The sequence below is a fragment of the Mytilus trossulus genome, chromosome 8 (assembly GCF_036588685.1).
Source record: "Mytilus trossulus isolate FHL-02 chromosome 8, PNRI_Mtr1.1.1.hap1, whole genome shotgun sequence".
Taxonomy (NCBI): Eukaryota; Metazoa; Mollusca; class Bivalvia; order Mytilida; family Mytilidae; genus Mytilus; species Mytilus trossulus.
Genome location: NC_086380.1, coordinates 19,657,931 through 19,729,495, shown reverse-complemented (window position 1 = coordinate 19,729,495; position 71,565 = coordinate 19,657,931). Strand labels below are relative to the sequence as shown.

Genomic DNA, 71,565 nt, shown 5'->3' with positions numbered 1-71,565 from the left:
TTCTTATTGACAACATATTTGTTGAATTTGGAGGTAGACTTTTTCAACAAATTGTCGGCATTCCTATGGGAACGAACTGTGCGCCTCTCCTTGCTGACCTCTTCTTATTTTCATATGAATCGGAGTTCCTTCAGACACTTGTCAAAAACAAGAAGATCAAAGAAGCCAGGTTGTTTAATTTCACTTTCAGATATATTGATGATGTTCTTTCCATTAACAATCCGAACTTTTCTGATTGGATTCCATTAATATACCCACCAGAACTAGAAATTAAAGAGACCACAGACACGGCTTCCTCCGCCTCATTTTTAGACTTATACCTCGAATTTGACATACACAGTCATCTCAGTACCAGAATCTATGACAAACGAGACGATTTTAATTTTGAAATTATCAATTTCCCCCACCTTAGTAGTAATATACCAACTTCACCTGCATATGGAATATACATTTCCCAACTTATTAGGTATTCAAAAGCTTGCAGCTCCTATTCAGACTTTGTAAAACGTCACCAGTGTCTGAGCAGAAAGTTGATGAACCAGGGGTATGTCAAAGAACGTCTCGTCCTTTTTCTAAAAAAGTTCATCGGAAGATACCCAGAACTTGTTGATAAATATTCCGTATCAACTTCACAAATAATACAAGATGGTCTTGAAGGGTAGATTTTGCGTACTGACGTTTGTTATCATCTTAATTACGTATTATAGAATTCTTTTATAAGTCTTTTTTAGATAATCATTTGAAGTGACTCAGTGGTTATGTAAAACCACATACTTTGAACGGCAAAATTATTTCATTGATTGATATTACTTTTACTTAAGGATCTTGAATACTATGAATGACAAAACTATTTTATTCAATAATACTACTTTTTCTGTTTAGTCTGTTTTTCATGATATACATTTGACGTGAAACTGTACTTATGTATCCCGTCATACTTTGAACCACACCATTATTTTATTTATTATTACTACTTTTACTGTTAAGTCTGGTTTTTGGTATATCTACTTTACGTGAGTCTGTATTTATGTATGCCGACATACGACAAAATTATTTTTATGTCTACCTGTGCGAATTTCAAACGCGCTATTTTACACCAGTAATGAAAACCTTCTATCATTTATGGGTAGACTTTACATAGATAAATTCAGCGTATTTGACGTGAAACTGTACTTATGTATCCCGTCATACTTTAAAGCACACCATTATTTTATTTATTATTATTACTTTTACTGTTAAGTCTGTTTTTGTTATATAAACTTTACGTAAGTCTTCATTTATGTATGCCGTCATACGACAAAATTATTTTATGTCTACCTGTGCGAATTTCATACGCGCATTTTTAAACCAGTAATGAAACCTTCTATCATTATGGGTAGACTTTACATAGATAAATTCAGCCGTATAAGAAAAGCAAAATGAGAATGTTAAATTAATGTATGCCTTTTTGTGCTTCTTTGTTACATTTGTTGTTTATGTAGAGATATTAAGATGATAACACAATATTGACTGTTGTACCCCTATTTTTGACATTTTTACTCTTTGAGTATGTTTGTTTTGTTCATGCATCGTTGACAATTTAATGGAATTTGATGCGACTGTCATATAAGTGAGAGGTTTAGCTAGCTATAAAACCAGGTTCAATCCACCATTTTCTACATTAGAAAATGCCTGTACCAAGTCAGGAATATGACAGTTGTTACCCATTCGTTTGATGTGTTTGGACTTTTGATTTTGCCTTTTGATTTTTGATTTTCCTTTTTGAATTTTCCTCGGAGTTCGGTATTTTTGTGTTTTTACTTTTTTTTTACAAATACAGATTCTGCTATTGTACCACTATATTTGAACAGCTAATTAATAAACACTTACAAATACAGATTATGCCATTGTACCACTATACTTGAACAGCTAACTAATAAACACTTACAAGTACTGATTCTGCCATTTTACCACTATACTTGAACAGCTAACTAATAAACCCTTACACATACAGATTCTGCCATTATACCAATAAACTTAAACAGCTAACTAATAAACACTTCTGTCATTGTACCACTATACATGAACAGCTAACTAATAAACACTTTCACATACAGTTTCTGCCATTGTACCACTATACTTGAATAGCTAACTAATAAACACTAACAAATACAGATTCTGCAATTGTACCACTATACTTGAACAGCTAAGTAATAAACACTTACAAATACAGATTCTGCTATTGTACCACTATACTTGAACAGCTAACTAATAAATACTTACAAATACAGATTCTGCTATTATACCACTATATTTAAACAGCTAATTAATAAACACTTACAAATACAGATTATGCCATTGTACCACTATACTTGAACAGCTAACTAATAAACACTTACAAATACAGATTCTGCTATTGTACCACTATATTTAAACAGCTAATTAATAAACACTTACAAATACAGATTATGCCATTGTACCACTATACTTGAACAGCTAACTTATAAACACTTACAAATACAGATTCTGCCATTGTACAACTATACTTGAACAGCTAACTAATAAACACTTACAAATACAGATTCTACCATTGTACCACTATACTTGAACAGCTAACTTATAAACACTTACACATACAGATTCTGCCATTGTACCTCTATACTTGAACAGCTAACTAATAAACACTTACAAGTACTGATTCTGCCATTGTACCACTATACTTGAACAGCTAACTAATAAACACTTACAAGTACTGATTCTGCCATTGTACCACTATACATGAACAGCTAACTTATAAACACTTACACATACACATTATGCCATTGTACCACTATATTTGAACAGCTAACTAATAAACACTAACAAATACAGATTATGCCATTGTACCACTATACTTGAACAGCTAAGTAATAAACACTTACAAGTCCTGATTCTGCCACTGTACCACTATACTTAAACAGCTAACTAATAAACACTTACAAATACAGATTCTGCCATTGTACCACTATACTTGAACAGCTAACAAATAAACACTTGCAAATACAGTTTCTGTCATTGTACTACTTTACTTGAACAGCTAACTAATAAACACTTACAAATACAGATTCTGTCATTGTACCACTATACTTGAACAGCTAACTAATATACACTTACAAATACAGATTTGCTATTGCACAACTATACTTTAACAGCTAACTAATAAACACTTACAAGTACTGATTCTGCCATTGTACCACTATACTTGAACAGATAACGAATAAACACTTACAAGTACAGATTCTGCCATTGTACAACTTTACTTGAACAGCTAACTAATAAGCACTTACGAATACAGATTCTGCCATTGGACCACTTTACTTGAACTGCTAAATGATAAGCACTTACAAATACAGATTCTGCCATTGTACCACTATACTTGAACTGCTAACTGATAAGCACTTACAAATACAGATTCTGCCATTATACCACTTTACTTGAACTGCTAACTAATAAACACTAACAAATACAGATTCTGCCATTGTATCACTATACTTGAACAGCTTACTAATAAACACTTATAAATACAGATTCTGCCATTGTACCACTATACTTGAACAGCTAACTAATAAACACTTACAAATACAGATACTGCCATTGTACCACTATACTCGAACAGCTAACTCACTAACACATACAAATACAGATTCTGCCATTGTACCACTATATTTGAACAGCTAACTTATAAACACTTACAAATACAGATTCTGCCATTGTACCAATATTCTTGAACAGATAACTTATAAACACTTACAAATACAGATTCTGCCATTGTACCACTGTACTCGAACAGCTAACTAATAAACACTTACAAATACAGATTCTGCCATTGTACCACTATACTTGAACAGGTAACTTACTAACACAGACAAATACAGATTCTGCCATTGTACCACTATACTTGAACAGCTAACTTATAAACACTTACAAATACAGATTCTGCCATTGTACCACTATACTAGAACTGTTAACTAATAAAAACTTACAAATACAGATTCTGTCATTGTACAACTATACTTGAACAGCTAACTTATAAACACTTACAAATACAGATTCTGCCATTGTACCACTGTACTTGAACAGCTAACTTATAAACACTTACAAATACAGATTCTGCCATTGTACCACTATACCAGAACCGTTAACTAATAAACACTTACAAATACAGAGTAATTCCTAGTTCCATCAAAAACAGAAAAGGCGTAGCAACAATCGTGCCTCTGCTGGTGGACGTTTCGTCCCCGAGGGTATCACCAGCCCAGTAGTCAGCACTTCGGTATAACATGAACATCAATAATGTCGTCATTTTTATAAATTTCCTGTTTACAAAACTTTGAATTTTTAGAAAAACTAAGGATTTTCTTATCCCAGGCATAGATTACCTTAGCCGTATTTTGCACAACTTTTTGGAAGTTTGGATCCTCAATGCTCTTCAACTTTGTATTTGTTTGGTTTATAACTATTTTGATATGAGCGTCACTGATGAGTCTTATGTAGACGAAACGCGCGTCTGACGTACTAAATAATATTCCTGGTACCTTTGATAGCTAATGACCAATACATACATTTCCTGGTACCATAAAAAGGTATAGCTCCAATGTAAATGTAAACAATGGATATGAAATCTATAAAAACTTACAAAAAATAAAAGCTATCAATTTACGGAACATGTAAACAACAACTGTCAATATTGCATAACTTGCCACAGGCGTTTTCCGTAGAAATTGGGGTTTTAGAGACTTGAGCAGCTTATTAACAAAACTGTTAAATATAGATATTGCGGTGGCATTAAATAACAAGTTTACATCTTAATTAACAGAGAAGTGATACAAGAAACAACAATTTTAACTACGCATCTAATGTTATGAATGATCATGTGATCAAAATAACTGCCTTGGTCTTGTCTGGTGAGTATTAGTATGGAACGCCACAGCTGCCTTATGATAACAATAACCAAATCATTAAGGATAAAGATATATCATGAAGGAAATGTTCTATACTTTAACGGCATTTGACTTTAATACTTAAAGTTTGTCAATTCTCTATATCACTAAGGTCAATTTATATACTATAACGGCATTTGACTATAATACTCTGTCAAATTGCTATATCACTATGGTAAATTTTTATACTATAACCGAATTTGACTATAAAACTCTGCCAATTTGCCAAATCACTATGGTGAATTTATATACTATAACGGCATTTGACTATAATACTCTGTCAATTCGCTATATCACTATGGTCAATTTATATACTATAACGGCATTTGACCATAAAACTCTGTCAATTCGCTATATCACTAAGGTCAATTTATACACTATAACGGCCCTTTGCAATACAACAACGTAGAAGTGAATGAGATGTTTCTATGTTTGTGTGATTTAATTTTTTATATTACAAGTACAACTACTTGTTAAGTCAATGATCGACCGAGACGCTCTTTCTGTCATTAAAACTGATGACTGATTTAAAAACTGTAGTGACATCTGACGTTTTTTTGTAAATCTATGTTTTTGTTTCTTTGTTATAAATTGTTTGACGTCAGAAACCAGATGTGATTAAATCAAATACAGAAAAGACTAAAACAAATTTGGAGAAGATCGCACATACAATGTACCAATATTTCAATGTCAAACATTCAGTACAAGTATTGACTTGTTCATATGAATTGTACTTAATCCAATAACATAAAATTTTAAATAATCACATATTTGTATCTAATGAATTCTATAATAAAAATAGCAGTTATTAACCATCAATGCCTTGTAGCAATTTAAAATAGAAATATAGTTAATAAAAAAGAATTAAAAAAAATACATTTTGCTATTCCCCTTTTACGGCCATCAGTCCTTTGTTTTACTTTAATCATTATGATTACAATTGCCCAATTAATAAACATGATTGATGGCTGTTTTACGCTTTTTCTCTCTTTATATATGCACTTTGACTGTAATCTCTGAATTTTGAGTCATATTAAGGATTCAATAACCCGAAATGAAATAGAAATCAGGCTCTTGTTTTTCTCGTTTGACTTGTTTTACTATTGCCATTTCTAGGCCGTTTGTAGTTTGATATGCTGTTTGCGTTTTGTTCATGGTTGAATGCCTTTTAAAAAGAACATGTGGAGAGTTGTCTCGTTGGAAATCATAATGCATCTTTTTTTATTTCTTATGTTGAAATGTTAAAAGACAATATTTTATTTCAATATATATATTAGCATTTACATTTTAATTTTCAGTTGAAGCTTTATTGTACGTATAAGTATTTAGATTTGCATACAAAATACAAACATCATTTAACTGAAAATCTTCGAACGACATAAAGCACATGAACTAGACTAAGTTCCGACAGCAAAAACCAAGCAACCGATCAGAGTCCTAATCGGGTGATACACAGTGGCGGATCAAACCATTTTAAAAGGGGGGTTCCAAACCCAGGACAAAAGGGGGGTCCAACTATATGTCCCCATTCAAATGCATTGATCGGCCAAAAAAAGGGGGGTCCAACCCCCGGAAAAATGGATCCGCCTATGATACATGTATACAATCAACCTGTTCTACGTTCTAATACTGGTAGCTGTACTCCACAACATCATCGTTATAACCTGTACTAGTACAAAGTACCCTGACCTTTCAGAATATCTAATAAATATTGATTATACCAGTGCATCACGTATAATATAAATACAATATTACTAACGACCGTTAAATCCTTAAGAATTGAATAAAATTACAAAGTTAAAAAATTTAACGAGTTTATAAATCTGTGGTACGATCTTAAATCAATTTAAGGATTACTAGAAAAGAACTGGAGTGGTAATAATGAATATTTACAGATGTGAATACTAAAATATTATAAAACTAGATTGTCTTTTCTGAAGGCGATAATTCTAATACTTTTTGACACATATAATTCTTAAAGTTCGATTCCTGATTTGAATGTTGTTTACAATCAAGGGGAAAATAATAATCCCAAAAGTTGAGTTTCTTTGAAATTATGCTGCACATAAAAAGACATGTGTCGAAACATTTAAATAAATTAAGAATGAAAATAGGAAATATGTCAAACGGACAACAACCCGACCAAAGAGCAGATAACAGTCGAATGGGTCTTCAATGCAGCGAGAAAATACCGCAGCCGGAGGTGAGCATCAGATAGTCCCTTAATATAAATGTGAACTAGGTAAGCGAAAATGGACGTCATACTATAAACTCCAAATTATATAAATTAACTAAAATTAAAAAAATACAACACCAAATAAAGCCGGAGGCTCCTGACTTTGGACAGACTCAAAATTGAGGCGGGATTCAACATTTTTTGTGAGATCTCAACCCACCCCTTGTACTTCTAATGAAAGAACATTTCCTGTATAAAGGTGAAATTGTATAGATACAAGTTTTAGGCAAAGAGGAAGCAGAACATTAGAACTGAAGAAAATATCACAGTATAACATTACTAGATGTATCTTAGTCTCGTACCTCAAGACGTTAATACTTTTTAAAAATTGCTGAAAAATACAAACAAAAGTTAGTTACGAGCAGACGGGCAGAGGGAAACCGCCATTCCCCTTCCATTGGACCTATAGAACGACTGAAGTGAAATAAAGTTGAGTAACCGTCAAGATATGCTTTATATTTCATTACAGAGAGATGAACAAACTTTACGAATTCCTAACAATGCTTAATAATAAACTCGATCGAAAAATCACCAGTCGTGATGAGTTAGTGACTTCTTATTACTAAGTAAGATGTCACAAAGTAGAAGTCATAATCTGTAATGACATGTTGACATGCTGCTGGATGACATACCGGTGGTTTACCCGCGTGCTAAGTTGACGAAATGTATGCCATGTATACTGAACGATAAACAAGTTTGAGCTGGCCTAAGGTCACATTGTACACCGAATCAGTATAGGTATAGTAAGTACTCTAGTAGTAACAGCCGTTTTATGACCTACAACATGTACCTAACATATGTCAGAACAAGCTAATCGTTAATTTTTCTATATAATATTTTCTGGACTTGTATTTTTTACTTATTGTTGACTCTGCCTTTGTCTGTTTTTTCTTGACCAATACGTTTGATGGACTCTTAGTAACCAAGCATTTTTTTTTATAATATAACATATTACTGAATGTCTATGGTATAGCTGTATATACATTGTACATATAAACATGATTTATTCTATGAGAAGATTAAAAATGTTTAAATCTTAATCAATACAATAAAGAGTGTTTATCATATACTTAGACTAAATAACATATGATTTTTACCGTATGATAATAGCATTAAATTAAAGTATTTTCCATATTTTTCGAAATGGTGCTTAGCGGGCTGATATGAAAAGTTTATCACATGCTTCGATTGTTATCACATGCCTTTCCGTAACGTTATCACATGGCATTCCGGTGATACTCGGCAAATTCCGGAAAATACATCTTAATGCTACGTTTTCAGTGAAAAACATTACAAAGTAGTGTACAAAACAATTATTTGAATACTGGAAAGTATATTGTGTAAAATAATTAAATTTAATTAACTAAAAAAAAAAAAAAATTAAATAAATGCATTTTTTAAGTTTTTCTGAAACATCATTTAGAAAGTTACTTTAATAGAGTTGACTTTTCCAAACAATGTTCATTATGTATATTGTAGAATTATTTTTTTGTCGATTCGTCCATAAAAAATCGTTTTATTGTTGTTTTTTTTTGTCTGTTGAGGCATATGTTAGAAAGATTTCATATTGAATGTATCAAATTTGGGGTCCGACGTCCGTGAACTTTTTACTCTTTCAACTTCTTTTCGGGAACCACGTTAAAGGATCGATATATTAATATGTTATTTTTCTCTCTATTGTTGAAGCATATGATAAAAAGATCATAACATGTCATTTTTCATATCGCATGTATTATCAGCACTCGGTCAATATCAGCCCTCGAGCCATGACCTCTTGGGCTGATATTGAACCTAGGGCTGATAATACATGCGATATGAAAAATGACATGTAATAATCTGATATTATTGAACAACATTTAGCTTATATTATACAATTATAGCCTCTGTATGGGTTCGATACGAGGTTATGTCGACCTAAGAGAAGCATATTGACTTAGGACGAAGTCCGAGGTCGATATAACATCGAATTGACCTCAACCAAAGGCCTATATTATTAATCAACAACTATTGCATGAACAATGTAAATTTGGGGATTTCTAGAATGTATTTTTAGTAACATGCTGTATGCAGAGGCGGATTTAAGGGGGGGGGCGCCCCCCCCCCCCCCCCTTTTGGGAAAAAATGTGTTTGCTTATATAGGGAATCACTGAAGCGTGACTGGAGCGGGCCCCCTCTTAGGTCAGTCAGTGGGCCCCCACTTATGGAAATTCCTGGATCCGCCACTGGATGCCTCGTGCAATATGCTGTTTTTGATCTACGAAAAACTAAACACAACAGTATTGGCGTGCAAACTGAGTAAATACAAATGTTCATGTGATCAAGCTTTAACGAATCACAAATCCTTAAAAATATTCGATTAATAATATCAATTTATATAACACCTTTCTTACAGCTAAAAATGGTCTTACTTTTACTTAATTTCATCTAAATTATAGATCTATTCTTGTGTTCATTAATGAAGTTCGATTTGCAAGAATTTAATAAAAAGTGGTATTTTACATTGTATATTTATTAATATAGTTATCAAGTTGAGGTCAGGTTTCTGATAGTCTCATTTAAAAGTTATTCCATTCATTTCTATAACTTATCATAATAATTATACAGGTATTTGTGTACTGTTGAAGGCCGCATGTTGACATCTTTATATTTATCACTTAATATATATTTGTGTGTGTGTCCTGGTGCTGCTGTTTTTGACGTTTACAGCTCATATCCTTTTATTCAATAAATGACCATACGATTTCACGAATATTTGCATATCTGATTACAAATAAGATACGATTCAAATCAAATAATATATACATCTGAATGAATGTATGATCTTGATTGCAAAAGCATAGACATGACAACACATATTACATAATATAAAACATGAATAAACAGCAGAGAACAATTATAGTATAATACAATGACATATAAATGTATGCAACTATATTAAATCGAATATTTCATGAGTTTTTACATAACCCTAACATATATATTACGATAGTACATGTATTAAATAGACTTACTAGAAGCTTGTAGTATATTCACTAGTTTACTCTGTCGTCGCTCACTAGTTTAATCTTGCCTTACAGTTTCAGATTTGCTTTTTCTAAACGTTCTTGATTGGCTTGGTATCATATACCTTATGTTGTCTCTAAAAGTTTACGAAGTCCTTAATATTATCAATTTATATGTTTCTTCTAATGTAGATAAGAAAATGCATGGCGATATATTAAATCAAACCACAACTCAAAGTATTAACACGTGTACCATATGCACTGTCGGTATTTAAAACAAAAGAATGTACAAAAATTATAATGCAAAACATGCATATTAACCATAAATCGATATACTTTGAACATGTATACTAGTATAATAATTATAACTTTAAGCATAGCTACAAATTTAGCTTTTACCATTGTATTATATAATAACTATGATGATTGGTATATTGTGAACAAGTACAAAACAATATGTATCAGTATACTACTGAAAGCATCTGTTTATCAGTGTAAACTGTTTTTTTCTGCAGAGGATTTTGTGTAGTTTATAAGGATTTTGGCGGGAAACTGTCTGCTACGACACCCAGTGACACGGTTAGCAATTGTCGTTGCAGTCGTAAATTCCTCTCGCAAATTTAAATCATGTGCGTAAATATTTTTTTTAAGTAAAGGTTGACCTCGAACAGCCTGCCTCGTTTTCTCAGAACTTTCCTTTAGAAATGTTGGCAAGTATTGAGTATGCAAAATTTTTAACCACCCTCTTTCGGTTTTAAAAGCCATGTTTCACTGCGCAAGTCTTAAATATTAATTTGAAGCTGACCCTGTCGTTTTATAAATCTGTTTGAACAGTGCAGCCTCCATAGAAAATATGTTCATCTGTTCTTTTTAAAATGGCGACCACTATTGATAACTTTTGCAGTTATATATATGTTGTTATTCTATAGCATTGTATACGGTACATAAAAAGATTACACGTTATCCAGCTACAAAACTGCATAAGTTAATTTACATTGACATGCCTCATTATCCAAAACAAATGTGAAGCGTCTGATGCAAGCATCATATGACAAACATTAAGTTATGTGATGCCTCAATGATCGGGATTTTACATGTACTTTCATTTAAGCATATTACTCTAAATGCGTATACATCAACGAACCAATGCTTTAGGTACATTTTAAATTAGTCGTCCGTCCTCAGTCTAATTAAAGATATAACTGATATTTTTTATCTATATTTTTGCAAATCATCTAAAGATTATATATCAATGAAATTCAAATTAATAGGTTTTTATTCACAATGTATCAACCAAAAGTTGCATGAGCAGATTTCGGAATTCGCTATTAAAGTAATTTCAGAAAAAAGAAAATGTCGTTGAACGCACAAGTCATCGTTTGACATTTTCCAGAAAATATAATGTTGGCGACTTTGATCAAGTTGATTACTCTCGTAATATAATTGTTTATAGAAGCCAACATAAGACATGATCGACTTTAAAGTCTACATCTTCAATAACTAGTTTACATGACAACGCTCTATTCAGATTAGACTTCACAAGAACTGACGATTCAAATAAATTAAAGCTTTTTTCAAAAACGTACTTTTGTAATTCAGTTTAAGTTGATACCATTAGCTACATTGTCTGACCTAGAAACGATCTTTTTCTCACTCCATTTAATTAGATATAATGACAGAATAATCGGGCAATGCACTACAATGTACTGCACAATATAGCTAATTCAGATACCAATAGAACAAGTGCTAAAATAGTTCTCACGTTTTATTATCTATATATAGTTTTAATATTACTGTAGATGCATTTTTTTTTTGTAATATCCATTTGCCTGTTCTTATTTATTTTTATAATATCTAATTATAACTGATCAGCATTCTAATGGGATTCTATAGAAGTTTCATTATTATTAACTGAAGGAGACACGAGTATACGCCAAGACAGCAACACCATTGGACAAATATAACCAAACGAATCACGTGGGTAGCAACCAGTCTTAAGTAGTATATCAAGCTTATAAGCTTCCTGGTACAATAACAATAAACCCTAAAATAAAAGGTTTATAGAGAAAACATATGTACCAAACTTTATGATGATGTACTTTTTATGAATTTAGATTATAACTTGTACGTGATTATTGCTGTCCGTTCAATTTCTCAAATCGTCAAGAGTAAGGATTACACTTTAAATGGCCTCGAATTGGGTCATTGGTTACCGTAACTCAGTCATATTATATTGATTGGCCAAATGACAATCGTAAAATTGATAAGTTGCTATGGTGAACCCCTCTTTTTTGTGTTGCTTTCATGTAATCCGTGCAATACATCTCCAGTATACATGTAACACGTGCAATTCGTCTCCATTATACATGTAACACGTGCAATTCGTCTCCATTATACATGTAACACGTGCAATTCGTCTCCATTATACATGTAACACGTGCAATTCATCTCCAGTATACATGTAACGTGTGCAATTTATCTTTAGTATGTATGTTACGCGTGCAATTCAATCTCCGGTATACATGTAACGCGTGCAATTCATCTCCAGTACACATGTAACGCGTGCATTTCGTCTCCATGTTTATAATATATATTCTAACATGACGTCCTTCAAACGCTTTGAGTACACACACGTGGTAAAATATGAATATATTGGCAGGGCTGTTCCAATCGTACTCCCACGTCATATGCTTTTTTTATGAATGAGATACCCGACGTCATAAAACGATGACGTAAGAATATGAGCATTTTGACACAACGCAACAAGGAGACGTAAACAAACGATGCTAAATGTGGTATAAGCCGATTTGTTTTAAACATATAAGACATAATAAGTAAATTATAATTTAAATCCATCCAAAACTATCTGAATATGTTATTGTAAAAACTTTTGGCATGTCACTAATTCAGTTTGTTCAATTCTTTTACGCCAATTTAATAGTGCGTTATTTTATTTTATTTTATTTATGGGAACGGCAAATATTTGCCTCCTCCTAGAACGCTTCGATCAGTACCCGTATTTGTCCTATTAGAATCGAAATAATTCAGGGGGGGGGGGGGGCTTGAATATATCTAGATTTTACCACGGGTTGTCCCTTTATGCCGATATTTTACCCCTCACTATCGCTCAGGGTAAAACATTTGTCATAAAGGGCCAACCCGTGGTAAAATCACGATATATTCCATCCCACATGAATTATTTCTTAAATATACCACAACTCGTTCGCTCTGGCCTTTCTCTTGTGACGTTTAGGATTTAAATGTACGTAATCTAAATATTTCTGGTAAATTACCACAAATTATAAAAAAAATATTTAATTCTTCCGTATACTATATATAAAGAATTCTATGAGAATAGCCTTTGCTATAGAAAATCTATCGAGCAGTCAGTCATTATGTTGATTATATATAATTCTTTATTAAGAGTCTAATCATAGCTATTTGTTTGAAAGGGAAATCTATTTTGTCACGAATTATCCTCTCAATGATGTGTGTACTTTTTGCGTGCATTTTTTACTGAGATTGTAAAAGGCATATTGAGATGAATAATATTCATGTACGTGAAAACAGTTTCAGTGTAATAAATACCCCCAGAAAATATATTATAGGGGATTTTTTTTTCGCAGATGATGCCTGTATAATATTTTTCATCTCTTTAAAACAAGTTCCACAATTTTATACCTGGTGAAATAATTTCTAGGTATGCAAAATGTGTTCATTAACTGCTTGCTAGTGAGCGGATCCAGAAAAAGGGGGTTCCGGGGTGGAAACCCTCCTTTTTTACGACCAAAGCATTTGAATTGGGACATTTATTTGGAACCCTTCTTCTAAGGATGACTGGATATCATTCTAGTACATTGTCAAAGCATGTTTAATATTAATAATGTAATAAAAAAAAGTGTTAGCTTCCAATTCGGATTCTTGTAATACATGTATAATGAAGAGGTATTGTAAATGTTTATAATGGTTATGTATTGCACGTGTTACATGTATTTGGACAAGTTTATTTATGTACCATTTATCTTTTTGATAATAATCCCAACTTTGTCATTTCATTTTGGTCTCTTGTGGACAGTTGTCTCATTGGCAATCATACCATATCTTCTTTTTTTTATATTTGTACTTTGTTTCTATCTATACTGTATTTTTTATAAATATTGTCAATGCAGAATAAGTAACACCAGAAGTAACACTAAGAGCCGTAGCCAGCAGTATAAGGTATTCATCGTTTAAGGGTTTTTCAAATTAGTCTATCATGGTTAAAAGTTTTTGTCTCTAATATTTTATTTAGTTTCATTTAATTTGCTAATTGTACTTCAAACTTTGTATTTTCTTATTTACCTATAATTGACTTTTAATGTTCAGTGTGTATAAAGTTCGAATCCAGCTAGTTCATTTTCACTGTTGTATGCGAGTACATGTATGTCTAGTGTAGAATAAAAGATGATGGGGGAAACTGCGTTCGTTTGTTTTTTGAAAATACAAAACAATTGATTTGAATGAAGGTTTGGACACAATTTCATTAGAAATAAACTTTTACATATATAATAACAGGATTAAAGTCTTATAATGCACATGTCTCATGCATAATGGACATATGTATTGCATGTGTTACATATTCTATTGCATGTAGAATGGAGACTCAGGGGCGGATCCAGCCATTTTGAAAGGGGTCCCAACCCAGAGTAAAAAGGGGGGGTTCCAGCTATATGCTCCCATTCAAATGCATTGATCGTTTAAAAAACGGGGGGTTCCAACACCCGGACCCCCCTGGATCCGCCAATGAGACCGCTCAACTGAACATACATTTATACTGAAATAGGAATTTAAAGGTCATAGTTTTTACAAAGATCAAAATTCTGAACAAGAAGAAATGCTTCATCAGCATCATATCAGCAATAGCTATAACTCTTAATCGACAGTCAATCATAAGATATGGTTGGGTTGAAATACTTTATCCCAGTTATCTGGTTATCTCTTTCAGATGAAATTCAAGTTAATTGATTAAAAAAACACGATGTCAACATTGGGATTATCTTAGTACAATTGTATATTTAATTCTTGGAAATTAGAATGAATGCTGGGAAATAGTTTATGGTAGTTATAAGACAATACAAATATATCCCAAAGTATTAGTGTACATTGTATTATTTGAAGAGATGAATTGGTTCGAAGAGAAAAATAAAGGCAATGACTCTTGCGTACCTGCAGTATAATGATACATTTTCATTTGCTATCGATTCCTGAAGCGAGACTTAACAGACCACGTGATATATCGAGCAAAACACTTTAACTGACACACAAAATTGCACTTTTAAAGTACACTATCAATTAACTAGTCCTGTGTTCGATACGGAACATCTGTACCTCTTATTAAAACAGATATTGTCATTTACTTTGCCATCTTACACATTATTGATATACATAATATATATACATTTATATATATATAGAGAGAGAATATATTAATCATTTGGAAAATCAATGCGAAATGCATATAGTGCATATAAGCTGACGATAATACATGTAATACCGTAAGATGGATTAGGTACACCAAGACTTACTTCTCCAATAATGATTCAAATTGACGACCGCAAATGTCGTTTGTCTATACATTGCGTACACATAGAGGACTAACCTTTGGTGTTTGTACAAGACATTTCCATCCCAAAAACATATACTAGTAAAATTTAGGATATCCACTGTTTGTCACTATCAGTGTACATGATTCTAAACCAGAGTGCTAATAAAAAAATGTTTGGAAATCCAAATACATGTATATAGATATCAAAAGAACCATCATAATTATAAGAGAGACCAGCAAAAAACACCAAAAGAGCATACATAGACGATTCAACCTTTGTATTCGTTTACCACAGTTTTTATGAGTTTGATATTCCAAAAAAGTGTGTCATTTAAATAAATTCAGTAGATTGTACCGCAGGTACCAACAGTCTAATACCAAGCTCGGTAAAGTGTATGATTTGAGAGCGAAACAAAATAATGTTGCTAAAAAATCATTACATTAATAGGGCCGTTAGTTTTTTTCGTTTGCATTGTTTTACATTGTCATTTCGGGACCTTTTATAGCTGACTATCATATGTGGTATAGGCTTTGCTCATTGTTAAATGCCGTGTAGTGACCTAAACATGTAGTTGTTAGTTTCTGTGTCATTTGGTCTCTTGTGAAGAGTTGTCTCATTGGCACTCATGCCACATCTTCTTTTTTTATACTCTTTCCTTTACTTATTCAAAACTTAAAAGTGCGATTCTGCATCCTAGAGTGCATTAGTACCAAATTTATTTAATTAAGCACCTCTCACCACTATTCTTATTTACTGTTTACTGTATGCATGTGTATGCAATTTATTAACTTGTACATATGTTAAACACATCATATGAGAATAAAAGTACATACACATAGACGATACATATTACTAAGTGATATCGTGATATGGTATATGCATCTAGATTTCCATTTTAAAGTTCATGTTAGAGATTACCGTATCTTCCGTAATGTGGTATATGCATCTAAATTTCCATTTTAAAGTGCATGTACAAGATTACCGTATTAGTTCGTACTTTTAAATGGAGTGTAATTGAGTTACATGGGATAATAATCCAATTTATCAATATTAATAGATAGAGATAAGCTGTCTGTAAACATGTTATGATGTATGGTTGGTAATATTCAACTACAGACTGGAATGGTTACTATAAGGATTCTTTAACGACACTTATAAGCGTTTCAAACATTTCAAAAAACTTGATCACATAACAAAAAGCTAAAACGAGGCTCAATTTTAACAGTACAAATTAAATTTGACAAATGATACGTTCTTCTGCAAATGTGAGTGGTCGTTTTATGTGGTTTTGTTTTTTCGTTTTACGTGAGATTTTTTTCGTTTTTCAAAGTCGAAGATATTTTAATCTGTTATCATTTTGAATAGTTACGTTTCAGAACGTTTTTGAAGCCAGTCATATGTATTTTCGTTTGAAGATACAAAGTGAGGCCTAGATAGCAATAAAACGACAAAAAATTGCAAAACCTTTCCTAGGAATGAAATGAAAAACAATGGTTTTTTTTTTTACCAAAGCGAACAACTAGTTTAACACTAATTTTACGATGACAATTTCATAATGTTGCAGTTTTTTGCATGGATACTAGTATGTTTAAACCATATGTCCGGCTAGATTCAGTTTGACATTTTACATTGGTTTTGTCTTGTTCTTAAACAAAGCGCATGTCTATAATTTTAATAATTTTGATAATCCTGGTATATTGAAATATATCAGTAGAATGATACCTAATTATTTTGCTCATCTACACGCAGTTACATAACTGAGAATAGAAACGAGGAATGAGACAAAAAGACAACAAACCGACTAAAAAGCTGAAACGGATCAAGACCACCAATGTGTCGTCAAAACAGCTCAAATAATACGCAGCAGGGGCAGGCATGCATCAGCTGGCCCTAAAACAAAATTAGTATGTGTACTAGTTCAGCAAAAATTGACACTAAACTCTGAAACATATCAATGAACCATTATTTAAATAAACCCATGCAAGACAAGCAGAGGGCTGAGGTTCCTGACTTGGGACAGGCGTAAAAATGCACCGATGTCCCGAGTCAGGAATTTGATGTACAGTAGTGTGTTAATGTAGTTCATACGTGTTTCTCGTTTTTGTATAGATTAGACCACTAGCCGGTTTTCTTGTTTAAATGGTTTTACACTAGTATTTTTGGGGCCCTTTATAGCTTGTTGTTCCGTGTGAGCCAAGGCTCCGTATTGAAGGCCGTACCTTGATCTATAATGGTTTCCTTTTATAAATTGTTTTTTGAATGGGAACTCATACCACATCTTCCTATATCTATATGTTAAACTACTTTTGTGAGATTTCAACCCTTATACCTTTAGCCAATGTAGAATATAAAAATACCCAGCAATATACGCATAGTAAAACTCAATTTAAGAGATATCTGTGTCCGATATTATAGCTTTGATAACAGAAGAAACTAAGCAAAATGACAATAGCCAATATAAATTAACGAAGAACTACTAGCAGTTTTGTACTGAATATCATCTGGTTTTAGAATAAATGTGTTTATTTCCGATGCAAAGACCTTATGAATGAATCAATATTAGTATGATTTCGTTCTAAATATACATGAAACATTTGCCACTGGACGTCCAACAAAGAACACATAATCAACGAATCGTTGGCAAGTTTATCACTGCTGTGTAACTGTCATATCAAGATTGTACACTTTGCATCAAAATCCTCAAAACTGCACTGATATTGAAGTATGTAAAACATCATTAAACGACACTGAAAGAATTGAAGGTTTTCAAAGTCCCATAGTTCGTTGTGTACATTGTATATATAATTGTGGGAAAATTCTTATAAAAAACATCAATTACTGAAGTTCATGGGAGTGAGGGAGAAGTTGGTTTGATGTACTACTGGCTAGATAGCTGAAACATGACTCAAATTTAAAATGTATTTAGTTTGAAGTAAGGCATCAGTATGATGATTTGTTCTGTTGTTTATGTTGGTGTTTTTGGCAATGTATAACGCTAAAACCATTTAGGAACAAATATGACAGAAAAATTGAAATAACACTTAATATTTTTTAAACGAATTTTGTTAGAATTATAATGTTACGACAATTATTGAACCAATTTTGGCTCCGTGTTGAAGGACGTATTTTGGTGGACGTGTCGTCCCAGAGGGTATCACCAGCCTAGTAGTCAGCACTTCGGTGTTGACATGAATATCAATTATGTGGTCATTTTTATAAATTTCCTGAATATAAAACTTTGAATTTTCGAAAAACTAAGGATGTTCTTATCCCAGGAATAGATTACCTTAGCCGTATTTGGCACCACTTTTCGGAATTTGCAGATCCGCAATGCTCTTCAACTTCGTATTTGTTTGGCTGTATAAATATTTTGATATGAGCGTCACTGATGAGTCTTTATGTAGACGAAACGCGCGTCTTGCGTACTAAATTATAATCCTGGTACCTTTGATAACTATTTGACCTATACTTGTAAAGTTTTGTGACATGGATGGAGATTTGTCTCGTTGGCACTCATACCACATCTTCTTAATTATACTTTGTATATAATATGTTAATACAATATAAGATAAGAAGATGTTGTATGATTGCCAATGAGACAACTCTCCACAAGAGACCAAATGACACAGAAATTAAGAACTAGTTTGTTTACATTGATTGCGATTCAATAACGTATAATGGGACTATAATCAGCAAAATATCTATAAAAAATTATCATCAATTTATATCAGAGAGATTTCTGAGATTGGTGATCGAAAATATAAGCTGCTAATTAAAGCTTTCGGAATTCAATTACTTTTTTCTGGGTAAACAGCTAATACAAATTCAAGGAGCACGTGAACAATATGTGATATAGCATAGCACGCGAACACAATAAGCCGTAGCCAGCAGTATAAGGTATTTATCGTTTAAGGGTTTTTCAAATTAGTCTATCATGGTTAAAAGTTTTTGTCTCTAATATTTTATTTAGTTTCATTTAATTTGCTAATTGTACTTCAAACTTTATATTTTCTTATTTACCTATTATAATTGACTTTCAATGTTCAGTGTGTATAAAGTTCGAATCCAGCTAGTTCATTTTCACTGTTGTATGCAAGTACGTGTATGTCTATTGTAGAATAAAAGATGATGGCGGACAAACTGCGTTCGTTTGTTTTTTTGAAAAAACAAAACAATTGATTTGAATGAAGGTTTGGACACAATTTCATTAGAATCAAACTTTTAAATATATAATAACAGGATTAAAGTCTTAAGATGCGCTTGTCTCATGCATAATGGAGATGTATTGCATGTGTTATAACTATTAATGGAGACCGCTCAACTGATAAAATTGAGAATGGAACATACATTTATACTGAAATAAAAATTTTAAGGTCATAGTTTTTACAACAATCAAAATTCTGAACAAGAAGAAATGCTTCATCAGCATCATATCAGCAATAGCTATAACTCTTAATCGACAGTCAATCATAAGATATGGTTGGGTTGAAATACTTTATCCCAGTTATCTGGTTATCTCTTTCAGATGAAATTCAAGTTAATTGATTAAAAAAACCGATGTCAACATTGGGATTATCTTAGTACAATTGTATATTTAATTCTTGGAAATTAGAATGAATGCTGGGAAATAGTTTATGCTAGTTATAAGACAATACAAATATATCCCAAAGTATTAGTGTACATTGTATTATTTGAAGAGATGAATTGGTTCATGATTTGAAGAGAAAAATAAAGGCAATGACTCTTGCGTACCTGCAGTATAATGATACATTTTCATTTGCTATCGATTCCTGAAGCGAGACGTAACAGACCACGTGATATATCGAGCAAAACACTTAAACTGACACACAAAAATGCACTTTTAAAGTACACTATCAATTAACTAGTCCGGTGTTTTCGATACGGAACATCTGTACCTCTTTCCTTTGCCATCTTACACATTATTGATATGCATAATAAATATACATTTATATAAATAGAGAGAGAATCATTTGGAAAATCAATGCGAAATGCATATAGTGCATATAAGCTGACGATAATACATGTAATACCGTAAGATGGATTAGGTACACCAAGACTTACTTCTCCAATAATTGATTCAAATGGACGAACGTAAATGTCGTTTGCCTATACATTGCGTACACATAGAGGACTAACCTTTGGTGTTTGTTCAAGCCATTTCCATCCCAAAAATATTTACTATTAAAATTTAGGATATTCACTATCAGTGTACATAATTCTAAACCAGAGTGCTAATAAAAAAATGTTTGGAAATCCAAATTTAAATATATAGATATCGAAATAACCATTATAATTAAAAGAGAGACCAGCAAAAAAACACAAAATGAGCATACAAAGACGATTCAACCTTTTTTTTATGTAAATGCATTCGTTTACCACAGTTTTTATGAGTTTGAAATTCCAAAAAAGTGTGTCATTTAAATAAAAGCAGTAGATTGTACCGCAGGTACCAACACTGCAATACCAAGCTCGGAATAGTGTATGATTTCAGAGCGAAACAAAATAATGTTGCTAGAAAAATCATTACATTAATAGGGCCGTTAGTTTTTTCGTTCGCATTGTTTTACATTGTCATTTCGGGACCTTTTATAGCTGACTATGTGGTATAGGCTTTGCTCATTGTTAAATGCCGTGTGGTGACCTATACATGTAGTTGTTAATTTCTGTGTCATTTGGTCTCTTGTGAAGTGTTGTCTCATTGGCAGTCATGCCACATCTTCTTTTTTTTTACCCTTTCCTTTACTTTTATAAAACTTAAAGTAAGATTCTTCATCCTGGAGTGCATTAGTACCAAATTTATTTAATTGTGCACCTCTCACCACTATTCTTATTTACTGTTTACTGTATGCATGTGTATGCAATTGATTATCCTGTACATATGTTAAACACATCATTTAAGAATTGAATGCTTCTTTTTGTAAATTTATTGGGTGGTAAAAGCGTTGACCGAAGTACATTTTGTATGAAGCGCGGAAGCGCTTCATTCTAAAAATGTACGCACGGTCAACGCTTTTACAACCCTATAAAGTTTCAAAAAGAAGTATTCAATACTTATAATTACATTTTTTTAGCTAAAATCATGAAAACACGATTTTTATCCAGTTTTATTTAATTCTCTGTGCACTTTTTTGTGGGACCTCGTGTCATCATGCATGATAAATGTTATTGTCTGATGCAATTGTTTACGGAATAACATGTTAGCCAATCAGAATAACGTATTATAATGAAACTTACATCTAATGTAATTATATGAGAATAAAAGTACATACACATAGACGATACATATTACTAAGTGATATCGTGATATGGTATATGCATCTAGAGTTCATGTTAGAGATTACCGTATCGGCCGTGATATGGTATATGCATCTAAATTTCCATGTGAAAGTACATGTTAAAAGATTACCGTATTAGTTCGTACTTTTAAATAGAGTGTGTTGAAGTTACATGGGGTTATAATCCAATTTATCAATATTAATAGATAGAGATAAGCTGTCTGTAAACATGTTATGATGTATGGTTGGTAATATTCAACTACAGACTAGAATGGTTACTATAAGGATTCTTTAATGACACTTATAAGAGTTTCAAACATTTAAAAGAATTTGATCACATAACAAAAAGAAAAAAACGAGGCTCAATTTTAACAGTACAAATTAAATTTGACAAATTATACGTTCTTCTGCAAATGTGAGTGTCGTTTTATGTGGTTTTGTTTTTTCGTTTTACGGGAGATTTTTTTTGGTTTTTCAAAGTCGAAGATATTTTAATCTGTTATCATTTTGAATAGTTACGTTTTAGAACGTTTTTGAAGCCAGTCATGTGTATTTTCGTTTGAAGATACAAAGTGAGGCCTAGAGAGCAATAAAACGACAAAAAATGGCAAAACCTTTCCTAGGAATGAAATGAAAAACAATGTGTTTTTTTTACCAAAGCGAACAACTAGTTTAACACTAATTTTACGATGACAATTTCATAATGTTGCAGTTTTTTGCATGGATACTAGTATGTTTAAACCATATGTCCGGCTAGATTCAGTTTGACATTTTACATTGGTTTTTTCGTGTTCTTAAACAAAGCGCATGTCTATAATTTTAATAATTTTGATAATCCTGGTATATTGAAATATATCAGTAGAATGATACCTAATTATTTTGCTCATCTACACGCAGTAACATAACTGAGAATAGAAACGAGGAATGAGACAAAAAGACAACAAACCGACTAAAAAGCTGAAACGGATCAAGACCACCAATGTGTCGTCAAAACAGCTCAAATAATACGCAGCTGGGGCAGGCATGCATCAGCTGGCCCTAAAACAAAATTAGTATGTGTACTAGTTTAGCAAATATTGACACTTAACTCTGAAACATATCAATGAACCATTATTTAAAATAAACCCATGCAAGACAAGCAGAGGACTGAGGTTCCTGACTTGGGACAGGCGTAACAATGCAGCGATGTCCCGAGTCAGGAATTTGATGTACAGTAGTGTGTTAATGTAGTTCATACGTGTTTCTCGTTTTTGTATAGATTAGACCACTAGCCGGTTTTCTTGTTTAAATGGTTTTACACTAGTATTTTTTGGGGCCCTTTATAGCTTGTTGTTCCGTGTGAGCCAAGGCTCCGTATTGAAGGCCGTACCTTGATCTATAATGGTTTCCTTTTATAAATTGTTTTTTGAATTGGCACTCATACCACATCTTTCTATATCTATATGTTAAACTACTTTTGTGAGATTTCAACCCTTATACCTTTAGCCAGTGAAGAATATAAAAATACCCAGCAATATACGCATAGTAAAACTCAATTTAAGAAATATCTGTGTCCGATATTATAGCTTTGATAACAGAAGAAACTAAGCAAAATGACAATAGCCAATATAAATTAACGAAGAACTACTAGCAGTTTTGTACTGAATATCATCTGGTTTTAGAATAAATGTGTTTATTTCCGATGCAAAGACCTTATGAATGAATCAATATTAGTATGATTTCGTTCTAAATATACATGAAACATTTGCCACTAGACGTCCAACGAAGAACAAATAATCAACGAATCGTTGGCAAGTTTATCACTGCTGTGTAACTGTCATATCAAGATTGTACACTTTGCATCAAAATCCTCAAATCTGCACTGATATTGAAGTATGTAAAACATCATTAAACGACACTGAAAGAATTGAAGGTTATCAAAGTCCTATAGTTCGGTGTGTACATTGTATATATAATTGTGGGAAAATTCTTATAAAAAACATCAATTACTGAAGTTCATGGGAGTGAGGGAGAAGTTGGTTTGATGTACTACTGGTTAGATAGTGGGAAACATGACTGAAATTAAATATGTAGTTAGTTTGAAGTAAGGCATCAGTATGATGATTTGTTCTGTTGTTTATGTTGGTGTTTTTGGCTATAACGCTAAAACCATTTAGGAACAAATATGACAGAAAAATTGAAATAACACTTAATATTTTTTAAACGAGTTTCTTGGAATTATAATGTTATGAAAATTATTGAACCAATTAAGGCTCCGTGTTGAAGGACGTATTTTGACCTATAAGTTTTGTGACATGGATGGAGAGTTGTCTCGTTGGCACTCATACCACATCTTCTTAATTCTTTGTATATAATATGTTAATACAATATAAGATAAGAAGATGTGGTATTATTGCCAATGAGACAACTCTCCACAAGAGACCAAATGACACAGAAATTAAGAACTAGTTTGTTTACATTGATTGCGATTCAATAACGTATAATGGGACTATAATCATCAAAATATATATAAAAAAATATCATCAATATATATCAGAGAGATTTCTGAGATTGGTGATCGAATATATTGGCTGCTAATTATACAGCTTTCAGAATTCAATTACGTTTTTCTGGGTAAACAGCTAATACAAATTCAAGGAGCACCTGAACAAAATGTGATACAGCATAGCACGCGAACACAATGTGATATTTTCACGTGAAAAAATAAGGGATATTTTAGAGTACGTGAACAATAAGTGACATTTTAGAGACCGTGAACAATAAGTGAGATGTTCAAATATTTATGTATATTTTCTATTCGTATCTAGGTGTCAATCAAAATATATTATAATAGTTGTCAGACGGTTTGATATAAAAAAAAAAAAAAAAAAAAAAATAACACTTTTAATATCTGTGTATTTATTAGTTACTCCTCACACTTGCGCTGTTTGGTGCCAAAGTGCTAACAAGATATTTCTTAGAAAGGTTACTGCATGTAGGCGTTTAGAGTACAGTAAAAAAAAAAATTCAATACTAGTGAATTTTAAGATTTGAAAGGATTTTCTTTTTTAAACTCAGCCGTATTATCCTGCTATAACGTGCCAGTTTTGTGTCCACAGTTAAATTTCAACTAGCTAATTCCTGCAACATATTAGATTTGTCTGATTTTCGATAATTTGTGAAAGAATTGTTTAGTCGTCATAAAGTTGGGGTTGACTTGGGTGATTATTGGTGTATACTTGGTAAAATTGTTCGTCTACTTCGCTTATAATTGGGACGCAAATCCGATTTTTCGTGCCGGAAGAGTGCTCAATTTCTACACATTAAAGAAGCATTTCAACAACTCTCTGACCGGTTAAAGTAAGTGGTCTTTTGTAGAAAAATTCAAGGCAAATTTTTTGCCCCTATCAAATATATCCTCATTTTCCAGTGGCAGTCTAAATGTTCCGTCTTACCGCTATTGCCCTTTTTTTTTTACCTACGAATGTATGTAATTAATTTTTTTCTCGTCCTGGATATCATTTTGCGTGAAATATTTACCACTGCACGTTAAGAAGCACCAATTAACCAATCAATTATTAAATCAGATATGTTTAACTTTTGTCATAAATGATATAATGTTATTTTATATACATGGAGTTGTTTTGTTATGAGATCAAAACCGAAAGACATCATGGTGAGTTTTCATAGATTACCGTTATTAATCTTGCATTGTTATACGTGTTTGTGTATTAAACCTTATGGAGTCAAAATTATGGATACATTTACAAAGCTGTAAATTCCAGAGATCTTTAACACAGTATTTTCATTTTTAATATTCATGATTTTTTATTTTGCTGCAATTAAAGTAAATACGTTCTAGTACAAATCTAATCTTTTACTCAATTTATCAGAATGGTTCCGCATACAGAAAGACATATGCGTTAAACGTTAGTTTGTTTGATCTATGTTTCTTTGTGCTTTAATTGCATTTTTCCATTTAATTAAGGAATGACTTTTTTTGTCTATGAAGAAATAACATCAAAATGTCGGTGCACATTGAATAACACGCGTAGCGTGTTATTTAACAGTGTGAACCACATTTTTTATGTTATTTCGAACAGACAGAAAAAATATTACAGTCATTTCTTATAATTTAATTCTAAAATTCATTTTAAACCGTGATAAAAACGTTGATGACGTCACGGTCAAATGACTACATTAAGTCTATGGGCTGATAACAAAATAACGTCAGCCAATCAGAAGACGCGTAACATCCAAAATTAAATTATCATTTTATATCACAGGAAACCTATTTAAAAGATGGACCATACAAAAGCATATACAAGAATTGTTTTAACCGTTAAAAAATATGTGTAAATGGTATGACAATTGCGATATGGAGCTCTAAAATACATATGCGTGTGTTAAAAATTGCATTGATATAAGGGAACTACCATTTGATTTTTAGGGGGGGGGGGGGGGGGCTAGGATGAATTTTTTCCTGCATTTTTTTAGTTGTTATCTCTGTTCTGCCTTTTTATTTTTCACTCTATCCGGTCCTGCTTTTTTTTTAGTTTATCCTGATTTTTTTAAAATAAATTGTAATCCTGACTTCTTTTTATTGCAAGTGTCTCATCTCGCCTTTTTTTTTTACTCAAAACTCCTGTCCTGCCTATTTTTTTCAAATTTGATCCTAGCCCCCCCCCCCCCCCCCCCCCCCCCCCCCCCCCCTAAAAATTAAATGGTAGCTCCCTAAATAAAAATAAAAAACATGTAGATTAAGGAACATTTTCCAATCTATCTAATATAGTATCAAAATTTAATGTTCATCTAGGGTGTAACAGAAAAGTGGTGCTGGAAATATTCAAGGGTTGAGAAGCAAAACCATTCAATAGAGTCTGATGTCCAAAGTCAATAATGCAATCAATTGCTAACCCTACAATGTAATACCTGCAACCCATACAATAAAGCACCCGGCATCCATTCAATATCAACCACCTACATGTAAAATATAGTACCGGTCACTCTTATAAATACCACCCGTCAATCAAACAATATAACAGCCATCACCCGTACAATATATCACACGACAACCCACAACTCTACAATATTACACGTCAACCTAACAATATATATAGCAGCCATCATCTGTACAATATATTACCCGGCACTCCTATAAATACCATCCGTTAACCCTACAATTGTACCCCGCCCCTTCAATTTATCACCTACCAACCTCGTCATATATCACCGACAACCCCTACAATGTGTCACCAGCCAAGTTAAACCTACAATATAGATATGATCATCCAACATACATGTACACACAAAAAAAAAATATAAAGGATTTCCATTTACCTAAATTATTTGGAAACATTAGTCATGATTATTGTCAAATATATATCTACATTTAACTATGTTGTGGACAAAAGAAGAGAAAAAATAGTATGATGGTCATTCGGGTACAAATGACCTGAGATTGTTTGTTTTTTGGTTTTGTTTTGTTTTTTTATCTTATAGCTCTTCAACTGTTTCGGTTCTTATGCTGTAACATCAAAGTCTTTCGAATATTTAATTGCATGTATCTGAAGAGAAGGTGAATCAAGAAATCGATGAAGTACGCATGACATTCATAGCATGGTGGTTTTCAATTTATGTAACAATTTTATACGACCTTTATTTCTTTCTTTTTCGAAATACCGAAACCTTTGACACTGAAACTACTCAATTCGCAAACCAATTAGATAATCCATGTGCCAATATCTCACAAATAAAATAATAAGAGCTGATCCAATAATATAGAATATTTGAATTATATAAATATGAAAATTTGCGACGATAAATATGTAAGGCTTTGCACTGAACAACCTTTAAAATTAACCGAACCATAATCCAGTTGATCAATTATAGTTAAAGAAAAAAAGTATTTTTTTCAAATTTTGAAAAGTTAATTGAAAAAAGTGATAGTTTCTTATGCCAGATGCTAATTTAGTTTCCGGTTTTAATAAGTCAACGTTGTCAAAGACATTGTGTGATTCTCTATCATGTGAATTATTTAAAGAGTTATTGATCTTTGACGCAATGGCTTCTCGGGAAGGAAGGAGTGCCATAAATGCTGAATATCATAAATGCTGACAGTATTTGTAATTGTTTTGAAATGTCACGCAATTTCTGATAATTAGGTTTAAGTTGAGTTTGACGAACTTCTTTTTATACTTGGAATATTCTATAGTTAACAATAAAACGCAGAATTAAAGATGTTTGAATATTGTTACTGTGACAGACGAAACGAAGGAACTCATGCTTACAGATTTCATGAATATCAAAATTAACTTTTAAAATATTGATGCTTTTACAAAGTAACAATAATTTTAAAAGTTTATAAATTTTGTAAATTTCTATGGTTTCCAAAAATGAGTTTTGATAGATTCAATTTGAGACAGCTTTAGGGTTTTTATTCCTGTTTTTAACCCTTTTTCTATCTGACGTAGCAACTACTTCATATAAAATGTATCAGTTTGTTTCTAGTATATTTAAAAGGGGTGGCTAGATATTAACAGGGTTCAAATTCGAAAGTTTCAAAAATCAACTGGAATCGGAATAATAAATTCTAATAATGTATATTTAAGATTTTGAAATAATTCACACATGCATATATAAACTCGAGGTGTTCTTCAGTATGAAAAGAAGAAGATGTGGTATGATTTCCAACGAGACAACTCCGCGAAGGAACATCTCCCGTTTACTTTAATGAAAACTTAACTCTTAAATTAAATTTATACGTTTAGAAATCGGAAGCTTTTACATATCACTCATTAAGTACACATGTAGTCAAATCTTTGGGGTTCGTGTTGTTTATTCTTTGGTTTTCTATGTTGAATCATGTGAACTATTGTTTGTCTGTTTGTCTTTTTCATTTTTAATCATGGCGTTGGCAGTTTATTTTCGATTTATGAGTTTGACTGTCCCTCTGGTATCTTTCGTCCCTCTTTTGCAACAATAAACACATAGGGTCATGCGGCATTTTTGGGCATTCGCGTGACCTTCTTTACAAACACTGTAAATTCGCACATAAACCCTATACTGACCCCTTACTTTTCAACCCTGAAGTGAAAAAAAGTGCATTTTGCATTCTTTGTTTTAACGTTTTTTTTTAACTTACAATTAGTCTTCAAACATCTATTAAAAAATATGTATTACAAACATTATTTACCAATCAGAAGAGCACAGGGTTTCAGTTTTATACAGAAAGCTCTCTCCCCCAAATTAGGCGGTCCCTGATGATGTATATTTATTATTTATTGAATTTACCCCTAAACGCCACATCCAATCATACATAATCAGGAAAAGATAACTCATATTTATTCGCGCATGATGTATCGTAACAGTTTGCCAAGTCTGGTAGTGAATTTGACAGAAACTTCCTGAATACCATGCATTAGCGGATTCAGGGGGGGGGTCCGGGGGTTGGAACCCCCTTTTTTTGGCCGTGCTATACATTTGAATGGGGACATATAGTTGGAACCCCACCTTTTGTCCTGGGTTGGGAACCCTCCTTTATAAAATGGCTGGATTCGCCCCTGTCATGGGAGTTAAAGTGCCAGTGTATTATCCAATCTTTATAGTTGGAAAACTCACTCATGAACAAGATCTCCTGGTTATTGTTTATGATTCAGAATAGGATTGATGATAAGTTAACTTTTTTCTGGTGACTCCCCAACCCATGGTTGGTCGATAACCATATTTTATTAGATCAACAGGGGTTTTAGGATTTTGACTTAAAGGGTTCGGAACCGCAGAAAGACATATCTTACTACTATAATTCATTAAAAAAGCAAATATGTTTACACCTAAATACAGCTAGAGTAGAAAAGAAAAAACTCGAATTTATTTTTTTGTTGGTATTACCAGACTGGGAATGTAAGTAGCGACTTTACTTACAAGGGGACGCCTCTTTTACGAAAGACGAGTACACATGGCGTAGTGGTCGTGTTGTATCCAAGAAACATTCTCTGATGTTTAACGTCATCAAAGATGTTCTAGTTGTATGTTCAACGACAATCCTAATGGCATTCTCCACGACAATATAATTCCAGTTTTCTGTTTTAAAATGAAAAAAAAACTTTCATTTTAATTAGAAATTATGCAATTATTTCATCGAAATATATATGTTTTTGTGAGAAAAAACTACCTACTGGTAGATACGTGTTAATTCTTTTTAACGGTATGGTATCATGTTACTATAGTTGTCTGCTTTTACGAATAAAGACTTACATGATCAGGGTCCTCTCGACCTAGGGGACATTACCAGACCTTGCGGCGAAAAACAACGTCCTTGACATTTTAGCACACATTTTAATATCCTATTTGTTTTTGTTGTTTCTAGAAAAGGTATATTAAAATAACTTTCCGATAATACTATAATACTAGCTAACTTATTTCGTTATTTTTTTTATGATATTCCTCAAATTCCATAACATTAAAAACACAATAACAAAATGATGATGTTCCTTACACAAACAACAACCAATGAAGATGTTTACATAAACAACAACCAATGAAGATGTTCCTTACACAAACAACAACCAATGAAGATGTTCCTTACACAAACAACAACCAATGAAGATGTTCCTTACACAAACAACAACCAATGAAGATTCATGTAAAGAAAGAAAATCGTTATCACTGACTATATTCCTTACATGTGACGGAGGAAACAGAAATCTTTATTACTGACTATAGTTCTTACATGTGATGGAAGAAACAAAAATCTTTATCGCTGACTATATTCCTTACATGTGACGGAAGAAACAAAAATCTTTATTACTGACTATATTCCTTACATGTGACGGAAGAAACAAAAATATTTATCGCTGACTATATTCCTTACATGTGACGGAAGAAACAAACATCTTTATCACTGACTGTATTCCTTACATGTGACAGAAGAAACAAAAATCTTTATCGCTGACTATATTCCTTACATGTGACGGAAGAAACAAACATCTTTATCACTGACTGTATTCCTTACATGTGACGGAAGAAACAAAAATATTTATCACTGACTATATTCCTTACATGTGACGGAAGAAACAAACATCTTTATCACTGACTGTATTCCTTACATGTGACGGAAGAAACAAACATCTTTATCACTGAAAATATTACATACATGTGACGGAAGAAACACCAACCATTGACGATACACATTACATATGACAGAAGAAAGTAACGTCAACCAATGAAGACACACATTACATATGACAGAAGATATGTCAACCAATGACGACACTCATTACATATGACAGAAAAAAATGTCAACCAATGACGATATATGATGTATGTGACGGGGAAAACGTCAACCAATGACGATATATGATGTATGTGTCGGGGGAAACGTCAACCAATGACAATATATCATGTATGTGACGGGGGAAAGTCAACCAATGACGATGTATCATGTATGTGACGGAGGAAACGGCAACCAATGAGATATATCATGTATGTGACGGAGGGAACGTCAACCAATAACGAGGAGCGAAAACTAATAACACAGACACACACATCATGAGAGGCAAAACTAATAACACGCACACACATCATGAGGAGCGAAAAAACTAATAGCACACACATACATCATGAGAGGCAAAACTAATAACACACACACACATCATGAGGAGCGAAAACTAATAACACACACACACACATCATAAAAGGCAAAACTAATAACACACACAAACATTATGAGAGGCAAAACTAATAACACACACACATCATGAGAGGCAAAACTAATAACACACACTCATCATGAGGCAAAACTAATAACACACACATCATGAGAGGCAAAACTAATAACACATATACATCATGAGAGGAAAAACTTATAACACACACACATCATGAGAGGCAAAACTAATAACACATATACACCATGAGGAGCGAAAACTATTCATGAACACACACACACATCATGAGGAGCGAAAACTAATAACACACACAAACATCATGAGAGGCAAAACTAACAACACACACACACATCATGAGCGAAAACTAATAACACACACACATCATGAGGAGCGAAAACTAATAACACACACACACACACACATCATGAGTGGCAAAACTAATAACACACACACACATCATGAAAGGCAAAACTAATAAAACACATCATGAGAGGCAAAACTAATAACACACACACACACATCATGAGAGGCAAAACTAATAACACACATACATCATGAAAGGCAAAACTAATAACACACATACATCATGAGGAGCGAAAACTAATAACACACACACATCATGAGGAGCGAAAACTAATAACACACACACACATCATGAGAGGCAAAACTAATAACACACACACACACACATCAGAAGAGGCAAAACTAATAACACACATACATAATGAGAGGACAACATTCAGGTCCAAAAAACATAGTACTTAAAATTATCTTGTATGTCTGAGCATAACCTTTGATAGTTAAAACTTGACAAATGTGTTATGATACAATGATTTCAACTGATAAATGAGAACACCCATTACTACCATACATCCATTTTCTTAAATACCAAAACACTACTTATATGTGATACAGAGGCAAATCTATTTGTTAATGCTTAGTAAAAGCGATGTGCGTAAAGAAATAATTCATGAAATATATCCAAGGAACAAACAACTTATCACTTGTCATAAATCGCCTGCTATAGTCTTCATCGTGAAACCTCACAAACATGATGTGTTGCTTCAAGGTTGTTTCTTACAAATATATAGCTTCTAACAAAACAAAAACATTTTTGAATACAAGCATTGATTATTTGAATATTAATGAGTGAGAAACACTTAAGATATAGTTATATCCTTGACCACTACCTCTTCATTTTTCTATATATTCTGTCTTGGTTAATTTTCACCAGGTACCTTCAAAACCAAGGATATATGAATAAATAGGAGATAATTGAATAACCAAATAAAGATGTACATGTATAAATAAGACCTTTATATAACCAAATAAAGATTTGTTAATACATAGGAGACCATTATATAACCAAATAAAGAGGTATGAAGTCATAAGAGACCATTATATAACCAAATAAAGAGGTATGAAGTCATAAGAGACCATTATATAACCATATATGGTTTACAATCAACGTATGCCTCTGTGCAAAATCGGCTGATATTTGCGAGTTAACTGTACGCAAACAATGGTACGCTAATATTCATAGGGTATTTTTTTAGTAATATTAAAAGGAATTTGGGAGATCTCATTTTCAGCCATGTTTATTTGTCAAAATGCTATTCCCCACTGCCAGATTTCAGGATTATGAGATGTTTAAGCTTAAGACATATATGTTTTCAATAGGAACTGTATACATTATAAATTTTACAAGACACCTCTGATGGAGAGACGATTTACAAAATAATGTTAAACACAAAAACAAATGGTTATACTTTTTTTCAAGAATATAACGAGTGCTTTTATATATATAAAAAAGTCTAAATTGAAAACTACGTTCAAACCTATGATTGCGTTGGATAAAAACCGCAATTTTTATACGTGTGCATGTAAAACAAATTTGGTTGTAGAAGGGTCTAAATACTGCACAAACAACATATTCCAAAAGACCAAAAAAGTGAAAATGTATATTTTAACAAAACGCATTTGACTAACAGGTCGAAGTATATATATGTTACAGTAAATAGGTGAAATTAGGAATTACACGTAATTACTAAACATTTCAGTTAATACCTGTAATTACTAGACAATTTAGTAATTACCTGTATTTACTAGTTGTTTCAGTGATTACTGGTAATTACTGATTTTTTTTGTCATTTTTACAGCTATTTACTAACTTGATTTTTTGTTTTAAAATTGAAAACATAACTCAAGATTCAAAATAAGAAAGTAAAGGGGTAGGGATTTTAAGGGAGCTTACTTGAGGATGTAGGAATATAAGGCACATCAAAAGTGCATACTCTTTACCGTTTGTGAATTGAAACTGGAAAATGGTTGTTTTATATGTCTTGAAATTCTGTAAATGTATGCATGCAAGACAATGATATCAATCCAAAATTGATTTTCATAATTTTGTTAAACTAAAATCTCAATCATGCACTGTGGTTTAAAACTTTAAAATAACTTTCTCCAAATATCTTGGATTTCTATCAAACTTGGACAGAAGCTAAATGTTTATGATCATAAGATAATATCCGAAAGTAAAGCTTGTAAAAAAATCCTTTTTTTCCTATATCACTTATAATCAGGATAAATGGACTAGTTTTTTTCCAGTTAACATTGCATACACTCTGAAGTTTAAGTTTTTAAAACATTAGATTTTATAAACCATCCTGGATTTTTACCCAATTTTGACAGAAGTTTCTTATAGTACTAGTTAAAGATAGTATCTAGAGGAAAATTTTAATATTTTTTCCTCATTTTTGTTGAGCCTGCGATCAATAGCAAAAGTAGTCGAGACTGTTTGTTCTGCAAAACCCTTACAATTTTAATAGCTTAATACATCGATAACCCATCTTCAGCTAGGGGTTGAATTGAAGGTCACATGAATACGTATTCAATGAGTTCCAAATATTCACTCGCAAGTGCACAACTCATCAACCTTGTTTCTCAGCTAATTATAGAACTGGATTGGCTACAAACAGTGAATTATAATTTCACTATATCATTTTTATTAATGATTTAACAAAAAAAAAAATATATATAACTTTTTTTATATCTCGAAGCTAATGCACATAACCGTTCATTCCTTTTCTTTACCTTCACAATGTTATCTGATCTTTATTTAAGGAATGACTGTAATATTTTTTTCTGTCTATGAAGAAATAACATAAAAAATTTGGTGTATACTGAATAACGAGCGTAGCGTAACATTGTGCACCACATTTTTTTTTAATGTTATTTCGAATAGACAGAGAAAATATTACAGTCATTTCTTATAATTTAATTGTAAATTCCATATTTAACCGTAGAAAACCATGAAAAAACGTTGATGACGTCACGGTAACATGACTAAATTATGTCTATGGGCTCATAACAAAATAACGTCAGCCAACCAGAAGACCCGTTAAAATTAAATTATAAGGTAATAAGTCTAAATATTCTTCAGACTCAAAGTTGTTTTGAAAAAAGTTAAAACATAATGCTTTGGGAGAATTTTCCATTTCTGATTTCCATGTCTGCTGAAATTGGTCAAAAATTATCTGTATAATGCTCAACTTTAACCATTTTGGATTAAAACTAAAGTTACTCAGATTTAACCAAATATTTGAAAGTCCATAATTATTCAAGATATTTTGAATACAAATCAACCATTCAATATTCTAAGAGTACTTACTGATCATCTAGTTAGTATTACCATATCTTTTGATCATCTGACCATAATAAAACATTGTTTTAGCAGTCAGTAAATAGGTGTAAAAACTCATTTTAAAGTTAGTAATTACTGGTAATAACTGGGCCGTTTCAGGAATTACTTGTATTAACTAAGTGCATCGGGAATTACCTGTAATTCCTAAATTTTAGTAATTACATGTAATTCCTAATTTCACCTATTTACTGTAACATATATATATATATAATTATATGCAAATAACAAAGAAATACGTATGGTCTTATAATTACAATTATTAAAACAAAGTAATAGAATATCAAAAATATAGCATGCTTCCCTTAAATATTTGCCAAAAATATGAATGACATATGAATTAAAACAATGTAACATTTTGTTTATTAAGATTACAGCAAGTTTCTTATGTATCTGTTAATAGTTCAAAAATAAAATCCAGTGGCTGATCCAGGGGAGGGATTCGGGTTTTTTTTTATACTTTAAGTATAATAATTATGAACATGACTTGAAAAAATCAATAAAAACCTGATAAGTCCGTTATGAGAATATAAAACAATAACAGGATTGGTCATTAGTAAAGAAGGGTAACATGCTGTCTACTCAAACTATTTTTTAAAAGGGTTTTATATACTTCCGAAATGTAGTGGATATGCATAAAACTTATACGATTGGCATAAATTATGATCATTTTAATATAGTTGATATAAAAAGCGTTTCTGGCAATCCTGCGTTTATTTTTCAGACGATTGACCGGGCAGAGGTTATTTTTTTGTAAACAATATAAACACCATAGCTAATTGAATTTACATTACACATATAAGACCAAAACCTCAGAGACATTTTAGATAGGAGACGTAGATTTTTATATACATGTAGATAGTTTTATATTTGCTTGTTTTTTAATTTTTTTTTTTTTTTTTTAATTTTTTATTTTTAAATTATTATTTATTTATTTTTAGTATATATATATTTAATGTTTTAAGCGGTGTGAAATTTGTTTCGAATTTGTAAATAATCGTCTCTCATAATTCTATATGAATGGCATTTACATATGTGTAATTTGTTTTAATCAAAGTGTTATGTATTGCTTTGTAAAAGGTGAGACGTTAATAAAATATTGTATTGCATATAAAACACGTAAACATTACAATCGAAATGATAGGAATGGTACAAGGGATAATCTCAGCTCTTTTGGACTGTTCAAAAATCGTAAATAGAACCAATCATGCCAATCCACTTATCAACGTGAATTTGTTTACACATCAACGTGTATTTGTTTACACTAGAAACTTTGTTATGTCACAAAATGTGGTTTTTGCTGGGGAAAATATTCTGTACTATTTTTTAGCGGGAATTTTTTTTCCAGAAGATCATTTTGCATTTTGATCTTATATTATGTAGGAACTTATATTTCATGACACATTCACAAATTTGACATTCACTTTATGAATGAGTCTACTTACTGGGGGATTTAGTATTTGATTTGTGTAGAATTTTACACATGTTGTTTATTTTTTTTAACTTTGAAAATCGTCTCTAATAAAACTAGTGTAAAATTTGTATTTGATTTCCTTGTACGTCAAGAACCATTGACACTATAGCTAAAATGGAGCCATGACACGGGTAAAATGCATTTATTTGCTTTCGGAGAAAATATGACAGATATAATGAACATTGAAATTGCATTTTTAAGACACTAGCTCATTAATATATATTGAAAGCAAAAATAATCATTGATAAAAGATTTAAGCAAAGAAATAACAGGTGAGCGATTAAGGCTCTTGAGAGCCTCTTGTTTATATAGATAAGACAGTTGGTTTTCCTGTTTGAATGGTTTTAGATTGGTCATTTTTGAAGCCCTTTGTAGCTTGCTGTTCGATATGAGTAAAGGCTCCGTGTTGAAGGCCATACCTTGACCTATAATGGTTTACTTTTACAAATTGTGACTTGGATGGATAGTTGTCTCATTGGCACTCATACCACATCTTATATATATATACAAAAACAAAGACCGCCAACAGCCGATTTATCTGAAACGAACACAACCAGGATACATAAACATAGACCAACAACAACCATTTCCTCAGAAACAAAAACAAGCAAAATACATACATGAAAACAAAACCGCCAACAAACCATTCCTCCGAAAAGAAAATAAACAGGACACTTCAAATGATTGGACTTTTTCTTGAACTACACTGTTCATTATGTATATGTTTGGTCACATTGCTTTTCAACTGTTTTTTTCGTGTACAATGTTCGGATTTGAGTGTCCCATATGTAGAAAAGTGCTTTGGACGCTGAAGATTTCTCAGGAGATGTTTTCATTATTCAAGGAACATAGAGTAGAAAACTATGTTTGTTAGCCACCTGTTTTCCTTGAATATAATACTAATAATAAACTAAGTTGACGAATACCACTTAGGTTTTTAAGTATCTTTTGTTTTTTGCACTTCTTAACATTTACTATAAATAGAAAGCGAGTATATAAATAAAAATAAAAAAAGTTGTTGGTATGTAAACGTTAATATGACAACATTACAAATGTTCTAAAAGAAAGAACCCTACGACTTTTAACGATGGACAAGAGTCCATACCTCATGATATGATCCCGGCTAGTCCACGTAAATTATGAATAAATCGTACAGATCTAGAGTCGAACAAGCATCTCAAAACACTCAGTGTAAGTGTGAATAGTGAGAACAATATAATTTGGGAGGTCGTCTCAATATTTGGTGGAGTAAAATATTAAATTCACAGAAAATAGTATGCATGCATGGTGAAAACAAACACGTTTTAGTTAAGCTTCATTTCTGAAATCAAATTATCTAAAATTTAATTAAAAATGTATTCATTTAATTTATGTTTCAAACTCCGATTTCATAAGATTTCTCATGTTAAACTTCTGTGTATGTGTGTGTGTTTTTTTCCAACAACAAGTATAATGTTACATGACCCCAAAAGTAGTGACGTCCTGGTTTTGTGTGTAGAATTTTAAAACTGATTGAATTGCTTCCGACCGATGACAGTTTGAATAAGGTGAAGAGTAAGTATACTATCTCTATAAAGATCAACAATACTTCAATAGTTCAATGTTTTCAACGGTACTGTTAATAGACAAGGGTGAATAAAAGTTCACATAATAAATATGCTGTACATTAATTATTCCAATCATTCATTAAAAAACGTGAAATCTGAATCAAAAGAAAATAAAAAAGTACATTTCAAACGAAACATTGATGAATCGATAATCTCAGTTAAACGAAAACTACATTAATGGTTCATAAATATTGTGTAATTAAAATATCCTATATACCACCAGTACATAACTTACATTTTTATCACTTATTAAGTTTTTTCCTGGTCTGGATGAGGTCAAATCAGGGTTATGCATTAATGTATAATATATTATCTAAATATTTAAAATCTGGCCGTGAATTTGACAGTCCGTAATTGTTTTATGATGTAAATAATCTACTAGTAAACGAACTGAAGGATAGTAGTGGACATAATCTTTTACAAATACAATAAATTTCATTATTGAAGGTGAATGTCCGAGTTTGGCCAATGATTGACATTACACGGCCTTTATATAACATCTTAAAAATGAACTTTTGTACCCATTGATTACTTTATTGTATTACTAATATCATTCACCTTCGATGGAGTGTGGCCAGAAAATTCAAACTCATAACACATCTTAAGTTTGGGATTTCCGTACACACTTATCAGTTATGAATTTAGATCTATCCAGTACATGCACACTTTATAAAATGCTTTGAAGAACGGTTTTTTATATTTGTTTTTAGTCTTAAAAAATCAAAGAAGAGTTGTATAGGTCTCCATGTTCAAATTATCCTCGCTTTTTTTCAGCGAATTTCCTTCTAGTATACTATATCTAATTTGCAATAAACACAACGCATTCGATTTATATATCTATATATTTATTTTTTGGAAAAGGGGGGTGAACTAATTGTTAAAAAATGATGAATGTTTAAAAAACCAAGATAGCCACACTCAAAATGTTTTCTGTAGAAATAAAACTGGAAATAAATTCTAACAGGTCTAACAGGATTGGTTTTAATTTAAAGAATATCTAACTAGAAGCAATGATTCCAAAAATAAGTGGTACCTTAAAGGCATGTTTAATTTATGGTCAGAAAGTAGATTATACTCGCTATGATTGTTTAAAGAGAAATTTACTGCAACATGTGCATACTGTACTATGAAAACTACATGTTAAACTGAGAAAGGAAATATGGAATGTATGAAAGGGACAACAACCCGACTAAAGAGTAAAATACAGCCAAAGACCGCCAATGGGTTTAAAACGCATCGAGAAAACCCTGCAACTGGAGGTATGCCTCAGCTTGCTCTTAAATAAAAATGTGAACTTCTTCAGTGAAAATGGACACCACACTAAACTCCAAAACATTTAAAGGAACTAAAATAAAAAACATACAAGAGTAACAATTTGAAAAGCGAGAGGCTTCTAACATGGGACAGGGGTAAACATGCGACTTTATTTAAGTACCTTTACATCTACTTGGAAATGGGGAATATGTCAAAGAGACAACAACCCGACCAAAGAGCAAATAAAAACCGAAGACCGCCTATGGGTAATGAAAAAACGCAGAAATTAAGATTGAAGTAGTTCAACAATTGTGTATGCGCTTCTAACAGTTATCGATCGTAATTGATACTTCTGCTTTATATATGATTTGTATTATCTATATTATTTTTTTCTTATTTCCTCAATTAAATATAAACGTTAATCATAGAAACTTTCACATTGTCTAAAACAATAGAATAGGATCTATAGAATATGAAGATGAATGGCGGGTTGTCTACTGTCAGTAAGCTTAACTTTAATTTCCGTTCCCCACCTACGAGCATAGACTTCAAAGTCTATATGTATGATTTGAAGTCGATCAGTCCATTAATGATTTTAAATAACTGCTCAGGTGTTTTCTATTGTCAATTGTAGCGTCACGCTAGTTCGAGACAAGATCGCAGCTGACCGATTTTGCATGGGAATGGAATATTTCCCATTCATATTGATCTTCCGATAAAGTAAACATTTAAATAACACACAATACATGTATGGGAATAACTGCAAACATTTAATTTTAAACTGTTTTAACACAAAACATGTATTGAGAATTACTGCAAACATTTAGTTACAAACTGTGCTGTTATTGAAAGACATTCAGAGTTCTTTTCTTTTTTTTTTTACAGTGAATCTAATTTCAAAATTGACTTTAGCATTTACATTTCGTTATTACATAAAAGATTTCTGATTGAAAAAAAAAAGAATTTCCATAATCATCCTTACATAAGGAACTTCAGATTGAGCAATAAAACTGTCTTACAATTATCTGATTTTAAAATGAGATGTTCGAAACAACCAGCCAAGTTCCCTGTGTAAGAACATTGTATAAGTCACAGGGATTTGCTGATATTGTATGATTGAAATGTACAAACAAATTTGAAGTGACCTACTGACCCCTATATATCTCTCTATAAACATATAACGGGTGTTTGAGGTTGAACTTCTGTATGTTTACTTCAGATTGAATAGTTAACCTAACTGCTCTGTTTTGTCGGTTAGCGGACAAAGACCAGAGTCAGACCAAGGTCTAAGAACAGTCGTACATTTGGTTATTAGTAATCAATAATTTGCACAGTGAAATTGCTATATCGACACAGCAAACACAATTTAACTATCTTGATAGTATTCCTAAAACTGAATCATAAAAAAAATATATTCGTTTCCAAAAATCCCAATTGTCAACTCTATTTCTGCCTTTCGTTCTTTATCTAGTGTTTGTTAAGCTAACGCCTCCGAATTTCCAATTATACTTTTTGGAATTTTGGGTCCTCAATGCTCTTCCAACTTTTTACTTGTTTGGCTTTTTAGTTGTTGTTTTTTTTTTATCTGAGCGTCACTAATGAGTCTTATGTAGACGAAACGCGCGTCTGGCGTATTAAATTATAATCCTGGTACCTTTGAAAACTATGCCTACAATAGACGAAGACGGACATTTACCAACAAACAAGAACTGTTCGGAACTGCCTGTTTACTACTGTTTTATATTTTATCCAATTAAGTGTATTAAAAACAGAGTAATCAGTAATGACTTTCAAACAATCTTTTTTTTGTGTAAGGCATGGTAAGAAATATTACCTATAAAACAATGCTGATCTCCAGGTACACCATCTAATTGCCTCTCCATATACATGTAATGTGTAACAACCGTCAAGGAAAGGCTAACTATATATTTATATCAAGTCTAGCTGGTAGAGTGGTCTAAGGCGCTGGACACGGTGCAGGAGGCGGTGTTGCCACGATGCCACCGAAGCTGGGGATTGAATCACAGTGAGGGAAGATCAATGCTAGTGCATATTTGTAGATCTATCATGGTAGGGCTAAAATTGGGACGAATTAAATATAAGTTATGGTGAAGTTGTAGAGTCACGGGTTTTCCGTCGGAGAATGTCTGTCGTAAAGTTGTTGCATGTTTAGACGTGTTTATATATACGTGATATATACTGGTATATCGGGATCCGCTTATTTTTGTTGTTGTTTATAATTTGTATAAAGATATGGCAATAAAGATTTACTATTAATAGTACTACAGGGATTTGTATCTTACTAACACTAACTGTATTATCAGTCATTCATACTAACAACATTTTTTGTTTCCTATCATATTTTGAAATAAAACTTCAGTAGCCTGTAATTTAGCGATTGTAAGTGTTGATGTATATCATGTTTGCTTGGAAATATTAAGAAAGAAAAATCAGGCCGCTTTCGTATAGTTTTAATTTTGTCACTTTTAGACCTTTTAGGCGGAAAATATGTATGACAACTCGAAATGAAATTCAAAACGAGAAGTCCTTTATAAATGGCATTATTAAAAGCTCAAACACTTCTAACAAACGGAAAACAAATGTCATCAGGCAAATGTCATCCTGAGAAGGTGCGGTTCTTTTCTCAAAAACATATTTTGACTCCCAACTTAGAAGAAAGAATATATCCATGGGGAGAAGAATAAAAATATCTGATTGAAAGGTTTTGCCATTTAGCTTAATGTCAAATTCTTTAAAACAAAAAAATGTTGACAAGGTAAAAATGAGTTTTCATGCTTGTTACGAAAACAAAATCCAGAATAAAGGAAAACATAACCCTCCTCCCCAAGTTAAATTTTGTTCCCTTTATGTGGTGTGGGTCTCGATCATTGTTGAAGGCCGTACGGTGACCTTTTGTTGCTAGAACCTACGTTATTTGGCCTTAGGTGAATAGTTGTCTCATTAGCAATCATACCACATCACCTTGTTTTATATTAGTCGTTTTTTCATACAAATTATGATTCATTTCACACTCTTATGGTTTTACTATAAGTGTCTTAAATAATGGACACACTTGAATGTGTAAGCCTTTTACCGGTGTAATCTAAGGTGAATGGACTCCCTTGTCCGCCAGATGACCGCATCTTTTATTTACCTGTTCAAACAAAACTCGGAAGTATACATATAGAATAACAATACTGAAATGTGATTCTTTTGTTCTTTTGAAAGAGACGTTTTACATAAACTATAACTTTTACGATACCATATTATTATCAATATTTTAAGTGCCTATACTAAAAGATGCCCTTGTCCCTAAAGTTGCTGAATGTTGATTCAAAGCAGGAGGAGCTGCAAAAACAATTGTGTCTTTTATTATTTTATTATTTTACCCGTACAATATTGTCTTAAACCGAATTTTGCTTGACACACGTCTCGAAAAGGCCTATTGCAAGACTCACAATAATAGTTCTACTTTAATATGAGACAGATTGAAATTTATAGAAAAAAAACCAATTGTTCTTCCTTTCTAAATGCCTTTTGCGTTTTTTTAAACATTTGCCTTTTAATCATTTTTTTCTAAAGAAAAGTATTGAATTATAATCATATTAACACTTTGTTGTTGTTTACTATAATTACGTATCCTTTATTGGTCATACTTTATCCTTAAAAAAAGGTCATATTTTTAAAAATAAAAATATTTTTATTTTTAAAAATAAAAATATGATACCAAATAGTTAATTTTTATATTTAACGATAAAAAATCAAGAGAAATTTGTTACAAAATAGAGCTTTATAACAAGTAAACGCTTATCCATTTTGAGCACTACCCGGTTATATTACATAAAACTGACTTTTATCTTTTTTATTGTTTGTTGTTTTAAAATATTTCAAAATATGATGGTTTTTATTGTCCAAGCGAAATTTCTTTCGTCCATGTGGTCATATTGGTCAAGGGCTGTCTATTGTTATTTTATCCCTATGATTCGACTTGGCCCAAGCCATTGTCCCATTTTGTTTGCGTTGTTTGTGTATAATACGAGCTGTCCTACGTGTTTTTTTTTTTGTTTGTTGATTAGTAGCTAGTTTCATGTGTCCTGTGTGTTTTGTCTGTTGCTTTGAAAAAGTTTTATATATCCTGTGTTTTATAAAAGAAAAACAACCTAGCTGTCCTATGTATTTTGTCTGTTTTTTTTGTAAGTACAAGCTGTTCTATGTGCTTTATCTAAGTCGTTTTGGTAAAGAACTAGCTGAGCTATGTGTTTATCTAAGTCGTTTTGGTAAAGAACTAGCTGAGCTATGTGTTTTATCTAAGTCGTTTTGGTAAAGAACTAGCTGAGCTATGTGTTTTATCCAAGTCGTTTTGGTAAAGAACTAGCTGAGCTATGTGTTTTATCTAAGTCGTTTTGGTAAAGAACTAGCTGAGCTATGTGTTTTTGTGTGTTGTTTTGTTAGTACTAGCTACATGTCTCTTGTGTTTTGTCGGTGTTGTTTTGTAAGAACTAGCTACATGTCTCTTGTGTTTTTTCGGTGTTGTTTTGTCAGAACTAGCTGTCCTGTAAAGTACAAGGCGTCCTGGGTGCTTTGTCTTTATCGTTTTGGTGACCATCACACCGGTCAATCGGTACTATCAAACTTCGCCATGACAGGTGAGGTGAAATTGGTACATGTATACTATATAAAGGAAGTGTCCGTCTAATGGCCAGAGGTCGGGGCTATATAATACCCATAAACAACTATATAACACACACATGCAGTGCCTTATAATGTATGTGTGTTGACTGTGTCGTTTATGTAAAATACTAGCTGTGCTACACAGTTACTTTTGCATAGGTACTATTTCTGTACTAAAAAAATGCAGTACTGGAAATTTCCTTTTAATATTTAGAACTATTTCTTTACTTTAAAACTATTGTAATAGTTAGGTACTTGTAATTTACAGTACTTGATTTGTACTTAATATTTTGGTACATACATAATACAATATTCCATGTTTGAAAATCATAACTTTAAGAGTTTTGAAACAGAAAAACTTTCAAAATGCTGAAAATGTAACGGTAGTAATCAAAACTCTATTACCTAAATTTCAAGTACAAATAAAGTACTGTAAAATACAGGTACCTAAATATCACAATAATTTTAGGGTAACAAAATAGTACTGAATTTTAAAAGTAGATTTCAAATACTACACATTTTTAGTACAGAAATAGTACCTATGCAAACGTAGCTGTGTATGTGTTTTGTATGTGTTCCTTTTATAAAGAACCAGGTGTCTGTTTTGTTAAGGTGTTCGACATAAAAAAAAAAAAAAAAACCCAATAGTTACCTAAATTTAAAACATATTCATTATCAGAACATTCTTTTTAAATTCAATTAAGATATACTTTCCCTATCAAAAGAGTTATACATTATTAAAACTAATATATGTGTGTTATATAGCTGTTTATGGGTATTATATAGCCCGACCTCTGGTCATTGGACCGGGGGACTTCCTTTCGTATACATGTACTTACCTCAACTTTCATGGCGAAGTTTATTAGTACCGGTTGACCGCTGTGAATTTATACACATAAAATGACCAATAAGCTTAACATTAATCTATAATAAATAAAGCGCATTATAGAGTAATTTTTGTTAATATTGTACAGTTTCATAACAACTATTGTGAATGAAACTTTGGCTTCCCGACGTTCAACATTTCTGCAATGCAATGTGATGATTGAAATTTAAGGTGGTACCTAACACTACAGGGAGATAACTCTGTAAAATCAGCTAAACGTTTTGATTACGTTGTGTTGTTAAGGGAATATTAAGCTTCTCAATGATCAAAATAAGTGTTCGTCAAACTACTATATAACATGTGTAATTTTTCTGATAAAACGGTTGGTTCAAATTTTGGAAATTTTTATATTTTTGTTAAAGGGTCAGAGAAAATACTTTGTCAAAATTAATTTTAGTTAAAGTGTTGGGTACCACCTTAAGTAAATAGCACTGGCCAACAACTCACCAATATGTTTCTATATAAATAGAAAAAGCGGAGAAGTTAAGACTGTCGACATGAATTATCATTGATATAATATAAATAAAATAACTGCTTACAAAATTTCACATTGTTCTAAAATTAAGCGTTTTCTACCCCGGGAATAGTTTACCTTAGCTGTATTTGGCAAACCCTTTGCGAGAGGTTTAGCTAGCTATAACACCAGGTATAATCCGCCATTTCAATGCTTACATGTACTACATGTACTATGTCAGGTATATGACATGTAGTCGATTTCCATTCGTTTGATCTTGCCTTTTAAAAAGGGACTTTCCGATCTGAATGTTTCTTCGAGTTTTATTTAGACGACGTACATAAAAGGTTTTTTATTTTTTCTTCGCAAGTGATAGCCCCGACCTCTGGTCACTGGACCGACCCTTCCTTTTATATACATGTACTTGCCTCAACTTTCATAGCGAAGTTTGTTAGTACCGGTTGACCGCTGTGAATTGATACACATAAAATGACCAATAAGCTTAACATTAATCTATAATATATATAAAGCGCATTATTGAGTAATTTTTGTTAATATTGTACAGTTTCATAACAACTATTGTGAATGAAACTTTGGCTTCCCGACGTTCAACATTTCTACAATGCAATGTGATGATTGAAATTTAAGTAAATGGCACTGGCCAACAAATCACCAATATGTTTCTATATAAATAGTCCGTCGGAAGGGGACGATAAATGGCTGACCCGTGTTAAGAGAGAGCCATATCTCTTGCACGTTAAAGACACCCTTCTAGATTTCGAAAAAGAGTAGGCTAATGCCGCTACAAGGCAGCACTCGCACCCGCAAAGTGGAAAGGGATTAATATAAGTTGCAATACTTGTTTCCCAATCCACTATAAATAAATATGTTTAAAACTAAACAGAAAAAGCGGAGAAGTTAAGAGTGTCGACATGAATTACCATTGATATAATGTAAATAAAATAACTGCTTACAAAATTTCACATTGTTCTAAAATTAAGCGTTTTCTACCCCAGGAAAAGTTTACCTTTGCTGTATTTGGCAAACCCTTTGCGAGAGGTTTAGCTAGCTATAACACCAGGTGTAATCCGCCATTTCTATGCTTACATGTACTATGTCAGGTATATGACATGTAGTCGATTTCAATTCGTTTGATCTTGCCTTTTAAAAAGGGACTTTCCGATTTGAATGTTGCTTCGAGTTTTATTTAGATGACGTACATAAAAGGTTTTTTTCTTCGCAAGTGCACTTAATTGCTATTTTCGAAACTGAATTGGTGGAAATATAAACGTTCGTTTGATAAACAAAGTTAATTGCCTCGTAAATTTGATGTTTTTTTCACATATTTCCAACATGATTTGTTATTCATAGATATACATGAAGTATACCTCCAAGGAACAAGAACAATAAAAAAAAACTATGTACATGTCGGAGGAGAAAAACAATAACAAAAGGAAAACAGCTGAACAAGCAAGAAACCATATATGAAGCAGAAAACCATAGCAGAAGAAAGACAGCTGAACACGCAGACAACGATCTATAAAACAAAATATATAAACAGAAAACTGAAAATTATTATAACTAGTTTAATTTTAATATAATTATTTAGATGACGTATACATAAAATATTTTTGCTTCGTAAGTGATAACAACTTGCTATTTATGAAACTGAATTGCTGGAAATAGAGAAAGTTAACATTTGGAGACGCGTTGCTTCTTTTGGATCTATTCAAATACAGCAGACGTCTGTATGTATACCACGTGTTCCTGCTGCGGTCATTATTTTTTTTCTTTCAGGGCTTTAATAATCAATATGTGTTTATAATTTACAAAATTTCTAAACCAAGTATGTGTTCTGATATCATATGTAACAAGAGGCTGTCACAACGACAGCAAACCGGATTTATAAACATTTATTTGTGTCCTGGCAATATCATAAGACCCATTACTAATGAATGGTGAAAGTGAAAATCGTCAATATCAAATTTGACCTCCATTTTTTCATCAGTATCAACATATTAAAATTTGAAAAGCTTAGATTGAATGGTTCATGAGTAAATGCAACAACGTGAATGGAAACGCCATTTTACTATCTTTCAAGAACCATAACTCCTGAACGGTAAAGTCAAAACCGTCATTATTGAACTTGACCTCTATTTTGTCATCAGTAACAACATAAAAAAAAATCAAAAGTTTTGGTTGAATGGTTCATGAGAAAATGCACGGACACGACTGGAAACACCATTTTTCAATCTTTCAAGAACCATTTCTCCTGAACGGTAAAAGTCAAAATTGTCATTATTGAACTTGACCTCCATTTTGTCATCAGTAACAACATATTAAAATTTGGGAAGTTTTGGTAGAACAGTTCATGCGTAAATGCACGGACACGACTGGAAACGCAATTTTTCAATTTTTCAAGAACCATAAGTCCTGAACGGTAAAAGTCAAAATCGCCATTAATGAACTTGACCTTTATTTAGTTGTCAGTAATAACATATTAAAATTTTAAAAGCTTTGGTTGAATGGTTCATGAGTTAATGCACGGACAACATTTGATTAACCCACCGCCCGCCCGCCCGACTGCCCCGGCCGCCCACCGTACATCCCAAAATCAATAACCGACATTTTTGTCACAAAAATCCGGTTAAAAATGTATTAATTGGTATTCCATAAAATTACATGAGTGACAATTAAAACTAGACTATGCAATAATTCCTATTTTCTCTCTCTCCATTGTTGGTTTCCAAGTTATACCCTTTCAACTCTCAGCGCTTTTACAATAATTTCGTTTCAATAGGGACGCTCAAAGCCTTATATTTGAAAGGGTGTAAAGAACCAAAACACAGAGTTAGAGAGCTAAGACCATAAAGGACATAAAGTAATAGCCAAATTTAATTAAAGTGAATTTTGTCTGGGGAGGCGATATATTTTCTTAGATAATTTCAAAATTTATGAATGTACAGTTTAAGAATTATTTTGTTACTAACTGAGTATACTGACTACTGAATGAGCTGGTGATACCGTCGGGACTTGCTAATCTCCCAGTAGTGGTATCGACCATGTGCTGTAAAAATGAAAACTGTTAATTTTAAATTTCACTGGAGTCCAAAACGTGATTTACCATCTTCAAGAACGCTCCAAGCAATATGTGTAGGACCAGATATAGTTTGAGAAGACATAGGACCAAAACGGACCTTAAACTATAGCCAAATCCATCAACTTTTTGTGTAGGGAGTGGAAACTACGGACCTTAAATTATATCCAAATCCATCAACTTTTTGTGTAGGGAGTGGAAACTACGGACCTTAAATTATATCCAAATCCATCAACTTTGTGTAAGGATTGGAAACTACGGACCTCAAACTATACCCAAATCCATCAACGTTGTGTAGGGAGTGGAAACTATGGACCTTAAATTATACCCAAATCCACCAACTTTGAGTAGGGAGTGTTAACTACGGACCATAAATTATACCCAAATCCATCAAATTTGTGTAAGGAATGGAAACTTTGTTTCTGAATGATTTAAAATCGGACAAATTTATCCGGTACCAAATCAGGAATGTGACAGTTGTCGTCAATTCGCTTGATATGTTTTGTCATTTGATTTTGCTATATGTGATTAGGGACTTAATTTTCGATTGAATTTTCCTCGGAATTCAGTACTTTTATGATTTTACTTTTTAGAAAGGTTTGTCATAAATCATGTCCGTACCGAAGTACTAACTACAGAGCTTATGCTATCAACAGACACTGATAGTCCACGAGTAGCGGTATCGACCTAGTGCTGTAAACATGAAAACACTGTAAACTTCACGAGTTCAAGACGAAATCCAACTAAGGCCATCTAAGGTCATACGTGTAAATATCAATAAAGGGATATACTTTATTGTTCTTTCGACATCGAGTAAATCAACATTTTCTATCAAATAATAAAACCACTTAGTTTTATAAAACTTCATGTAAATTTCCAACACAAGTCTGCACTGTAAAACGCCAATTATCCGCTTCTGTTTTAAAATATCATAAAATCCATATTTCAGATGAGAAAAACTTTATATCTGTAGCTTGAAATGATAACCTATGTCTCTGTTTTCAGCTTGTACCGCCTGTAATAATTAATGTATTGCGTAAATCCTACATGACCTTGTTTCTTTTCTGGTCGATATCAAGTGCATTTCGGTTCAATATAAAACTTGTCTAGTACCTTCTCAAATTCGAATTTAATTGATTGAAATCACATATTTAGTATACATAGGCATCACCTGAAAGAAATTCAGGTCACTTCTAATTACATAGAACTATTACAGACGTAATCGGGAAAGGTCGATGTTCTACAATAAGTTTATTGTGAACGGGCATTGACCTAACTGAAAATCTGCTTTCTGCGCATGCCAGAGAGCTCTAAATATACAATTCTGTGTCATATACAGGTCAGATGAATTCAACAGTCGGGAAATAAATGATAAATCTAGTCGAATTATTTAGTAGAGAAAACATATATTTCTGAAAAAGGTAAGAATTTTATTGTTCAATATATATTTATTGTAAATTTTGCTCGGTTTTCTGTAAAATTGCGCAACCAAGTACAAAAGTGTAAACTTTGGTAAACATGTTAAACTTATTGGTAATGTTTACATTATTTTTATCCCCCTCCTCTCTGTAAAGTTTGCATATGTTCTTTCATCATAACGTTCAAAGTAAAACAAAGATTTGCTAAAATTGAAAATATATAGGCCCTGGAGTGTCTATCAAACGATTAATTTTAAAATGAGATATTAAATTTGAAATTTTATTGACAAATCTGCAATGTTGCAGTATACGATCTTAGTATCAAAAGAGAGTTAGGTATTGTACATACGGGTGGAATAATACGATTCCGAGAGATATTGGGTACATATTTAATAGAAATAACCCTGTCGATAGCGGTAATGCAAAATACCGAAAACGGTTATGGAAAACCCTTCAAAATACATTTTTGTTGCCCTTTTTAGTGAAATTAAGTTTTATTATACTAATAATAAAACATTGGCTTATGATGAATTCTACAGGGTAGATTGACACACAAATCTCATATATGTCAGGGGCGGATCCAGCCATTTTAAAAAGGGGGGTTACTTAACCAGGACAAAAGGGGGGTTCTAACTGTATGTCCCCATTTAAATGCATTGGCAATAAAAGGGGGGTTTCAACCCCCGGAACAGCCATTTTGGTTCTACCAATGCATGTCTTTGTAAACATGAAACAGTAAACATGGTATGTATGTAAGTGCAACTGGTGAAATTATTACATAATATATAACCCTTCATAAATAGATTTACTTAAAACAATGGCATAGTTGTTTCCACTCAACATTGTCTTTAACCATTGTTAACACACAAAAAATATACAAAATTAAAAAAAAATATATTTTGAGTTCAAAAGCAGGTACTCTTAGTTACTCTTAGGGTATGCCACGAACCCATCCATTATGCATTAATTTGGGTAAAACATAAGTTCTGATTATATTTTATATAATTTTTTATTGTATTTTTTTTTTTGGGGGGGGGGAGGGGCTCATTATCAGTTTGTTAACATTAATTGAAAACAAAATATTAAATGAATGACTGAGTCCATAAAAAAAAGAAGATGTGTGTTTGCCATTTAATTATTGTTTTGATTTTGCAAATACACGTCTTGTGTCTTATACAGTCTTGTAAGAAAGATTTGAATGCCACCATGTATTGAATTGATTGCACTGCCGTTGGGACTATTATAACAGAAAATTATGAAACCTACAACTGTACAGTGGTATACATTATTACAATATGATCAAATATCATGTATAACCCAAACACAGAAATGTCCCACGGTCATCACCCGGACACTCTACAACAATTTTAGAGAATTATATTATTATTTATGGTGGTTTTTTTAAATAAGCATCTAAAACTTAAACTTAAAGTAGGGATTCTTTTTTAAGTATATGTTTTTAGAACGTTAAAAAATCAATCAATAATTTCATGTTTGTAAACACAAATTCCCAACACTTTTTTTTCGGTTATCCAGAAAATATAACTATCAAAATGATCAAGTAAAATGATAATTTATATAAAATGTTGTTATTGAATGTGAGGAGGTGGGGCACAGATGGATGAATGCAAATACAATAAACACGAGAAAGCGTCAATCAATTGTTTAAGTTTACATGTATTATATTTAAATTATTTGGTTTTGCGGTGTACATCTCTATTATATATTACTAAAATGTTCTTAATCTCAAATCTTTGAAAATAACTTTGTGCATTCATTTTTTTGATCTTTTTGAGAAAATGACGTATTTCGAAGTGTTTGTTATAGAAAAATGTATATCTTCTATATATTAAATGTTAAAAATATCTGCAATTTGATTATCATAGTCCAGTATATAAAGAAATGAAGATAGTATCAATAATACCTTAGTATTCCAAGAGATCGTATTCCAGTGGCAAATATTTCAAATAAATTCAATACTACAAACATGACGGATGAACATGTTAATACTATATCATATGCATTTTTAAAATATGTGTTATACTACAATGAGACATCTATCCACCAGAGTTCAAATGAAGTGGATGTAAGCAATTATTACAGGCAACCGTACGGCCTTCAACAATGCTAAAATATCATATAACAGGCTATAAAAGTTGATAAAAAGCCAAGTTTGAAGATCACAGCTATATATTTACACATGAACTGTAAGAATACTAGGGTTAATTTAAAATGGAAAGTCCGTCATTAAAACCATTCTGAGTGGGCGTCCATTTATCTGATGGTTATCTAAAAAAAAACATGTCCGGTTTGAATTGGAAAATCAAATCCGCTGATGCCATGTTCTATACGTTTAATAATCTTGCAACACATTGAAAGACATGTTTTGTTTTCCTTACATGTAAACGTATCTTGTTTTCTTCCTTACATGTAAACGTATCTTGTTTTCTTCCTTACATGTAAACGTATCTTGTTTTGTCTTCCTTACATGTAAACGTATCTTGTTTTCTTCCATTTACAGATACAAAGAATTAAGTTTTACCGAACTTGTAGAACTTATTGTTAATTTGTCCCGTCATTGAGATGCATGAAATAATAATGTATCTGTACCACTAAAAATGTCTTGGCTTTAACATGTTTAAATAATCGTGAATATATAAGGGATGCATGTTTCTCATATATGGTTGTCCCAACCAACTGCTTGAGAGACCATACCTGTCAACTATCACTAGGGAGATTTCCCCCATGGAGGCTCCCACTAGGGAGATTTCCCCCATGGAGGCTCCCAAAGGTAAATATCAAAAGAGCAATTCTATCAATTCTTCAATTTAGTATGAAGAAGCCAAAAACAACATTTAAAAAATATATTTGAAGCCCCCTTGAAGGTTTTGTAGGACTATAAGAGCCATCTTGCGGGCAAAACTCCAACGGATTTTTAAAAGTTTGCAGGTATGAGTGACTGCATTATAGCCCAACACAACCAACGGTGGGATCACCTCTTTTCAGTCAGAAGAGGAATTATATATACAAATACGTTTGTATAGCAGACATTGATGTTAAAATATCGAAAGAAAAAATCGGGGAAACAATTAGTATCATAAAGTAAAAGCTTCTCCATATAAAATATTATTTAATTTCCAAAATATTCATTATTATTAAATTGGAATTTTACAAGAAATAATAGAGAAATACTATTTATAAAAAAAAACTTTACAAGAGACATTCCCAATTTAGTTTTCTTTCATTGGATATTGTTTCATTTTCGTGTTTTATTTGAGGTAAAAGATTTCCTCATTTTAAAATATTCTCATTCAAATTTGTAGTCATGTACTTAAAGAGACATTCAACTCTATTGTAGTAATTGTAGTGTTTTAAATATATATATTTTAAAAGATCAGATAGTTGTTTTCGTCTTTCCTATATATATATCGAATCCGTGTGACCTTTTCACTTCATATACCGTATATAACTAAATTCAAGCAACTGTTGCACGTTTGAATTAAAGCCATGCGAAAATCGAAAGTGATCTTAAAATGAAGAACCGGTGTCTTAATGTGATTTTCAAGGTTAATGTACATATTGTTCAATCCGTTATAAACTATTAATGGAATAAAAGAAAATATAATACGATGCGCTGTGTCATTCAACGTGTTCAAAATGTCATATAAGCATAATCAGAAAATCTTAAATACTTTTTAATAATATACCGTGAATATTTGCATCAACAACTTTGATACGATCTGATAATAGGAGGATTATAAAACGATGTGTTCTGTCATTATACTATTACAAGTGTTCCATAATCATAACCAGAAAATCTCAAAAATTTAAAAAACACAAAAAAGAACGTAAAAATATAACGCCAGCTTTATATATGAATATATTTGATCCGATACAAAAAAGTAATGCAAGCTGGAATCATGTCAGCTAGTACAAGCTTACTTACATATATATAAAAAAATTAATGCAGGGTCTCTTAGGGATAAATCGAAATATGACATTAAACTTGAAACATTTCCTGATATGACAGGAACATGGATGGAAGAAGTGTCCTTAAGGGAGTTTCTTAGACCTTAAAGTAATCATTTCCAAAAACCTGTTGCAAGTCGAAGAACAATAAAAAAAATCAATTTATATATACAGGTGGTCATTATACTCACTGAATATATATTTGTTCATGAATATGAAGCCTGTGTCCAGCAAAACCCATGCAACCAGTAATCAGTCATAAACACGAGTTGTCCCTGTTATATATATCTGTCTTATGCATGTATTACTGACCCCCGTATCGGTATGCTACCTGTGATAACATACTCGTCATAAACGTGTCAAACCACTGGTCAAACAGACCCTTCAGCCTGACTAAAATTATCAGTCTAAACACGAGTTGTCCCTGTTATATATCCGTCTTAAACATGTTTTACTGACTTACGTATCGGTATGCTACCTGTGACAGCCTATCCGTCATGAACGTGTCAAACCACTGGTCAAACAAACCCTTCAGCCTGACTAAAATTATCAGTCTAAACACGAGTTGTCCCTGTTATATGTCCGTCTTAAATATGTATTACTGACCCACGTATCGGCATGCTACCCACATGTGACAACCTACCCGTCATAACCGTGTCAAACCACTGGTCAAACAGACCCTTCAGTCTGACAAAAAATATCAGCCTTAACACGAGTTGTCCCTGTTATATATCCGTCTTTTTAAAACATGTTTAACTGACTTGCGTATCGGTATGCTACCTGTGACAACCTACCCGTCATGAACATGTCATACTGATCCTTAGACTGCCTGTCTGAATTGTTTGGTCAAAAGTTAAACCTTAGTTGTACCCCGCTATCTCGAGCCCGTTTACATCCCCATCATACATATGTTCTACGGATTTATTGATGACCTATATATATTCGCTAGTAACTAATGACAACCTGCACCCGTCGCAAACTTCTCATACTGGTCATCAGCTTGTCTACTTTGATCCATCCTAACCTTAGATGCCCCCTGTAATTTTGTCGTCATGAATATATGTCCTACTGACCCACATATGTATCGGCCTGTAACAAGTTACGAACATAGCATATTGACCCTTTAGCCAGAATGTAAATAAAAGTTAACATTAGTTGATCCCCATTAGAGCCCAGTCATAAACCATTCAACCCGACTGAATAATCATCAAGTTAATCCGACCCCTTGGTAGCCTCGTTGAAGATATGTCCTACAAACTCTTAAACCTGACTGCACTAACCTTAAGAATATGCATAGCATTAACCTAAAAATATGTACACAACGTTGATTCTTTTCCTTCGTGACATGTGGAGAAAATCAATACAAGAATCAAGCAGATAAAAGATGTATGATATGAATAGTCCCCATTTTGTAGCGAGACCAACAATGTTTGGACATCGTTTTTATACGGTCTATCCGAGGAGACATATAGATCCTTATTATCATGACCGGTTTCAAGGTAGGTCATTTGTTTAATTTGACAACGACTGGCGAAAGATTGATTAAAAAGTATATATCATATTTAAGATTTTATTTATTTCATTCATAACTAGTTATTTATGTTGAATGGGGAAAAAAATAATTGAAATAGGCTAGTCTTTGTTATTGTCCAATAAGTTGGGGGTTGGGGGAGGGGGATATAAGAAGGGGCATTCCATACCACTTTGCATACAAAGTGAAACAATAATAATAAACGATAAATTGTTTTAATATTTTTGAAAGTGTGTGAGGTATGAACGTCACTAGTATTAAAACATTTCCATGTCGGAAAAATTGTGCCTGGGGAGTTGTAAACGCATATTTCTGACGAAGTCAAAAATGTGTGTCAAATTTATAAATAAAATATGTTAAACATGATCAGATATATATTTGAATTGATTTTTAACTCAATATTCATGTTTTTTTGTACGAAAACAAAATAATGCTAAAGATTTAAAATGGATCAATAATTTTTTTGAGAGGAACTGCATGCCAATTGGAATAAATGAATAAACATATAAGAATTAATCAGTTCCCGAATCAGTTATAAAATATATGTAAAGTCAGTGTAAGTGTTTGGCTTTGTTATACGTTATACATTATAATACACTGTATGAAGTCTATAATATATATACAACGTATATATATATAAACGAGTCTAAATTGAAAACTACGTTCAAACCTATGATTGCGTTGGATAAAAACCACAATTTTTATACGTGTGCATCTCAAACAAATTTCGTTGTAGATGGGTCTAAAAACAGCACAAACAACATTTTCCAAAAAACCAAAAAAGTGAAAAAGTTTATTTCAACAAAACGCATTTGACTAACAGGTCGAACAACTGATGTTCTTGAACCCTGCTGACTGCCATTGGCGATTGCCAAATAAAACGTATTATATATATCTATATTTTAAACAAAATCAGCTGGATGTGTACGGACTGATAATTAAGTCATCGAGGAACATGTACAATTTATTTATAAGTTTCATTGACTTTCTGCAAGTACTCTTGGATCGGTACTTTGTGTTTTTGGTTTTCAGATTTATGAACTTTTATTAGTGGCGATCTAATGAGACAAAAGCATGAAAAGCCTTAACCATCTGAATTTTTCATTTCAACCTTATGTTGTGATGTTGAACCACTATATACTACTGTAGTATCTTTTGGGGAATGGTTAAATGCCTACAATCATGTTGAAATGCGCCACGTTATTTGTGTTATTATCCCCAAATAAAAGGCGTACAATGGTTGTTGATAGTTGCTGTGTAATATATATTTGCTTTAACTTAGCACAAACACCGTTTATGATCTTGTTTGAATTATTTGACATTTGTTCATGCTTCCATTTTAAAGCTTAATCTATGGTGCGGGTCTGTCTCGTGGTTGAAGACCGTATTGCGACCAATGTTTTCTATGCGTCCAGGTCCTTTGCTTTACTGTTGATATTTTTTTCATTGACACGCATACTATAATATATGTCTATACTATTACATATAGAAACAATAGGTTATACATTAACGGATATATATTAATAAAATTGCATTATTCATGTTTGAAATGTGTTGTAAGGTTTGTAAACCAGTGAAAAAGAATAACAATTTTTGACGAGGTAAAACAATTCTAATTGAACCGTTTTAAGAGAAAATTTTAAAGAGACAACAAATTTCAAAAGGGTATTTTTAAATATATAGTCTATTCTGGCATGCTTAAATTGAAACATAGGTGCAGTCGTGTGCATGCTGGCAGTCAAAATAAAAGATATGACTTGAATTAGAAGGCTGGAAGTCTCGGAGGTATAAGAAAGTGTTGTCACAGAGAAGACACGATGATATGGTCAAGCATATGGATGAAATTTTAGAATACAGGAAATATAGCATAAAATATGAAGTTTAAATTCCAGTGAAGAAGTTGGTTGTGTTCCAGTTCATCAAAATGTTGGTTGAAACTCAAGTGTTATTGGAATATTGATGTGTTTTTTTTAAATACTTGCGATTCTGTTCCTTCCAAGGTTGGTTTGACATAGAAAACTTTTACAAGAAAACGTTGATGATGACGTCGGACGAGCTTTCAAGGTATAAGCAAAGTATACACCACACATCTTATATCTTTACCAGTTAAATAATGCCATCAGCAATACTAGTTTACTTGCGAGTCCTCCAGAAACAACATACAAATATTGTAGAATTTAACTACATGTACGCGTTAAAAGGTTGACGTTCTGAATAGCTACACATTGAAATATGCCACCCATGCAGTTAATTCCATTATGATACGGCTGAATTGCTGGATCAAGGATGATACATCAACCCAAACGAAGACACTAGTGTAGTTGTACCATACGGTTGGTGTAACATGTTTTTTTGGTTCATATTTTTTTCTCGGTCAACCTTTTTGTACCAACAAAAATTCATGTAGTGCCCTGACTTATTTTAACTGACTGATTGGTCATAAATTAACCTTTAAAAAAACAGGTACAAGAAACTTAGATTTATTAAAAAGTTTGTAATAACCCCGAATTTATGTTGTTGTTATGGTACATGTGTCTCTTTAGTTCATAACTTGTCTTCTGAACGTGTTTACCAATCTTCTATTCATACGAGGAAGTGAAACATTTACTGCGATTCCGATTTTGAATGAAAAAATATTAAAATGGGACAGGAGGAATATATCGTTACTCATCAAAATTGACTGAAGCTGTAAACTGTTAATATTGACCGAGGCTATTTCGACATTAAGAGCTTGTATTGACTTTGCGGAGTGCAAATATAAAGTGGTGCCGACCGTGCATAGGTAGTCAATGTCGTTAAATCTCCCTCTTTTCAATGCTATGTGTTGTCCTTTTACCTCATCTAGCACAATAAATAAGTTACGATCATCATCGTGATTTTTTGAATCTCGATTTCCTTTCTTCTGGTTGTTTTTCTATTATTTATGAAACACACATGCAGTCAATGGCAATGCTTATAAAGATGTTTCTTGATATAAAACAAATCTGAAAATAACCTGTTAAAGTGGAGAAATCAGCCTTATGAAATATCCCTATATTTGTGTCCGCCATATTGGAATGATCGTAATTGCAGTTACGATCATCACGTTGACGCCAGTGAACACTTGGCATCTTCGTCGCTGTACGTTGATTTTACTAAATTATTCGTCTCCGAAACTACTGGATGGGACAATTGTAGCCAAACTTAGGCACTGTCATCATTACTGTAAATTCAGAAATTAATGCGAGGGTTTTATTATTGCGAAAATTGCGACAGAGTTGTAAACGCAATAAATTAAACTCTCATTTTGAAATATTTTATTTGAATTTAACAGGAAGTTTCTCAAAATCGTAAAAATTAAAATCGCATTTAAGTCTGGAATGACAAAATCCCAATATTAAATGCACGCAATAATTTCTGAATTTACAGTATGTATCTTAATTTAAAAGAAATGTTTAGACTGTCAAGAACTTCCATTTAATTGATAAATTGCTGACGTCTTCTCAATTGCAGTTATTGCCGTTACATTTTATTGTTTAACACTTTTAATTTTTGCCTTTGATATTTTGAATAATAAAAAATAAAGAGAAACCAATAATGATCAGTAAATCACGATCTTTAGAAAACTTGTGGAAAACTGCAGCAGATGTAAACAGTAAAAATTATAGTTAATTTAACATGATCCCAAAATAGGACGACACAGTTGAAACTGTTAGTCGACCCTATATGGCATGTGATAGGCGATGGAGATAAATTACATACAGTAAAAACGACCAACAATACCAGCTTGTGCAAAAGAGAATTCAAGTCAATAAATACAATACAAGTGATATCTGTTCGAGAGTGGCCATTGATGAAAATACATATCACATCCTCTCGGGCACTTGATCAACGATTTTATTAGTCACGGTGCTCGTCTGTTTTTTTATTTTTATTTGTCATTTTTGCCCTAGTGGAAGGGTTGCAGGGAACAAATATATATCAGGCGTCCGTCCGTCCGGTCTTATAAGCGCTCTCATGTGTGCAGTCATAGGTTTGTATCAGCGATATCTTTGAGAAGTTAAAAAAATCAGTGCAGATCAATTTTTTTTTAAATTATGTCACTTGGAAACATTAATAATATGGAAAAGTGCATCGTTAACGGTCTCATGTGTATGAAACTTTAGTGTCATAGGTTTACATCAGCAATGTATTTGATGAGGTCAGAAATCAGTGCAGATCAATTATTTTTAAAAGAGTAATGTCTCTTGGAAATATTGATCACATGGAAAATCGCATCGCAGAATATTATGAAACTTATATTTCAAGTTTACATTAGCTATGTCTTTGACGAGTTCGATAACCACTGGCAATCAATTATTTTAAAAAGAGTTAGAAACATAAATAATATGGAAAATTGCATTGCTGCATTTGACAAAACTTGCCAGATTTTGATAATAAGTTTTATATACCAGCAATGTCTCTGTTAATGGCGCTACTTTAAATTATTAAAAATCTCTATTTCGTTGATTTTGTTTTGCTGATCATTTAGTCGGTTTAGTTTCTCTCTTTTTTGTTCAAAGTGTCTTTTTATACGACCGCAAATTTTGAAAAAATTTTCGTCGTATATTGCTATCACGTTGGCGTCGTCGTCGTCGTCGTCGTCGTCGTCGTCGTCGTCGTCGTCGTCGTCGTCGTCGTCGTCGTCCGAATACTTTTAGTTTTCGCACTCTAACTTTAGTAAAAGTGAATAGAAATCTATGAAATTTTAACACAAGGTTTATGACCATAAAAGGAAGGTTGGTATTGATTTTGGGAGTTTTGGTCCCAACATTTTAGGAATTAGGGGCCAAAAAGGGCCCAAATAAGCATTTTCTTGGTTTTCGCACTATAACTTTAGTTTAAGTTAATAGAAATCTATGAAATTTTGACACAAGGTTGATGACCACAAAAGAAAGGTTGGGATTGATTTTGGGAGTTTTGGTTTCAACAGTTTAGGAATTAGGGGCCAAAAAAGGGCCCAAATAAGCATTATTCTGGGTTTTCGCACAATAACTTTAGTTTAAGTAAATAGAAATCAATGAAATTTAAACATAATGTTTATGACCACAAAAGGAAGATTGGTATTGATTTTGGGAGTTTAGGTCCCAACAGTTTAGGAATTGGGGGCCAAAAAGGGACCCAAATAAGCATTTTTCTTGGTTTTGGCACCATAACGTTAGTAACAGTAAATAGAAATCTATGAAATTTAAACACAAGGTTAATGACCATAAAAGGAAAGTTGGTATTGATTTTGGGAGTTTTGGTCCCAACAGTTTAGGAAAAAGGGGCCCAAAGGGTCCAAAATTAAACTTTGTTTGATTTCATCAAAATTGAATAATTGGGGTTCTTTGATATGCCGAATCTAACTGTGTATGTAGATTCTTAACTTTTGGTCCCGTTTTCAAATTGGTCTACATTAAGGTCCAAAGGGTCCAAAATTAAACTTAGTTTGATTTTAACAAAAATTGAATCCTTGGGGTTCTTTGATATGCTGAATCTAAAAATGAACTTAGATTTTTTATTATTGGCCCAGTTTTCAAGTTGGCCCAAATCGGGGTCCAAAATTAAACTTTTTTGATTTCATCAAAAATTGAATAAATGGGGTTCTTTGATATGCCAAATCTAACTGTGTATGTAGATTCTTCATTTTTGGTCCCGTTTTCAAATTGGCCTACATTAAGGTCCAAAGAGTCCAAAATTAAACTAAGTTTGATTTTAACAAAAATTAAATTCTTGGGCCTCTTTGATATGCTGAATCTAAACATGTACTTAGATTTTTGATTATGGGCCCAGTTTTCAAGTTGGTCCAAATCAGGATCTAAAATTATTATATTAAGTATTGTGGAATAGCAAGTCTTTTCAATTGCACAGTATTGTGCAATGGCAAGAAATATCTAATTTCACAATATTGTGAAATAGCAATTTTTTTTTTAATTAGAGTTATCTTTCTTTGGCCAAAATAGTAAGCAAGAAATATCTTATTGCAAGATTTTTTTTTAATTGGAGTTATCTTTCTTTGTCCAGAATCAACTTAAATCTTTGTTATATACAATATACAAGGTATATTCACTTTTTACTACCAACTGATAAATTTAAATAATCTTTACCATTCAGTGATAACAAGCAGTTTTTTTACATCTTAATATTTTATGATGTATTTAAATGAGTAGTTATTGTTGCAAACTCCATTAGAATATTTTAATTGAGATTAGTTTTGGAATAAGGGAAAGGGGGATGTGATTAAAAAATTGGGTTCAATTTTTCTCATTTGAAATTTCATAAATAAATAGAAAATTTCTTCAAACATTTTTTTGAGAGGATTAATATTGAACAGCATAGTGAATTGCTGAAGAGAAAACAAAAATTTTAAGTTCATTAGAACACATTCATTCTGTGTCAGAAACCTATGCTGTGTCAACTATTTAATCACAATCCAAATTTAGAGCTGAATCCAGCTTGAATGTTGTGTCCATACTTGCCCCAACTGTTCAGGGTTCAACCTCTGCGGTCGTATAAAGCTACGCCCTGCGAAGCATCTGGTTGTCTATTGTAATTTTAAAAGATAAAGATGATCGTCATATTTGTAAAAATCGTCATCAAAGGGTAATAACTATAATGAGGAGTCGACTGACGATGACGGCCATTAGACTTCCGTATCCGTTATTTGTAAAACCTGTCGTGCTAATCATTGTTTGCAATTCAAAGTGTCTCTCTATCTATTTAAGTTTTCAAGATAGTAAACAAACATGGAAGATTTCAAGATAGTTAACAAACATGAAAAGTTTTCAAGACCGTTATCGACTATATTAAAAAAAAATATATTTGTCATTTAAGGGCAATAACTCCTATAGGAAGTTGTCTGAAATAAATATTTTTTTGTCAACAACTAAAACAAATATTTAAATCTCCTCGAACACAAAAGTGGACAAGAGGTCATTATTGACGTTGTTATACCAAATAGTATAGCCAATTCTTGTCTTTCTGGGAGCCTTTGGTTGAATAACTGTTAGTGACTTCTATATGTTCTCTCTTACGTTGTCAACTTTATTCACACGGTGACAGACGTGCTAATAATCAATGCAATTATGTTTATTTTCGAACTTACACAAACCAAGTTCACATTTATTCAACATGAATAATAGTTGACCGGCTAATCACCTTTTATTATCTTTCTTACCGACGTGAAAACCAATATATTTCAAGATTGAGAGGAGAAAAGACTCAGATATCGTTTTTTTTCTGCGCCCACGTCTTGAGTTTTATAAACCAATACAGTTTCTTGAATATAAAAACAAATATTTGATCAAGATGATAAAAAAAAATATAAGATAAAAAGGATCGTTCTAAATTGTTTTGTTTTTAGAAAATAAATTTAAATGCTAAGTTTCTTTTAATTTACCAGTTTTAAGATTTTTAAAAATAAATTCGTTTTATAAAATGTTTGTTACCTAGACAACTAATGCAAGAGTTGAAAAAAAAGTTGTTGGTTATTTAATTGTCAGTTAATGTGCATCGTCTCGTATTTTTTTCTTCTATTTATTTAAATAATTTCATAAATTAGAATTATAAAATGAGTATCACATTTTTTTTTAGATATTTGTACCTTTTTGCTCTCTAAACGTCATGATACTTCTGTGTTAATGTATACCTATGTATCTTTCTTTTATATGACGTCACAGTATTGACCTACTAAACTTTTCTTCACATTACTACCAGGTACAATGGCCGGTGAATAGTTCAGAGATATGGTTATTTAAATAAGTATACATGTGTATTTTATTGTTTACCTTGGAATGTCTTCGTTCATTAAACCTTCTTCATAATGTTAAGGGGTAAGTAAAGTTTATGTAATTTTTAATAGAGATTTAAAAGAATGTACATACGTAGTTACAATTAGTTTGTCAATAATAAAAAAAAATATCAGATGGGAACAGAACGGTACCTGAACTGGCATATGACAAAATGTAGGAAATATTAGAATTTTTCAATAAACACTTTAAAAACGGTTTTTGAAAATATTTTTTAATGAGAAAAAATATGGCAAGTCAATCAATACTACCACAAATGTTATCAATATTTATAATCATAATAAATAAATTTGAATTCACTTCAATTGTTTCTAAATATATAATTATATATATGAATACAGAATCGGTACATGTATTTGCCCCGGGTCTTTTACACAAATATTTGACCAAATTAGTAATAGTTCCTCCTTCATATTATATCTTGTAGACTTGTTTACATGTGACTTTCTTATATAGTAATTGTACATTTCATAGTCGTCTTTGATTCTGGCTCTTGCTTTTACATTTTCGGAAATATATTTATCATCTTAAACCTCTTGGAGGTGTGCCTTGTATGGTAGAATTACATGGTTCAGAAAATGATAGTCTGCCCTTCGTTCCCTCATAATAATAACGACTTGATTAAGAAGGAAAAGAGTACCTATCAAACAAGTGACCTATCATTGTTTGCAACCATTTTGTGTTGGTGCACACTAATTACACATTTCTAAAAATAGATTAACTGTGTGTAACCTTAACGTACTATAAATATAATGGTATAATCCAAAAGTGTTCACCTTTAAATAACCCCTCGTCGCCTTTCGTCCTTTTGTTGTATGTGTGAATGAATAAAGGCCAAGAGAGCCGTAAACAATCATCAATAAGTTTATAAGTTCATCGCCTACTTGCGGTCGTTGTCCGATATTTATACATTTATACACATACACATTCGCTAGTTGATTAAATGTGTATAAGAACGATACAAAGCAATAACAACTTGTCATAACTTAAAATGTATTCTATTATTGTCGACTGATGAGCTAAAGGTGTTGAGAAACATTGTATTACATTGTGTGGACTTATGTATGGTTGTAGATATCACTGAGTGATGCATTTCTCTAATTCTGATGTTAATATGGACTTAAATGACCAGTCTAGAGGTAAATCAGGTCTTCATTTTATTTTTTTAACAGGTGCTTGTCCATGATCCAGAAATATTTACATGGGGTATGAGAAGATCTAACCGGATACAATTATATTCTTATATTACAGTAGATCTAAAATAAAGTCAAAATATTACGTAATATTAATATTTTTTTTAAAAGAATGGTTGGTCTGAATCCCCCCTTTTTGTATAAGGTTAAATTCACGATTAATTCATATATTATTGATACATGATATATAGATGTGTATAATAGCTTTATTATGTTTTTAAATTATGAAGATGAAGAAGATTAAATGATGGACTGGCATCATATTAGAGCATTTATATTACTTTATAATATAAGACATTATTTGTACAACAAAAACTACAATCATCAAGTGTACATACAAAAAAAAAAATATGTGTGTGTATATTGAATTTAATTAATAATTCTTCGGTATTCAATTTAATTTTAATTTTAAGTCTAATACGATTTTTGAAATTTCATTTATGCAATGCCATTTTACCAAATTCGAAATGTAATACATTTCATACGTAAAACATTCTGTCATGACTAATATTTCGAATTATAATATTAGCCTTTAAATAAAATATAGTATATATTCTTCTCTTTTTATTTTATTTGTAACAATCCTATTGTTTAGATATTAGACTAATCAAATTCTTATTCTTATCATTCTTATTCTCAATGTTTCTAATGTATTTTGTATTCATATTTTTTATGCAGATTGTAATTTTGATAACGATAATAGGTCATACGATATCAATATTGAAAAAACCTTTCAGACAGAGGTCAAAGCGCGGTCAATGGATCGATGAGACCTTTAATAATACCCAGGCATAATTTATGTACTGTATGTGCTGATACACGTTATAAAGGCATCCATGTTACGCATCATAAATATAAGGGTGCTTTCTTTGCCCAATTATTTAAAGTCCACGATCACAGGAGAATATTAGCCTTATGGATAATAACAAAGAGATTCAGTAGGCATTAAGAAATTAAAAAGAGAAGAGTCAAACGCCGGTCATTTATATATAATATACATAGCATTAGGCCAATCAAAACACATGTGTGTTAATAGTTTTCTCAGTTAGATAAGTAAGGTACCAGTATGTAGGTTAATTTTTCCCTATAGGAAATTGCGATCACTTGCAATTTTTTGCTTCATTTAACAAAAAATACCTTTAAAAACTTATGGATATCCATTTTTAAGCGTAAACACAATGAAAAAGTGTTGAATATAGAAAACTCTAATAAACTCGAATTTTTTTTTTTTGGCCTTGTAGGTAAAATGTTTTAAACCAACATGTAAATGAGGATGACCAGGACATTTCCTACATTAAGACCAATGTCAAAGCCTAAGGCGCTTGTTTTCAGGTGCGGAAAAATGTCAATATCGGGGAATCACTATATCGAGAAGTCATCGCTCTGCGCGTATTAAAAAAAAAATATTAGCTTTTTAAAAGCCTGTTGGAACTTGAATGTAAATCGTATGCCTTAATTTCAACTTGCTTGCCCTATAAGTTTCACTGATACTCCAAGTTTTAGTCTTTGTTTGGATTTGAACAATTTATTGAGAATCTTTTTGAATCCCAAAGATTGATTCAGAAATGAAAATCTGTGCATGTGTACTACTGCCATGAATGTCTTCTTTCATCTGGAAACAAGTTCAATACTTAAAGGTTTTCTGTTTGGTTGTTGGGCTGTTTGGATGTATCGAATTGTTAGAAATTTAAAGTGAACATCAAGACAAAAAGTATGTTATTTTATCATGTGCCAAAAAATTTCTCACCAGAAAACTAATAAATGCTAACAGAATAATTTTCGGAATGCACTAAAAGCAAATCTGCTGACCTATTTCGTTACTGTAATAATATAAGATAAATGTATATATCCTACATGTTCTAAGCTAATATGGATTTATCAAAAGACAGTTTTGAAAATATACGAACAATTAAACCTTTTCAAATAGCCTAAGATGCTTATAACCAATAGATTTGAATCAGTAAATTTGGGATATTTAACTTTCATAAGCAGTATAAGGCGACATTTATCTTAACTATGTGTCCATTTCCTTGACATTGAATTCTGCCCACCCATCTTCCCATACACCCACCTTTGTTGTTTGGTGTGTATATATATATATTTTCCACATAACACAGTCCATTGTCGCAATTTATACTCCGTCACTGTGGGTTAACATCTTAGAATTGAGATGATTTGTATCAATATAGCTGCCAATTATGATTCTTATAAATTACCTTGCCGTCATCATAGGCTATGTAGCCGGTTGGAATAAAAATGTTTTATCTTGATATGTCATCATAGGCTATGTAGCCGGTTCGAATAAAAATGTTTTATCTTGATATATCATGTTTTATTTATATTTCCAGGTTCCACATACAGCAGTCCATTGTCCCAGTTTCTCCGCCATTCACGAGAGGTCGTGGAGGATATGGAACAGCCCCTCGACTTAAGTCAACGAGAATCTGCAATGGAAAAAAAAGTTTTAAATATAGACATGGAAGAGCCAATCTGCCAATACACAAACTGTTCTTGTCCTCTTAAACATATATTGTCATTGGATTCAAATGACGCCCAGAATAACGCAGGTTTCAGGCCTCGTTGTGAAACGGTTAGCTCGGGTGAATATCCACGTGGTCAGTTTCAGAAGCGATTACAAGAACAAAGTGACAGTGTTCAAGACCATTTTCATCCTAAACGGAGAAAGATAGAACAATATAAACAGAATATATCGCGGTCGTCGTCTGACACAAATCTCTATGGTTACGGTGGACCAACTGACCCTTTTAGGTCTTTCACAAACTATTCCGGTGAAGATATGAGTCAAAGAAAATCACCCGAACATAAATATCAGCCATATTGGAAATCTAGTCAAACTTACACAGCCACAAATACATATCCATCTAGTGATTCTATAGATTCTACTCCTGGTTCAGACGTGAAAGTTATACCCAAACACGCTGAACGACTTCCAAAGAAGAGATCTCACGCTCGAAATCTGTCCTATGATAACTCATTTCTTCTGCATTCAGGTCATGATATTAAATCGTCTCGTACACCAAGTCCTCAATCGATGTCTAATGATGCGGAAATGTCTCAGGGAGCAGTCATAGAAGATGTCAAACCTCCAATGGATCATATCATTTTACCGGAACTTAATTCCGGTCCAAAAGTCCACGGAGAAGAGCTTCGAGCGTCTATATTAAAGGAATTACGTGCCGAGAAAGACGACGAAGATGTCGATGAATTTAGGAAGAGATTTTTTGGATCTCTATTCTCGCGTGCCAAATCGTCAACAAACAAAGGTAAATCGAGTGCTTTGGATATATTGATATCGGATAAATGTAAAGACGATATGGACTTCAGACCTAGAAACTCTCACATCGACCAAATACTTCGTGGTGAAAAACAAGGAAAACTATGTCTGATGGATATAGTGGAACTTCAGGTTGAAATTGGACTAGCATGATTACGGTGCTCATATAAGATTTAATATATTGTCAGTGTTAAATGTCCGTATGATAGTTATAGACATATATTAGACACTAATTAATGTTTGTGTTCGAAAACTTCTTCCAGTATTCAGCATTATGTGTACTAAGAAAGATAACCCCGATTTGTTTTGTATTTTGAACGTTATTAATGCTGAAGAAATGGCAATAGAAACTATAGTTGACAAAACTTTAATAAATCTAAAAAGTAATAAACCCATAGGTGAAAGGTATAAATACAATTTGTCGAAATTGAAGCTAAATTTAACATATCCATTCTATATTTAGTGACAAAAAACATTTTCTTTAAAATTCATGAAACTCTAAAGCCTAATATGAACATTTATATATTATACCCACCAATATTTTGTGAGTTCTTCAAGGAACATGATTACTAACTTTGTAAAGCCTTACCTGGTAATGAAACATTACATTGGTTTATATGTCGACAAGCTATTTTGTAATAGGTTAAAATCTTTTCCCGGGCATTAATTAATGACCCAGAACACTGCAATACTGTGGTCCGTCATTCTAGTCGGAGTATTTGAAATATTTATATTATAAGTGTTTGTGTATGAATGTATAAAAAAAATTTAAATGAAAGTTGAGTGTGAATTTTAATTACTGTTATTTATTCATTGATGTGAAAATATTCATGAATTTCATATTTCAGAGTGCCTGTCTTGCATTCGATAAAAATAATTTTGAATTCATAAAGATATTTGGATACTTAGAGAAAATTGATTCTTGTAGCTTGTTTATTGTGTAAAAGTAAAAACTTCAATTTTGACCTTGAATGTCTCAATAGAGGGTATATAGTCCTTAAAGATTTTGAAAGGGTGTACAGAATAACTATAAACACCTTGATGTTTTCAACTTATAGATTAGACTAAAATAACTGTTTTGTGATATCTAGTAACTGTGATACATGTTTAAAATATAAAGAATTGCATGCTAAAATGTATATGAAAACTATATTTATTCTGGAGCATTCTCTTCGTCAATGCACCAAACAACAAGGTCATGAAGGTCAATTACGCAAAAGAGAAATCCCGCGTCATAGGACTATTTTTTTTGAAAACCAAAGATTAACATAAGTTGAGAATTTTTACAAAAAGACACAACAGGTAAATTGGCTTTGCAATACACAACGTAAATGTGATAAAGTTGTTCTTGTGTGTCTGGAGGGAGGTAGTATGACGGAGTTTGATTATGCTTTAAAGCTCATGTGATGACAATATCACCCTAGATAGATGTAAGGGGTGAGAAACATTCCCGGTAAATTCTATTTGTCAAGATAATCAAATTAAGCCAACTATTGATACAGTACACAAGCACTGTAGAACCACGTGCATATGAGATGCATTATTAGTTATATTAAATTAAATTCAGGTAGAATGTAAGAATAGATTGCCACGTTATCATGGTTAGGGAGGGTGATTAGATTCAGATTCTTTATTTCTTATAAAACCAAGTTAATGGTACAAAGAAAGACATTTTTACATATAATTTTCACAAAGATTCTGGGTTTGATCAGAAAATAGGTTTCATTTTTGTTTAATGAGGGTCGAACTGTTTAGTGATAGCAATGGAGATCTGACGATGTTGTTACAAGTGGATCTAGTATTTTAGAGATATTTGTCTCTTTTAAAAAATAACAGTAATAACGTTAAATATTAAAATAAAAATACATATAGAAGTGGTTATTACATATTGTTCGAATCTAATACAGAGCTTCATAAGTTTTACAGCATTTAAAACAAACTATGATCTTCGTCCTAAAAACATCAGATGTACTCCATTTGTATGTAGAAGTCATGGTTAACTAACTATTATTTTGCATCATTCTGTTTTTTTATTATTATTAACTCTGATGAATCGTTTAAAATATGTTTGAATCTGTATTTGTTCTGCAAATTTTTGAAATTCTTGTACGAAACATAGTAAGCTGGATAAGAGAAACTCATTCGTCTATACTGATATGTATGATTGTCAAGGGTTCCAAACCTTGTACGGTCAGTGTTTTTGTTCTGGAGAAACAATTTAGTGACCAATTTCTAATGAAATTGAAAAAAAATATTGTAGAACATTTATTTAACTGTATGTGATCATTTTAAATGATAGTTATAAAAATAAATCAAATATTATGTAATGTTTGTATGCCTTTATATGTAGCTAGTCCCTCATTGCAACAGATGAATACATTCCGTGGGAAGAACTTGAGAAGGACATAATATCAAATCAATGGACGTATTCACACAAATATATTACAGATAAACTTATCATATATACCAGGACTAAATTTTGTATATACGTCAGACGCGCGTTTAGTCTACAAAAAGACTTGTCAGTCCCGCTCGAATCCAAAAAAGTAAAAAAGGCCAAATAAAGTACAAAGTTGAAGAGCATTGAGGACAAAATTCCTAAAAGTTTTGCCAAATCCAGCTAAGTTAATCTATGCCTGAGGTAGAAACATCATCTAACAAGATCTATATGTGAATCCAACACGGAGACAACATGACGTTTCTCAACTGCTTAAATATAAACCATTGATTTAATTGATATTCAACCTGAAATGAATAAATTCGGTTAAGACGTTGATGAGATTTAACAGGAACCAGGGGTTGACAATCCCACTTAGTAATTCTAAGAAAGATAAACTCTAAAACAAAACAAGAGAAGACGTCTACGAAGAATTGCATTTAAAACTTCAGTTAAAGTAACATAAACTCCAAGTGGGACACCGTTAACAGACTAATTTTTAGAAATCTAAAGACTGACCAACACGGACATTACAAGTGGGAAAGCATTTCTATGACTGAAAAAAAACAGACGAAAAGCCGTCAAAAAGTATTCCATAGAAAAGTTCAAATTGATAACACGAACCCTACAAGTGGGAAAACATATATGACTTCAGATAAACAGAATAGAAGCCGTCCACAAATAAAATTGAAAAAGAAAACGGAATATGTCAAAGCGACAACAGCCCGACCATAGAGCAGACAACAGCCGAAGCCACCACTGATGGGTCTTCAATGTAGCAAGAAACTCCCGCACCAGGAGGCGTCCTTCAGCTGGCCCTTCAAAAATATGTATACTAATATAGTGATAATGGACGTCATACTTAACTCTGAATTATACACAAGAAACTAAAATTAAAAATGATTTAAGACTAACAAAGTCCAGATGCTTCTGACTTGGGACAGGCGCAAAGTTGCGGCTGGGTTAAACATGTTTATGAGATCTCAACCCTCCGCCTATACCTCTAGACAATGTAGAAAAGTAAACGCATAACAATACAAAGTCTTT

At 32.2% G+C, this 71,565-nt stretch overlaps 1 protein-coding gene across 3 annotated transcripts; it reads left to right on the top strand.

Annotated features, from left to right (window-relative positions):
- The first annotated feature begins 50,147 nt into the window (after nucleotides 1-50,147).
- Nucleotides 50,148-70,412, top strand: LOC134680676 (uncharacterized). Of its 3 annotated transcripts, none has more exons than XM_063539815.1 (2): nucleotides 50,148-50,288; nucleotides 67,135-70,412. In XM_063539815.1, exon 2 carries the CDS (start codon nucleotides 67,197-67,199, stop codon nucleotides 68,232-68,234), a length of 1,038 nt encoding a protein of 345 aa, XP_063395885.1. In that variant the 5' UTR covers nucleotides 50,148-50,288; nucleotides 67,135-67,196; the 3' UTR covers nucleotides 68,235-70,412. The 3 variants fall into 3 exon arrangements, with proteins under 3 accessions (XP_063395885.1, XP_063395884.1, XP_063395883.1); XM_063539814.1 differs by lacking the exon at nucleotides 50,148-50,288 and adding an exon at nucleotides 63,476-63,617; XM_063539813.1 differs by lacking the exon at nucleotides 50,148-50,288 and adding an exon at nucleotides 64,425-64,732.
- Nucleotides 70,413-71,565: the final 1,153 nt, after the last annotated feature.

What these genes read in the sequence shown, in the direction of transcription:
- LOC134680676 (XM_063539813.1), top strand. Translation starts at nt 64,681, where the DNA reads ATGCATTTCTCTAATTCTGATGTTAATATGGACTTAAATGACCAGTCT. An exon ending in CTTAAATGACCAGTCTAGAG is followed by an intron (nt 64,733 to 67,134) that starts GTAAATCAGGTC and finishes TTATATTTCCAG; the next exon opens with GTTCCACATACAGCAGTCCA.